Here is a 72089-nt window from a genome sequence, read left to right on the forward strand (position 1 = left end):
CTGATGACATCGGGAAAGCTTCCGCCCACCCAGTTAAGTGGTCTACTAGTACTAACGGGTACTTCTGTTTTCCCACAGGGGGTAATTCGGTGTAATCCACCTGTATACTTTGGAAGGGTCTCAACCCTGGGTCTCTTCCTCCTTGGAGCCCTTCTCTTAACATTTTCTTATTGATCTTTTGACAAATTATACATCTATACATATCTGTTTTGCCAATGTATATATTCCTTTACATCCATATTTTCTTAATACTGTGTCACACATAGCTTGGGAACCCCAGTAACTACCTGGTGTAAGGTGGCTAAGATGTTTCTCATGACTGGTTTGCTCAATAGTTCCCTCCCGTCGGGGAGGATCCACTTTCCTTCAGTTGTCTTAGTAGCTCCTATTTCTTGGAACTCTTTTTCCTCTTCTTCTGTGTATACAGGGTTCACATGAGAAGAGTCAACTAGGGGTGTAAGAATCTGTACCCTTGTTATTGTATGATTCATAGCTGCCTCTTTAGCTATCTCATCTGCTAGCCGGTTTCCCTTTGCTTCCAGGGTGTTCCCTTTTTGATGTCCAGGTACATGGACTATAGCTATTTCTTGGGGTAATTTTAGACTTTTTAGTACTTGTCCTATTAACTCTTCATGTACTAATTCTTTTCCTCGACTATTGATTAGTCCCTGTTCTTGCCATATCTTTCCGAAGTTATGGACTACCCCATAAGCATATTTGGAGTCAGTGTAAATCGTCCCATCTCGCTTCTCTAAGTATTTTAAAGCTTGGTTCAATGCATACAATTCACAGGTCTGGGCTGACCATGTGTTAGGTAGTCGATCTGCCTCCACTGTTCGGTTTTTATTACCATCCACTATTGCATATCCATTATGTCCTTTTCCTTCCACTACTCTCGATGATCCATCTATGAACAACCTATCCCCATCATGTAAAGGTAGATCTCTCAGATCCTGTCTAATTTTGGTTTGATATTCTATAATATCTAAACAGTTGTGCTCTAATTCTCGTTCGTCTAGGTGTTCTCCCCTGCAAAGAAAGGTAGCTGGGTTTAGACAGGTGTCTGTTGCTAGTACGAGATCATCTTTCTCCATCAGGATGGCCTCATATTTTAGGATTCGTGAGTCTGTCAACCATCTTCCTGCTTTTTGGTTTAGCACAATTGTAACTTGATGGGGAGTGCTAACTACTAGCGCTCCTCCGAAAGTAGGTTTTCGGCTTTCTTCTACCAATACAGCAGTTGCTGCCACTGCCTGTATACATTCAGGCCATCCCCTTGAAACAGGGTCCAGAATTTTAGACAGGAAGGCTATGGGTTGTTTATTTCCCCCTCCTTTTTGGGTTAACACTCCTAAGGCTGCTCCATCATTTACTGTCACAAAAAGTTGAAATGGTTTCTCTAGGGAAGGAAGGGTCAATACCAGGGCTTGCATTAGACTATGCTTCAGCTCACGTAACCCTTCCTTTTCTTCTTCTGTCCAATACAATCTTTCGTGTTCTGATTCTGTCAGTTTGTAATATAACTTCTTCGTTTTCTGAGCATAGGCATCTATCCATAATCCTCTTTTTCTACATATTGCAATTTATTTCGAGATACTTGTCCAGAGAGCCGTGACATATTCGCTTTTGAATGGGAAAACCCATACACTGGCAGAAAACAACAGTTCCGATGGACGGTACTTCCTCAGGGATTCACAGAATCACCTAACTTATTTGGACAAGTACTGGAACAAGTTTTAGAGCAATATAAAGTGCCTCGGGAAAAGTCACTGTTGCAATATTTAGATGATCTACTTGTGTCAGGACAAAAGAGAAATGATGTAAGCTGAGCCACCATTGAATTGTTGAATTTCCTAGAGGAACAGGTCTTGAGAGTATCTCGAAATAAATTGCAATATGTAGAAAAAGAGGTGAAATACTTCGGACACCTTATCAGTGAGGGAGCTAGACGCATTAACCCCGAGAGAATTCGAGGGATAGTAGAACTGCCTCTCCCAAATACTAAAAGAGAATTACGGAAGTTCCTGGGACTGATAGGTTATTGCGGATTATGGATAGATGCCTATGCTCAGAAAACGAAGAAGTTATATTACAAACTGACAGAATCAGAACACGAAAGATTGTATTGGACAGAAGAAGAAAAGGAAGGGTTACGTGAGCTGAAGCATAGTCTAATGCAAGCCCTGGTATTGACCCTTCCTTCCCTAGAGAAACCATTTCAACTTTTTGTGACAGTAAATGATGGAGCAGCCTTAGGAGTGTTAACCCAAAAAGGAGGGGGAAATAAACAACCCATAGCCTTCCTGTCTAAAATTCTGGACCCTGTTTCAAGGGGATGGCCTGAATGTATACAGGCAGTGGCAGCAACTGCTGTATTGGTAGAAGAAAGCCGAAAACCTACTTTCGGAGGAGCGCTAGTAGTTAGCACTCCCCATCAAGTTACAATTGTGCTAAACCAAAAAGCAGGAAGATGGTTGACAGACTCACGAATCCTAAAATATGAGGCCATCCTGATGGAGAAAGATGATCTCGTACTAGCAACAGACACCTGTCTAAACCCAGCTACCTTTCTTTGCAGGGGAGAACACCTAGACGAACGAGAATTAGAGCACAACTGTTTAGATATTATAGAATATCAAACCAAAATTAGACAGGATCTGAGAGATCTACCTTTACATGATGGGGATAGGTTGTTCATAGATGGATCATCGAGAGTAGTGGAAGGAAAAGGACATAATGGATATGCAATAGTGGACGGTAATAAAAACCGAACAGTGGAGGCAGATCAACTACCTAACACATGGTCAGCCCAGACCTGTGAATTGTATGCATTGAACCAAGCTTTAAAATACTTAGAGAAGCGAGATGGGACGATTTACACTGACTCCAAATATGCTTATGGGGTAGTCCATAACTTCGGAAAGATATGGCAAGAACAGGGACTAATCAATAGTCGAGGAAAAGAATTAGTACATGAAGAGTTAATAGGACAAGTACTAAAAAGTCTAAAATTACCCCAAGAAATAGCTATAGTCCATGTACCTGGACATCAAAAAGGGAACACCCTGGAAGCAAAGGGAAACCGGCTAGCAGATGAGATAGCTAAAGAGGCAGCTATGAATCATACAATAACAAGGGTACAGATTCTTACACCCCTAGTTGACTCTTCTCATGTGAACCCTGTATACACAGAAGAAGAGGAAAAAGAGTTCCAAGAAATAGGAGCTACTAAGACAACTGAAGGAAAGTGGATCCTCCCCGACGGGAGGGAACTATTGAGCAAACCAGTCATGAGAAACATCTTAGCCACCTTACACCAGGTAGTTACTGGGGTTCCCAAGCTATGTGTGACACAGTATTAAGAAAATATGGATGTAAAGGAATATATACATTGGCAAAACAGATATGTATAGGATGTATAATTTGTCAAAAGATCAATAAGAAAATGTTAAGAGAAGGGCTCCATGGAGGAAGAGACCCAGGGTTGAGACCCTTCCAAAGTATACAGGTGGATTACACCGAATTACCCCCTGTGGGAAAACAGAAGTACCCGTTAGTACTAGTAGACCACTTAACTGGGTGGGCGGAAGCTTTCCCGATGTCATCAGCCACTTCAAAAGGAGTGGTGAAAACCCTCCTTGAACATATCATCCCACGATATGGAATAGTGGAAAATATAGACTCAGACCAAGGTAGCCATTTTACTTCCAATATATTGCAAGAAGTAATGGCGAGACTAGATATCCCCTGGGAATTTCACACCCCTTGGCACCCACTCTCTTCTGGAACGAATGAATCAGACTATAAAAAAGCAATTGTCTAAATTAGTCTTAGAGACTCAATTACCATAGATCAAATGTCTACCTATTGTATTATTACGCATTAGGACTGCCCCAAGGTGCAATATTGGCCTTTCACCTTATGAAATGATGTTTGGACTACCATTTCTAGGAGGGAAAGGAGAGGTGCCTATAGCCGAGTTTAATGACAAGTTTTTGAAAAAAATATATTATGGCACTTGGATCTTCATTATCTATTCTTAGGAGTAGAGGCTTGTTGGTACAGACACCGCCGCTTGAATTCGCAGCACACCGTATACAGCCGGGTGATTGGGTCCTGATCAAGACCTGGAAAGATACCAAACTCCACCCAAGCTGGGAGGGACCATTCCTAACCCTCCTGACTACTGAAACAGCTATTCGGACTGCTGAGAATGGGTGGAGTCATCACATTCGCGTTAAAGGTCCTGTGAACGCTCCAAAGGCGGAGTAGCCTGCTCATCCTACAGACAACCTTCTGAAAAAAAAGAATGAATTGAAACAAAAGATTCTTTTAACGTTTGCTGATATATATATATATATATATATATATGTTATTGATTGTAAGGGCTGTGTGGACTCACCTCTCCCTGACACCTAAAAGGGTAAGACAGAACAGTTGACAGGGTTCAGGGATGGGTAGATATTGGTATAGTATTGTAATGTTAGTAATACTAACTATTCAGGGAAGCGGGAACAATCACTTCACTACGCTGTGCCAGAATTATGCTAAACAAGAGGGACTTGCCGACTGTTGGGTCTGTGCAGAGGTCCCACACCATGGTGAATCTGGGATCCCCACCTCAGTAATACCGCTCACTAAAAAAGTATACGATGTACAACAATTTGATGTGAGTTCAAATAATACAAAATGGAGATCTGAAAGGAGCAAATATAACCTTACGGGATGGTTTCCAAGGCCAGCCCCGAAAAATCAGGGTGCTATTGATAGTCTTAGAATTTCCCCACCAAAAGGAGCAGTGAATACCACCTGTTTCTGTAATCGGAATGATGCTGCACCTTTTCAATTAGGAAAATCATCTTGTGTCCATACCAGTCAAGCCACTGCCACGACCACTCCCCGAATATTAAACAGAACATATTGGGTATGCGGCCTGAAGGCCTATTCATTTATTCCCGGGGAAAAATATGTTTGTGTGATCGAGTGTGTAGGAATACATGCATGATATGAAATTGAGGAAACACTTCCTCAAGACCAGAAAGGATGGAGTGGCTGCTGTTACCTCGCTTATATAGTCCCTCACCTCCGAATAGAAAAGCATGAGCTCAACCTGAGAAAGGAGGGGGGGATAAGACATGAGACCCGAGAGGTCTCTGAAGGAGACAATCTGCTGTGGACACTACTCTCAAACTACGGCACTACAAGGGCAGGGGTGGAAATACAGAAACTAGTGGCCGCCCTTGAAAATTTAATTAATGATACTGCCGGCACAATGGGGGAAACTCAATCCCAAATATCGGCCATAACCACTGAAATGATTGCCATGAGACTAACAGCTTTACAAAATCAAATGGCTTTAGACTATCTTTTGGCCGAAAGAGGGAGAACCTGTGCACTGATTGGTAAAGAATGTTGCACCTTCATCCCAGACACCTCTTCCAACGTGGAAGATAAGGCAGAAATAGTAAAGAAAAAGATAAGCAATATAAGAGAAATTGGAGGTGAACTCCAAAAAGATGAAGGATGGGGATGAGGATGGGGTAACCAGAGATTGATCAGGTGGGGAAAATGGTTAGTAAATTTAGGCATTTATGTGCTACTAATAATTGTAGGTTTACTGATAGTGTTTAATGTGTTAAAATGGATAATGACGAAACTGGTAATGTCTTTGGGAGGACAACAACCAATAATGGTCATGACAATAGCACAAGCGCAAGAAAGAGAGAGTAACAGATTACTCCTAGAGTTTGAAAAAAGACAAATTTAGAAGGACAGAAATGACTAGATTGTGAATCTCGACACCATAGGGTGAAAAGAGGGCAGAAAATAAGATTGAAAAAACAACAAATGTTTAAGAAATGATATGGGGGAATTGGTGGAAATGGGGTAAAAGTGTTGTTTTTGCAGATATAGAAAAAGCATACAGAAAAGGGGTACAGCAAGAGAACTACTAACTCTGCAGGTATCTAGGGAAGAGTATCTCTACTTTTCAGTGCATAATTATGGATAATTAAGTACTAACTTTAATGTAGAATTATTAAAGAAAATAATTCCTTTTACCATAATGTTTAAAACAACAGTTTCAGCAAAAAGCTAAGATTACTGAAACATATAAGCGAAGCATGAAAAAGATACATTGTTAAGATGTATGTACAAGAATGGAATGTACCTAGGGATAATGAAAGAAGTTACAAAGGGGAACATCGAGATAAGAGTTTAGCCTTATGACAGCACGTACAAGGGGGCGATTGCCAACTTGGAAAGAAAAGGGCAATGGGTGTGGAGCATAGATGGGTAGAGGCAAAATAATAAGAGAGATTGGGTAATTAAGAGTCTGGAGAGATGACCTCACTCAGCTCAAAGGGTATAACTGTACACTAACCTAAGTTCTAATTTGCTTCATTTTGCTTATGTAATTGAGGCCCGTGCTTGCAAGTTCATAATAAATTGTCTTGTTTCCAGTTTTGGTGGTCTCGTCTAAATTTTATTGATTTTGTTTCTAATAGATTTGGGAGCTCGTCCTGGGATCCCATGCTCCAGTCGCTCGTCAATTGTTGGGAAAAAGAAGAAGGTGCCCAATCCATACATTCTTTTTAGTAGGATACCATGTAACCATCGCTGGTTTAGTCTCCCGAGGCACTTTATATTGCTCTAAAACTTGTTCCAGTACTTGTCCAAATAAGTTAGGTGATTCTGTGAATCCCTGAGGAAGTACCGTCCATCGGAACTGTTGTTTTCTGCTAGTGTATGGGTTTTTCCATTCAAAAGCGAATATGTCACGGCTCTCTGAGGCTAAAGGACAAGCCCAGAATGTGTCATTTAAATCTATTATACTAAACCAGCGATGGTTACACGGTATCCTACTAAAAAGGGTGTATGGATTGGGCACCACTGGGTGTCTTGTCCGGATCAGTTGATTTACTAGTCTGAAATCTTGTACCAGTCGGTAAGTTCCATCTGGTTTCCGAACGGGTAGTATTGGGGTATTAAAGGGTGACATACATGATTCTAATAGCCCTTCTTTTACTAGAGAGTCTATTACTGGTTGTAATCCTTTGCGCCTCTCTAACGAAACTGGATATTGTTTAAACCCTACTGTTTTATTCTCTTGTGACAGTGTAATTACAATGGGATTAATGTTTAAACGACCCCTATTCCCGGCTCTCGCCCACACATTAGGGTTTATCTGTCCTTCATTACTGGTCGTTAGTTTATTCATTGTTACAGTTATTGAACTACTCTCTACTCCAATCTTCAAGTTTAACAATATTATTAAATCCCTACCCAAGAGATTGCTTCCAGCATCAGGAATATATAATAATTATCCCGCTACTTCTTCGTTATTTCCCTTTATTAGGGTTGGTTCGAAAATGGGCACCAAGAATCCTTCGCCTTTTACTCCAGAAACTCTTAGACACTTATTAGTTAATTTAACACCGTTAGGTCTAAAACTCAGGGATGACCGCGCCGCTCCCGTATCTACTAGAAACACTGTCTCCTCCCCTTCAGGTCCCACCTTTAAATTTATCAAGGGTTCTCGGTGGGTCTCAGGAGGAGGGAACCCCTGACTCCCCTAATCTTTGTCAAAAATCATATTGATACCACTTCTCTTTGTCGTCCTAACCTCGGACATTGTCTTTTAAAATGTCCTGTTTTTCCGCAGTAATAACATCCTGCCAGTTGCTTCCTTCCCCTCCCATCTGCTCTCTGTCGCTCTTGTCCTCCTCTGTTCTCTGATTCTAGCTTTCTTGTCGTAATTTCTTAAACCGCTGCAACCATTATTTTAGCTTTTTGTTTTTGTTTCTTCTCTTCCCTTTTCACAAACACTTTCTGTGCCTCATATAACAGATCTTCTATCTGTTTTTCACTCCAGCTTTCTAATTTCTGTAACTTCTTTTGTATGTCCGGCCATGATTTAGTCACAAATTGGACCTTTAAAAGTCCCTGTGCGACCACATCATCAGGATTCATTCCCGAATATTTTCTACTGGCTTCCTTTAATCTCTGTAAAAAGGCTGACGGGGTTTCCTCCTTTTCCTGTCTTATTTCAAAGGCTTTACAAAAATTCTGAGATTTAGGAGCTGCTTCTCTAATGCCCAAAATAACCATTTCTCGAAAGTCTCTCGTCTCTCCCCTATCATGTTCATCCATACCCTGCCAGCAGGGGTCCACATTGGGAAATGTGTCCTCTGCTAGTATTACTCTTTCACCCAACGGGTGTCTTTTTTCCCATTCGCTCAGGGCAGCTCTTCTGATCATACCCCTTTCTTCTCCTGAAAATATCGTCCCCAGGATGCTCATTAATTCACCCCAGATATATAAATTCGGCCCCAAGAATTGGTCCAACTGTTCTGCCAATCCCACGGGGTCTTCAATCAAGCTTTTCATTTCTTTTTTAAATGATCTAATTTCACTGCTAGTTCACTGACATACCCGATTTCGCCGTTACCTAAGGGGATATATTTGTGCCGCTGCCCCGCCTATGTCCCCCTCCTCCATCCTTTTTACTGCTGATCTAGTCTTAATTGGACTGAGGGGAAGGTCTTCCCCTGGACCTTTTTCAAGTTCTTGTACTGGGGAGGGTGCTGTGGGAGAGGATAAAGACGACAACAGACCATTAATGTCGTTATTGTAAGGAGGGGGGAAACTTAACAAAGGATCCCAATGGGAAACCTTCATTTCCTCATCATCTTCTTCTGACTTTTTCAAAACAAAGATGTTCGGACTCCCTATCCAACAGGCAGCATAATCAGATTCTTTACGGGAGTATTTTTGTTTCTTATTTACATATATTTTTAAGTCCTGACATAACCACTCTTCGTCTGACCCATATTTAGGCCAAAATATACTTGAAGTTTTAATGCTTTCCTTTGTCCAGATAAAACAACAAAAGTTTATCATTTCTTTTTTATGTTTCCCTCGCGTCCGAGGATTGTACTCCCAATTACTTAACATTTTCCCTAAAGGACTGTCCGTTGGGATGTGGTCTTCGGACGTCCGTCTCATGTCCCCTTCTAAACTTAAATCACTATTTTTATTCCCCATTTCTATGATCAACTATTTCTTTATGTAATTTAATTAACCTTACTGAGGTTCGGTGTCACCTTCTTCAGCACCCACTTCAGGGTCCTGACCTTCGCGTGGGGGATTTCCCCTCTTAACAACCAGTTTAAGGCTGGGTGGTTGAATCAGGTAGACACCTCACTCTTCAAATTAAATACCTTAATTTATGTGTTGCCAATTCCCCGTATTTCTCGTACTAGCCCGGCCACCTAAGTTCGTGTACCCTCAGCAGCCCTTCAGTAGCCTTCTGACACAGGCTGTTTTTCCATAGACATATGCTTAATTTAATATCACCAATTACCTGTACATTCCGTACGTCCCGACCACCAAGGTAATACTTAAAGGTCCCTTTTCTTGTCTGTGCACAAGAGTTACCTGGTCGAATCCATGCGTCCTTATCCCGCGGCAATCCCCGGTCGCCTACCCGACCGAACTTCCTGCTGCGTGTCAATGCCCCCTGTCCTGCGGCAATACCTAGCAACCACTACCATTGCCAACCCTGGTCGCTTACCCGACCGAACTTTCCGCCACGTATTTGTGTGCCCTATCCCGCAGCAATTCCCCGGATATATCCAACTGGCATCTGTGACAACTGCTACCTACCCTGGTTGATCGAGTTCGCCTAACCCGGTCGCCCAGAACCCTGGTTCTCCGGATCCCCGGATCCCCGATATATGCAACTGGCACCGGATACGTGGACACATCCACCTGGTAGCAAATACCGCTGCCAACCCTGGTCGCCGGTTACCCTGATATATCCAACTGGCAGCAACCACCGCTACCTACCCCAGTCGCCGGCTACATGGACACTCCCGGACGTATCCACCTGGACGCAACTACCGCTACCTACCCCGGTTGCCGGCTACATGGACACTTCCGGACGTATCCACCTGCCGCAACTACCGCTACCAACCCCGGTCGACCAGAACTCCGGTTCCTCAGATCCCCGGATATATCCACCTGGCAGCAACTACCGTTGCCAGCCACCTGGTTACATCCACCTAGCAACAGTATCAACAGCTACCCACCCTGGCTGACTGAATTAGCCTATTCCAGTCACCAGCACCCCGGTTCCCCGGATCCCTGGATCCCTGGATATATCCGAATGACAGCAAATACCACTGCCTACCGCGGTCGCCCAGATAAATCTTTTGAGACCTTTCTTACCCAGGTCTTGTGTACACAAGAGTCACCTGACCGGACCCGCCGCGTCTCAACATGTCTTGTTTCCAGGGTCTCTCAGTCCGGATCTCGTTCGCCCGAGCCGCTCCGGCAAAGAGGGAAACCAAAGACCGCCGAAATCAGCGAGGTGCACCTTCCTTTTTTCCCAACAACTTTTTGCTGAAACTGTTGTTTTAAACATTATGGTAAAAGGAATTATTTTGTTTAATAAATCTACATTAAAGTTAGTACTTAATTATCCATAATTATGCACTGAAAAGTAGAGATACTCTTCCCTAGCTACCTGCAGAGTTCGTAGTTCTCTTGCTGTACCCCTTTTCTGTATGCTTTTTCTATATCTGCAAAACCAACACTTTTACCCCATTTCTAACAAGAAGGCACCATTATGTTACCTTCAGATTTCAGAGCTTCCCATGATATAGGCAAAATGCTAAGGACAAAGGAAGGAATTTACATGGGGAGCCAGAGGAAGTGGGTGAGATCCTTAGTGAGTACTTCGCATTGGTATTCATCAAGGAGAAGGACATAGATTATGGTAAGATGAGAGAGGGGTATATTGATATTCTAGGGCATATCCATATTAAGAGGTGTTGGGTGTCTTGAAAAACGTTAAGGTAGATAAGTCTCCAGGGCCTGATGAGATCAATCCCAGGATACTGAGGGAGGCAAAGGAGGAGATTGCTGGGGCATTAACTGAGATCTTTGTATCCTCCTCACCATGTGCGAAGTCCCAGAAGACTGGAGAATGGCCAATACTGTCCCTCAGTTTAATAGGGGAACAGGGATAATCCAGGAAATTATAGGCTTATGACCTTTACCTCAGTGGTAAGAAATTATTGGAGAAGATTCTTATTCACATTTGGAAAAAAAATGGACTTATTAGGAATACTCAGCATGGCTTTGTGTGGGGAGGCCTTGTCTCACAAATTTGTTTGAGATTTTTTGAGGAAGTGATGAAGATCATTGATGAGTGCAGGGCAGTGGATGTAGTCTATATGGGCTTTGTTAAATTGGGGGACAGGATGTACATGTATTTGGAAAGGCAAGGACTGATTAGGGATAGTCAACATGGCTTTGTGTGTGGGAAATCATGTCTCACAAACTAAATTGAATTTTTTGAAGAAGTAACAAAGAGGATTGATGAGGGCAGACCGGTAGATGTGCTCTATATGGACTTCAGTAAGGCGTTCGACAAGGTTCTCCATGGGAGACTGGTTAAAAAGTTAGATCTCACAGAATACAGGGAGAACTAACCATTTGGATACAGAACTGGCTCAAAGGTAGAAGACAGTGGGTGGAAGTGGAGTGCCATAAGGATCATTGCAGGGTCTACTACTTTTCATCATTTACATAAATGATTTGGATGTGAGCATAACAGGTACAGTTAGTAAGTTTGATGATGACACCAACATTGGAGGTGTAGTGGACAGCGAAGAAGGTTACCTCAGATTACAGCAGGATCTTGAACAGATGGTCCAATGGGTTGAGAAGTGGCAGATGGCGTTTAATTCAGATAAATGCGAGGTGCTGCATTTTGGGAAAGCAAATCTTAGTAGGACTGATACACTTTATGACAAGGTCCTAGGGAGTGTTGCTGAGCAAATAGACCTTGGAGTGCAAGTTCATAGCTCCTTGAAGGTGGAGTCACAGGTAGATAAGATAGTGAAGAAGGTGTTTAGTATGCTTTCCTTTATTAGTCAGAGTATTGAGTACAGGAGTTGGGAGGTCATGTTACTGCTGTATAGGATCTTGGTTAGGCCACTGTTGGTATATTGCGTGCAATTCTGGTCTCCTTCCAATTGGAAAGATGTGAAACTTGAAAGGGTTCAGAAAAGATTTACAAGGATGTTGCCAGGGTTGGAGAATAGGGAGAGGCTGAACAGGCTGGGGCTGTTTTCCCTGGAGCATCGGAGGTTGAGGGATGCCCTCAGGGTTTACAAAATTACAAAATTATGAGGGGCATGGATAGGATAAATAGACAAAGTCTATTCCCTGGGGTGGGGGAGTCTAGAACTAGAGGGCATAGGTTAAGGGTGAGAGGGGAAAGATATAAAAGAAACATAAGGGGCAACTTTTTCATGCAGAGGGTGGTATGTGTATGGAATGAGCTGCCAGAGGAAATGGTGGAGGCTAGTACAATTGCAACATTTAAGAGGCATTTGGATGGGTATATGATAAGGAATAGTGTGGAGGAATATCGGCTGGGTGCTGGCAGGTGGGACCAGATTGGGTTGGGATATCTGGTTGGCATGGACGGGTTGGACCGAAGGGCCTGTTTCCATGCTGTACATCTCTATGACTCTATGACTCTATTTGATAAGGTCCTTCATTATAGTCAGGTTCAAAGAATTAATTCACATGGGATCTGATAAGTTGATAAGTTGGATACAAAATTAGCTTGGTAATGGAGAAGAGAGGGTAGTTGCGGAGGTTTTTTTTGACTGGAAGTTTATTACCAGTAGTGTTCCACAAGGATCAGTGCTGGAACCTCCGTTGTTTGTAATATATACAGTACGTGATTTGGATGAAAATATAGGTGATCTGATTAGTAAGTTTGCTGATAGCACGGCAATTGTTGGAGTTGTGGATAATAAGGAGGTTTGTCAAAGGAGATAGCAGGATATTGATCAATTGGAAAGTTGGGCAGAGAAGTGGCTATTGGAGCTTAATCCAGACAAACATGAGTGATACATTTTGGAAAAGGAAAGTACACAGTAAATGGCAGGACATTTAGGAGTACTGATACACAGAGGGATCTGGGGGTGCAAGTCTACATCTCCCTGAAAGTGGCAACATAAATGGCTAATGTAGTAAACAAGGCGTGTGCCATGGTTGCCTTCATCAGTTAGGGAATTGGGTATAAAAGTTAGCAAGCTACATTGCAGCTGTATAAAACTTTAGTTAGGCCACATTTGGAGTATTGTGTACAGTTCTGGTCACCACACCTAGGAAGGATTTGGAGAGTTGGAGAAAATGCAAAAGACATTTATCAGAGTGTTGCCTGGATTGCAATGTATTAGCTAAAAGAAGAGATTGGACAAACTTGGATTGTTTTTGCTCGAGTGTCAGAGGCTGAGGGGCCACTTGATAATGAACATAACATTATGAGAGGCATGGACAGGGTGGAGAATCAGAGTCCTTTTCCCAGGGTGGTAATGTCAAATACCAGGAGGCATGAGTTTAAGGTAAGAGGGAGAAAGTTTAAAGGAGAAATGCAAATTTTCTTTTATGCTGAGGGTGGTAGGTGCCTGGAATGCACTGCCAGAGGTGGTCAAAGCAGATACAACAGCTTTGTTTAAGAGCTATTTAGACTGACACATGAACAGACAGGGAACAGAGGAATATGCATCATGTGCAGGCAGATGAAGATTAGTTTATAATTGCATCCTAATCAGCACAGACATGGTAGCCAAAGGGCCTGTCCCTTTGCTAAATTGTTCAATGTTTAACACATAATTCATAACTATTGCTTACCAGATCTGTACTTTTTGGGAGCTTGTAACTGCTGCTACTGAGTAGAAAAAAGGTCTGGAATCAAGCTAGAAATTAGAACTTGAGTTGGAAATAACAGTGTCAAGATTAAATAAGGGTTCTTACAAAGGAATGATGACTGAACTGGCTGCAGTAGATTGGGAAAGGAGTTTAGCAGCAAAGGCTGTTGAGGAACAATGACAGACATTTAAGATAAGAGCTCATGACTCACAGTAAGGATGTATTGCAGTGAGGTAAGAGGATTCTAGAAAGAAAACAAGAGGCCATTAATTTAAAGTGATGTGCAATCAAGGCAAGAATGATTTAAGAATAAAAACCTTTTCACACAGTAAGTACTTAGGGTATAGGATGCATTACCTGGTAATATGTGGGAAATGGGGTCATTTGAAACATTCAAGAGGGCAATGGATAATTATTTGGATAGAACAAGTGCAAGCACATTGGGTCAAATAGTCTCCTTTTGCACTGTAATGATTCTGTCATTCTGTAACAGAGAAATAAATATTTTGTGTCTGTCTTCACAGAAGAAAACACATCCTCATGAAATAACTAAAATCCAAAGGTCTGGTGTGGAAGTGTGAAACTGAAAGTAATTACTAGAAGTAAAAAAAAGTGTTGGTGGAATTAATGGGATAGAGAGTTGTCAAACACCAGGACCCAATGACCTCCAACCTTGACTGTGGAAAAAGATGGCTGAAGCAATAAAACATACATCTGTGATCATTTTTCAAAATTAAATTAACCCTGCAATAGTATCCGCAGTTTGGAAGGTTGCAAATGTCATTTCAAACAGGGAACTATAAACCTGTTAACCTAATGTCAGCAGTCATGAGAATACTAGAATCTATTATAAACAATGTGAAAACTGAACATTTAGAAAGCAATTGACCTATTGGACAGAGTCAGCTTGGAATTATGAACTGAAAATCATGTTTGACAAATCTGAGAGTTGTTTGAGGATATTACTTGCAAATTCGATAATGTACTTGGATTTTTGGAAGGCTTCTGATAAACGTCCACATGAAATCGAAGTACATGTGTTTGGGGGCAGTATGTTAGCATGCATTGAGAATTGGCTAACAGGCAGAAAGTAGAGTGTGGGAACAAATGGATCATTCTCAGGTTGGCAGGCTCTGAGCAGTAGGTTACTTGAGAATCAGTGTTGGATACCAACTATTCACAGTCTATATCAACTATTTGGATATGGAAGCCAACTGTAAAATTTCCAAGTATGCAGATGATAGATTCCTGCCAATTTCTGTGAGTTGTGAGGAGTATAGGGAAAAACTTCCAGGGGATTTAGATAAGTTGGGCAAAAACATGGCAGATATAATGTAATGCAGGTAAATGTAAGGCTATCCAGTTGATAGAAGGAATGAAGCGATAAAATAATTCATAAATGGTGAGAGATTAAAAAATGCTAATGTCCAACAGGATCTAGATATCATTATTTATAAATCAATGCAAGATGGCAGGCAGGTGCAACAAGGAATTCAGAAGTCAAACGTTGTGACAGCTTTTCTTGAAGGAGGATTTGAATGCAGGAGCAAGGTAGATTGCTGTAATTATATAGAATGCTGGCAAGACTGCTCCTGAAGTATTAAGTGCAGTTCTTATCCTCTTGTCTAAGGAGGAAATATTTGTCATGAAAGAAGTGCAGAGAGATTCACCAGACTGATTCCTGGGACAGTGACACTGTCCTATGAAGACATTGAGGAGACAAAGCCTGCATTCTGTATAAAATACTGATTAGGTGACAATTAGAGTACTGTGTACAGTTCTGAAATCCACATTATAGGAAGGATGTTGCACTGAAGAAGGTGCAGAGGAGATTTATCAGGATGTTGCCTGGGCTGGAGACAATTGGTTGTGAAGAGAGATTGGATAGAGTTGGGATTGTTTTCCTTAGAATAAAGTAGATTAAGAGGCACATGCTTGAGATGTATAAATCTTTGAGGGGCATAGATAGGGTAAAGAGGAAGGAACATTTCCCCTTGGTGGAGGAATCAATGCATGGGGGCATAGATTTAAGGTGAGGGGCAGGATGTTTCGAGGAGATGTGAGAGTGGTGGAATCTGGAACTCACTGCCTGCCAGGGTGGTGGAAGTGCTTCATAAAATTTAAGTATTTAGATGGATATACAATGGATACTGGGATATACAAGGCTGTGGGCTAAGTTCTGGAGAAGTGCTGGGATTAGAATAGTTAGATGGTTGTTTTTGAACAGCATGTACATGTTGGGCCAAAGGCCCTTTCTCTCTGCTGTAGATCTCTATGAATCTAATGTCAGTTTCGAAAGAGATGTGATTGTATAGAAACTTACAAAATTCTTAAGGGGGAAAACAGAATAGGTGCAGAAAAGGTGTCTGCCCTGGCTATGAGGTCTCCGACCAAGGGTCACATCCTCAGAATTAAAGGCAAGCCACTTTGGACTGAGAGGAATGCTTTCAATCAAAGGCTTGTGAATTCTTGCAATTCGCTGCCTCAGAGAACTTTGAAAGCTCAGTCACTGAGTATGCTTAAGACAGAGTTTGATAGATTTGATGATGAGAGTCTTCCCAGCCTGGAACATGAGAAAGTTAGGAAAATTATGTGAGTTTCTCAATGTTGAAGCAAGAAATTCCATATTCAAAACAAGTGATGAATGCCAAGACAACGAGACAGTGACAATTCCTGACATGCAAGTCAGTGCAATTACCTGGTGACTCCAACTTGCACACTCCATGGGTGATAGCAGTGTATAAGCTCCTTAGAGCACCCAGTGATGGCCTTTGGCACCTAACATGGGCCATGCCTCACCATGTCAACATAGCACATCTCCAATCCATTTACAATTAATACAGTTCTACACTTTGCTGTTGCAGGCTGGAGCACAACAGCAACATGGCTGCAAATGTAACTTCTGTTTGTCTGCTTATTGTTTACTTCTGTTGTTGCTGAAGGAAAGCGAATGCTTTGAACTGTTTGAAAGTTTCCCTTTATGTGTCGGACCCACATCAAACAATGAGAAGATGTTAGGCTATAGGAGGCATTGGAGAAAACATCGCACAGAGTCATAAGTTGTGATGTTGCTAAGTAGAAGTAAACACTGTGGCTAGAATCTTAAACAACAATAGGCGTGAGACTTGAATGTACAATGTGATAGCAGCTATAAGCCTTGAGAACCTTTGGTTTGTGGTTGTTCTCTCACTACATAAATGGCAAACAGTGACTCCATACAGGCAAAACCTGACCAAATGCATGGCTGGTTTTTTATTCATTCGTGGGATGTGTGTCACTGGCCAGCATTTATTGCTCATCGCTAGTTGCCCTTGAAAGGTGGTGACTGGCTACTTTCTTGAACCAGTGCAGTTGCATGCTATGGGTTGGCTGACAATGTCTTGAGGGAAGGAATTCCTGGAATTTGACCCAGCGACAGTGCAGGAATGGCACTATATTTCCATGATTCGGAGATGCCGGTGTTGGACTGGGGTGTACAAAGTTAAAAATCACACAACACCAGATTATAGTCCAACGGGTTTAATTGGAAGCATACTAGCTTTCGGAGCGACGCTTTATGTGTCGCTCCGAAAGCTAGTGTGCTTCCAATTAAACCAATTAGCAGTGTTCCCATGTATCTGCTGCCCTTGTCCTTCTAGATAGAAGTGGTTGTGAGTTTGCAAGGTACTGTCTGAGGATCTTCAGTGAATTTCTACAGTGCATCTTGTAAATAGTACGGACCGCTGCTACTGAGCATCGGTGCCGGAGGGAATGAATGTTTGTAGGTGTGGTGTCAATCAAGTGGACTGCTTTGTCCTGGATGGTGTCAAGATTCTTCATTGTTGATGGAGCTGCACTCATCCAGGCAAATGGAGATTATTCCATTGCCCTCCTAACTTGCACCTTGTAGCTGGTAGACAGGTTTTGGGAAGTCAGGAGGTGAAGTACTCACTGCAGTATTTCAAGCCTCAGACCTGATCTTGTATCCACTGTGTTTATGTGACAAGTTGAGTTTCTGATCAATGGGTAATCTCTAGAATGTTAGTAGTGGGGGATTCAGTGATTGTAACACCATAAATATCAAGGGTCGGTGATTAGATTGTTGATTATTGGAGATTGGTCATGAGGTGCTTCATCCGAGCATTCACAAGCGGTGCTGAATGTTGTCTGATCATGAGTGAACAACTCCACTTCTGACTGTATGATGGAGGGAAGGTCATTGATGATAAGGTAAAGGTGGTTGGGCCTAGAACACTACCTGAGGAATCTCTGCAGAGATGTCTTGGAACTGCGAGGATCCTGCAACAACTACACCAATCTTTCTGTGTGCAAGGTATGACTTCAACCAGCAGTTGAGCTTCCAATGTGGCAGGACCTTGAATCCAAAGGAGGCCAAGCAGTGGTAAATACTTCCAACTATAGCAAATGGGATCATTTGACATGCATGGTGCCATAAAGGTGTGAGGCGTAGGTAATGAGGTGACTGGGATGATAGCATGAGACAACTCTTTGGGTCTCACAGAGAGGAGGCCTGCATGAAACTCACCCAAATTTAACTCTTAGCTGATATCTGGTAAGATTCAGCCTGTAATTACAAGTAATATAACATCAAGTAATGGCACTGAGGTAGATGAGCAGTCATGATATAGAACGGTGGAGTGAGCTCAAGGGGCTGAATGGTCTACTCTTTCTCATATGGTCCCATGTTACTAACAGAGTCAAGAATTATTATGAAGGAAAAATGATGCTACAATCAAAGCAGCCATGATCCTATTAAATGGCAAAACAGACTTGAGAGGCCAAATGGCATATATGTGTATATATTCTATCCACTTGCATTTTATACCTAAGAACGAGGCAAGGTATGAATCAATTTCACTCCCATTATTTTGATATGACACACTGTAAAGCTAATTTAAAATAAAGCACTTATTGTTGAGCATGTTTAGCTTCTATTCAAATAGTTATGCCAAGAAGGCGATTAAGAAAATGAAGTTTAGGTATTTTATGCATGATTAAGAACTGTTTTCAATTGAGAAATCACAAATTAAAAGAATTCAAAGCTCTAGAGGCACTATAACAATATTCTGCTGTAATAACATTGAAAATCTCTTTAGTTTCTGCTCATGGAAGGCAAATAAAATGAGAAACAAATTAAAATATTTTGTTCAAGCAAATATAACTGGCATACTTCTATTCACTGTTGGAATTGATAGATTGCATTGAACTAGGAATCCATTACACAATGGGTGAAACTTCCCTTGTTTTAGATATATTGGGGTCCTAACTTCAACATTTTGCCCATTAAATTCTTGTCTGCTTTTGTACTTTGTGTCTTTTCACTTGTGGTTCAGTTGTTTGCGTTTCTGTGGTTCTTTCTTTCCAAAGGGTCTTTTTGATAGAAAGTGGATGAAAATGTTGGCAACCTTCTATTCTTTCAATTCTGCACTGAATTCAATTCCAATTCAAATTGATGGTACTTACATTTCCCCCCTATTTAATGACTGCATGGGAACAATATGAGTTGCCCCATTTCAATTATGTGGTGATGAGTCACAGCACAAAATGATCCATACTTCAACTTAAATTGCCACTAAATTAGAAATCTTACTCAGAGACAAAATTGTGTTACCAGAAGTCAAATATTTTGACTAGTTTCACTTCTGAAGTTGGACAATGCAAAACTGCAATTAGGAATGTTTGGTTTTAACACTACTTCTCCAAAGTAGAAAGAAAGCTCAATTCTTCGCATGAATTTGTGTCATTTTAATAAACATTTTAAAAAATTTAAAATGTTGCAAATTTGATACAACTGCTGCTCTTGACTGGCGTTTATTTATAAATACATTGATGATGTCTTAAAGTTCTTGTTTTTGTTAAATATATGTCAATAATAACTTTCAAATTGATCTTTTAATTTCTGCTTTGACACAATAATCTTTGGCCTGATGTCTTTGAAGTAATTCTGTCTCATCTGCATCTCAAAGAAAAGTGTTAGATTTCTCATCTCTTATTATTGTGCATTACTTAGTTTGCTGAAAGGTTTTTGCTATGATTCAAATTCCTTGAGGTGAATTTTCACTGCCTTTGGCATTAACACTGGCAGTAATGGCCTCAAAATGGGTCAGGATATTTGCTGCCTCTTTAGGCATGTTTCAACATGGAACTCAGGGTCCAACCCCAAATGTTACTCTTGATCTGAATGAGTTCAAGTCTGTGTCTTACAGGTGCATTAAACAACTCCACAGGTAATATCATAGATGGGGTAGCACTAAATTTTATGTTAAATTATTTTATGGGCTTTAGTGAAGAAGGACTGTTCCCCTGAGATTCATAAAATAATCTGGGGCCAACAATGATCTTCTGGGCAGTCTATATTCCATGACCATATACAAAGTCCCTGCACTCTCCTCATAATTTTCTCTGGTGTCCAATCCAGTCTTATCTGGATCTTTCAATTGATGAGCTACAGATGGATACCTATTCAACACATACAGAGGTCTTTTTCCTAACAGGCAATCAACTGATACACTGCACTAACTGAGGTATAAGAGTCAATGTCAGCATGCTCATTAAAACTCTGTTCTTCATTCCTTAATGAGATGTAGGTGTCACTGACAAGGTCAGCATTTGCTATTTGTTCTTAATTTCCCTGGAGAAGGTGGTGGTGATTTGCTTTCTTGGATCACTGCAGTTCTTGTTGTTTAGAACACCCACAGTTCTGTTAGGAAGTGTGTTCCACAATTTCGACTTTCTCTGAAGGATCGGTGCCATGGTGCCTCAGTCATTAGCACTGCTGTCTCACAGTGTCAGGGACCCGGTTGACTGTCTGTGTAGAATTTCCTCCAGGTGCTCCAGTTTCCTCCCACAGTCCAAAGGTGCTCAAGCCACGTAGATTAACCAGGGAAATGGAGGGTTAGAGTGATAGTTAGGGGGTGGTCTGGGTGGGATGCTTTGGGAGGGTCAATGTGGACTCGATGGGCTGAAAGGCCTACTTCCACATTACAGGAATTCTATGATTCTGTATGGGGATTGAGAGTGTGGTGCTGGAAATGCACAGCAGGTCAGGCAGCATCTGAGGAGCAGGAGAATCGACATTCGGGCGCAAGCCTTTCATCAGCAATAAGCGGCACTGGTTGTCTTGTTCAGGTCCAAATTGTGACTGTCTGAATGTGGCCCAAAGTCCATGCAGGATCAGTCGGTTCCAGAGCCATGCATTGAGGAAGGAGATGTGGCTGTGGTAACTTTGAAGCACCACACATCCCTTGAAATTGAAGCAACCCTTCCTACAGAACAAAATATTTAGCCCACCCACTCCGGGTGTGGTTGCACCCATTTTCAGCTCCATTGTGCACTTGTTATTTCCTTATTTACTGCACGATGGAAGGCAACAGTGGTCACTCCTCATGTATTGAGTCTCAGGCTCAGCTCTTCCTTTTGGTGAACCATCACATGTACGTATTCCCTTCCTGATATCCTTCCCCATCAATCTCACGTGCTTTAAACTTTCCCATGTTCTCACTCTAAATCTTCACCCCATCATGTTGCCCCACTAGCTCCAGGCATATTGAATCAACATGCCAAGATACAGGACTGAAAAGTGTGGTGCTGGAAAAGCGCAGCAGGTCAGGCAGCATCCAAGGAGCAGGAGAATTGACGTTTCGGGCTTAAGCCCTTCTTCAGCTCTGATCTCCAGCATCTGCAGTCCTCACTTTCTCCAAGATACAGGAGTCCACTGATTCCTATCAAAACCAGGGTATTGTTGGCTATCAATGATCCCTTTTATGGCATTAGCCCTTTCTCTCAATGTTATAATAACATTCTCCCCTCTCCAACTCAGCATGTTGCCTCCAAACCATAATACAGTACAAAATTCCACAACTTCCTTTCTAACAATCAGTGGAAAACTGCAAGGGTCCATTGTCAAGAAAGAAATAGCAGGATATTTAGAAAGGTAAATGCAATCAGAGTCGGCATGGCTTTGTGAACTGGAAATCAAGTTTGACAAATTTGCTTGAGCTCTTTGAGTATATGACTGGCAGAGTTGAGAAAAATGTGCTGGTAGAGTTTAGAAGAATGAATGATGCTTTTATTGAAACAAACAAGGTTCTAGGAGAGGTATGCTTGGCAGGGTTGATGTTGAATTAAATTGAATTGAATTTATTGTCACGTGTAACGAGGCACAGTGAAAAGCTTTGTCTTGCAAGCAATACTGGCAGATCACAGAGTTAAATCGTATAGATAAGTAAATAATAGGTAAACAGCCACAAAAACAAAAACACAGGTACAAGTGAATGTTAAGAGTCTGTGAGTCTATTAGTATTCTAACAACAGTGGGGTAGAAACTGTTGCGAAACTGGCTGGTGTGTGTGTTCAGGCCTCTGTACCTTCTCCTCAATGGTAGAGGTTGTAGAAAACATTGCCAGGGTGGGATGGATCTTTGAGAATGTTGGAGGCCTTTCCTTGACAGCGGGCCCGGTAAGTGAATTCTATAGATGGGAGGTTGTAATCATCTCCAATCTTGAATGGTACAGTTGCCATATCAGGTAGTGATACATCTAGACAGAATGCTCTTGATGGCGCACCTATAAAAGTGGGCAAGGGTATTTTCCATCATGCCAAATTTTCTCAGCTGCCTGAGGAAGAAGAGACGTTGTTGGGCCTTTGTAACCAGTGCGTCCACATGAAAAGTCCAAGAAAGCTTGTTGTTGATGACCACTCCCAGGAGCTTGACAGTCTCCACTTGTTCCACCTCTGTGCTGTTAATGTGTAGGGGGGCATGAGTAACATCCTGCTGAAAGTCAATAATGAGTTACTTGGTTTTGCATTTTTCCAGGTCTTCCACCTCCCATCTGTAGTCTATTTCATCATCATCTGAGATTCAGCCGACTATAGTGGTATCATCAGCGAACTTATAACTGGCATTAGTCTGGTATTTGGCGACACAGTCATGGATATACAGTGAGTACAGTAGGGGGCTGAGTACGCGCCCCTTGGGGGGCTCCAGTGTTGAATGCTGGTGACAATGAAATATTGTCCCCAATCTTCACTGATTGTGGCCTGTGGGTCAGGAAACTGAGGATTCAGTTGCAGAGAGTGGGGCTTAGTCTGAGATCACTAAGTTTTGTAATCAGTCTCAAGGGGACAATAGTGTTGAAGGCTGAACAGTAGTCAATGAGTAGGATTCTTACGTAGCTGTTCTTGGTGTCAAGATGTTCTAGGGAGGAGTGAAGAGCAAGTAATATGGCATCTGACATGGATCTGTTGGTCCGATAGGCAAATTGGAGTGGGTCAAAAGTAATGGAGAGGCCGGAGTTGATTAATGACCACCGAAGTTAGGACCACTGGGCGGTAGTCATTGAGACATGCTGCATGAGGCTTCTTAGAATAGGGATGATGTTGGCCCTCTTGAAACAGGCAGGGACAGTGGCCAGCTGCAGGGAGAGGTTGAAGATGTCCGAGAAGACCTCCGCCAGTTGATCTGCGCGTGCTCTGAGTGCATGGCCTGGTACTCCGTGTGGTCTCATTACTTTCCTTAAATTCACATGAAGGAAAACTGATCTGACCTCTGTTGCAGTGACTGTTGGGATAGGTTCGTCAGGACTTGTCGGAATAGGTGTTTCCTTTCCGCTGAAATTCTGCTCAAAGTGAGCATAGAAGGTGTTGAGACGATCTTGGTGGGACGTGTCATCAGCTGCTATCTTGCACTGTCTCTTTTCAGAATCTGTGATATCATTCAATCCTTGCCATAGTCACCAGGTGTCTGTCTGGGTCTCAAGCTATTTCCACTAATGGGGTAAGCCCAAACTAGGGGACATCATTTTTGAATAAGGAGGCACTCATTTAAATCTAAGTTGCGAAGGAAATTCTTCTCCTGGAAAGAATTCTAACCCAAAGAATTGTGAAGGTTCGGTCACTAAAACTAGTTAAAGAGGAGGTGGAGAGATTTTTCTAAAATTATGGAATTGACAGCATTAAGGAGCAAGAACAAAAGTGGAATTGGGGATCTTAAAGAATGGCGGGGTAGGCTTGTGGGGCTGAATGGCCTGCTCTTTTATGCTTATATTCTCCCGCAGCAGTGGTCTCCTTGAACTTTTAGTGCCTGGACACCCAGGACTGACCATGGCTGGCCCTTGACTCAGTTAGCTGGACAGTCAAGCAATGAGTGACCAGATACTTGACTGATCTTAGTGCAGCTCCCCACTTGAATTCCCAACAATCCTCAGACTGTTTGCCTGTGACCCACGGGGCTGACTGTGATGCACTTCCCGGACAGTAGAGCTACGGACCCCCTCCTTTTGGATATTCCAAGTGCCAGGCCGACTATGCACAGGTTTCTGCACCCTTTCCGGAGGTGGTCCTTGACTTACTTTCCACGTCCCCCAAATGACAACAGTCCCCCTTGACTTGACTGAGCACTATTTCCCACAGACTTTGAGACACGTCCGTTTGGTTGATGCACATGCAGTGTGTTTGGAGTCCATGTGGTTGGCACAAGCCGTAGTTATGAGATTGATGTAGGATGGTGACTCCAGCAACATGTTCATCCCCTTGACTGACCACTGCTGTCAGTAATCAGAAGCTGCTAGTTACCACTGAAAGGCAATTGAAGACAGAGGTACTGTGAGCATCTCAACTCTTGCTGAGCGGGGAAAGTGCAAAACAGCAAAGCAAGGAACATTGAGATGCAGCCCAGTCCAGTCCATCAGCGTACCTGCCCCTGCAGTGTATCCTGGCAGAAGCACACTAATGAAAGGTGCCAGTACACTCCAAAGCACAGCACTGAGGTCTAGTAGTGTACAGTAAGTAGATCAGTAAGTAGGTGATGTTCTCACACAGTACATGTTGGATGCTAAGGTCTGTGGATGGGGTGGGGGTTGGGTTGGGGATGGGGTGCTGGAGTGCATGTGGTTGTTGCCAGTGGTGCCCTGAGGTGGTGTCCAAAGTCAAAGTGTGGAGGAACAATCAGAAAGCTGGAGTCATCAGGTAACAACGCTGAGTTTCATGTCAGGAATTGTCACCGTCCAGTTTCTCTCTGATAGGTGGAAGTGACAGACACGATGCAGAAGGGAGGAGAGATTAACCAAACATGAAATACCTTCTGTTTAATGCACTGAAAGAGGCCTATCATTGCTTGCTTTTGAGAACTTTTTGTCAACATTTGAAACGTGGTTGGAAAATGAGATTTGTTGCTCTCAATGTCAAGAGCTCCTTAATAGACATCTCACATGATTTTCTCAAATTTCTGCCCATTGATTCCAGTTTTTCAGCTGCTATGAAATGAAGGACTGTCAATCTCACCTTACTTCTGAACCAAGTCCAGCCTTACAGCGCCGGAGACCTGGGTTCAATTCCCGACTCAGGCGACTGACTGTGTGGAGTTTGCACGTTCTCCCCGTGTCTGTGTGGGTTTCCTCCGGGTGCTCCGGTTTCCTCCCACAGTCTAAAGATGTGCAGGTCAGGTGAATTGGCCATGCTAAATTGCCCGTAGTGTTAGGTGAGGGGTAAATGTAGGGGTATGGGTGGGTTGCGCTTTGGCGGGTCGGTGTGGACTTGTTGGGCCGAAGGGCCTGTTTCCACACTGTAATCTAATCTAATCTAAAAAAATCTAATCTAAAAGTCAGTAATGAGATGAGGAGCCCAAGTGGATCCAAACTGAGTAGATTATTCCTTTACAAGTGCTGCTTAATACACTAGGAGAAAGTGAGGACTGCAGATGCTGGAGACCAGAGTTGAAAATTGTAATGCTGGAAAAACACAGCAGGTCAGGCAGCATCCGAGGAGGAGAATCGGCGTTTCGGGTATAAACTCTTCTTCAGGAAGAAGAGCTTATGCCCGAAACGTCGATTCTCCTGCTCCTCGGATGCTGCCTGGCCTGCTGTGTTTTTCCAGCACAACTGCTTAATACACTGTCAACAACTCCTTCCCCCACTTTGCTGATTATTGAAAGCCAACTGCTTGGACCGTAATTGGTTGGCCCTACCATTTGTACAGAACATAACTGGGCAATTTTCTACGTTATCAAGTCAATGCCAGTGGTGGGGCTGAACTGGATTAATTAGAGTTATAGCTCATTCTGGAGCACAGATCTTCAGTACAGTTGCCAGAGTGTTGTCAGGGCCCATGCCTTTGCAGTTATCCAGTGAGTTCAACTGTTTCATGAAATCATTTGGAATGGATAAAACTGATTAAAGACTGGCAACTGTGATGCTTGGGATCTGAGTAGGAATCCATGGTAAATCACGCAGTCAAGATGGATTTATACTTCAGCTTTGTACTGATGTGCTGACTGCCTCATCATTGAGATGGGAAATTTGTGAAGCCACCTCCCCCTGTTAGTTTTTTAGTTCTTCACCATCATTTATGAGTGGATGTGGTAAGATTGCAGAGCTCAGTCTGATCCACTGACTGGGATCGCTTAGCCCAGTCTATTACATGCTGCTTTCTCTGTTTGACATGCAAATAGTATTGTGGCTTCACCAGGCTGTCTGATGCTGCTCCTAGAATGCCCGCCTGAACTCTTCATTTGAACCAGAATTGATCTCCTGGCTTGATGGGAAATGCTCGAATGGGGATATACAATGGGATTGTGATAGAGTACGATTTTGCTGATGGCTTTTGGATGGCCCATTTGGAGTTGCAAGACCTGTTCAAAGTCTATCCTATTTAGCATATTGGTAGTGCCACACAACACAATGAAGGGTATCCTTACTATGAGGACAGGCTTCATCTCAATAAGAATTGCATGGTTGTCATCTTAATCAATTCCATCATAAATGGATGAATCTAAGGTAGATTAAGAGGATGAGATCAAGCAAATACTTACCTTTTTTAGTCTCTCACAACTTGTCACTGGCCCAGTCTATCAATGTATCCTTTAGTTGGTTAGTCATGCCATTCAGCTACTCTTGATGGAGGATATTCAAGTCTCTGAACCAATAATATACAAAAATCAACACAATTCAGAATTGTGTTGCGTGTTGAACAATGAAAAGTAGAATAGATAAATGAATACTAAATAGATATATAATTTGCCATTGTTAACAATTAAAGCACGTCACTTGAGTTTTCATACCAGAGACATAACTTCAAATTGACAGAATAAAATAACAGACGTTATTACCAGAGTACTCAGTTTTGTTCCAATAATCTCAGCACTTTGGGACTTCATAATTTGATCCAGTAAAAAAACATAATTGTAGCAAAAGATACCTGAACTGTCAGAGAGAAATCAAAGACTATATGAATTCAGCAACAGCTAACCTGCTCAAAATGCAATGTGTGGTTGCTGACGAAGGAAATGCATTATATTTCTCCTAAAGGAAAACTGAAATCTGACAGAGGTTGCATCTTTTACAAATGCATACTTGTGATGGTCATTAAGAAGACTGAATATCTGTATAAAGCAAGGCTGCACTTCTCTCTGGCAGTCACTAGGGAACAATAGTCAATGGTATTCCATATTTAATTGGTTTCGAGAAACTAATCTTCCTCTTGCAAGGTGTTTAGCTATTTACTTCCTTATGATAATTAAAAGTAGGCAACTGCCCTCAGGTCTTTGCTGCAATTTGCTTTTCCACATTGCCGGAATACAGTACTAAATTAATCATGGGCTATTTGCCATGAATATTGCAGTGGTTTGAACTTGTATTATTACTTTTAAGATCTTCAACAAGCATATGGATGCACCCTTGGATTAAATCAACCTCTACATCAAGTTGTAATTTTGTCCTATATTTACATATCATTCACATGCAATGATAATGGCATAAAAGGAAGCCATTCAGCCCATTTTGACTGTGCTTGCTCTTTGCAAAAGCAACTCACCTCGTGCCACTCCCCCCACACCTTGCCCTACACATTCTTCCTTTCAGATAGTCATCCAATTCTCGTTTGAAAGCCTCAACAGAGCTTTTCACTACTGCTCTCTCAGGCAATGCATTAAAGATCATACCTGGTGAAGAATTATTTCCTCATGTTGTCATTGCTTCTTTTGACAATTACTTCACATTTCTGCCATTGGTTTTCCATCCTTTCTCCAATGAGGAAAGTTTTATCCTATCTACTTTGTTTAGACCGTTTAATATTTCCAAGACCTCTATCAAATCTCCTCTCAATTTCTTTTCCCTGAGAAAACAAATAAGTGTTTCCAATCTGTCAGCTTAACTAAGGTTTGTCTTCCTGGAACCATTCTGGTCATTGTTTTCTATATTTTTATTAATGCCTCCACATCCCTCATGAGTTGTGGTTCATAGGGAGTGGTTACAATACTCCAATTGAAGTTCAACCAGTGTTTTATACAAGTTTAGTATCACTTCCTTTGTTTTGTGGCCCCATTGTTAAGGCCCAGAGAGCTGTATCTTTCATAGCAGCTCTCTTAACTTGTCTTGCAACTTTCAATGATATACACCAGGGTCCTCTGCAACTACATTCCTCTCAACATTGTATCTTTTATTTTATATTATTCCTCTGCTTTCTTCTTACCAAAATGAATCAGGTCATATTTTGCCTCATTATATTTCATTTGTCACTTGTCCACCCATTCCACCAATATGCTTATGCCTGTCTGAAGTTCCACGCTATCCTCTTCACAATATTTCCAAGATTTGTGATGTCCGCAAATTTTGAAATTATATCCTGCACACCAAGGACCAAGTCATTAAAATATATTAGGAAGAGCATGAGTCCTAAGGATGACAAAAGAGATAGGATTAAGATGATGAAAAAAGTGTTTATGACTGATGTTAATGAAAATACAACAGCTGAAGTAGATGGCTCGGAGGGGAATACAAGAACACAAGAAATAGTGGAAATCTAAAGGAATTTACTACAAATCTTCTTTCAGTCCGATTATACACCTTTAATCATTACTCTGTTTCGTGTCACTCAGCAAATTTCATATCTATGTTTCTATTGTCATGTGATTGCCAGTGTGAAGTGATTGCTAGAGTAGGGAGGTAATGCTTCAGTTATATAGGGCCATGGTGAGACCACATCTGGAGTACTGAGTACAACATTGATCACATTATTTCATAACGGATGTAAATGCAATAGAGAAGGTTTATTAAACTAATACCTGGAATGGGCTGGTTGTCTTATGAGGCAAGGTTGGGCAGGCCAGCCTTGTTTATGCTGGTGTTTAGGAGAGTAAGAGGCAACATGATTAAAATATACAAGACCCTGAGTGTCTGACCGGGTTAGATGTGGAGAGAATGTTTCTTCCAATGGGAGAATCTAGAACTGAGGGTGACTGTTTTTAATAGTTGGCGATCATTCATTTAAAACAGAGACAAAGTAATTTTTTTCTTTTATAGGGTTGTGACTTTTGAAACTCTGTTTCTGAACAAATGGTGAAAGCAGAGTCCTTGAATATTTTTAAGGGAGAGATTGATCAGCCCAGTGGGTGATAGATTATCAAGTGGAGGTGTGATTGCAGATTTGATGTTACAATGAACCATGATGTTACAATGACTCAGCCAACATTGTCTACCTTATATGTTGCAGGCAGGGATGCCCAGAGGCATGGTACATTGGGGAAACTGAGCAAAGGCTACGACAACGGATGAATGGGCACCGCACAACAATCAACAGACAGGAGGGTTCCCTCCCAGTTGGGGAACACTTCAGTGGTCGAGGACATTCAGCCTCGGATCTTCGGGTGACCATCCTCCAAGGTGGACTTTGGGACAGGCAGCAGAGGAAAGTGGCTGAGCAGAGGCTGATGCTAAGTTCGGTACCCATAGGGAGGGCCTCAACCGGGACCTTGGGTTCATGTCACATTACAGGTGATCACCATTGCACTACACACACACACAGATATTCCTACACACACACACACACACACACACTCTCACATGCACATAGACACAGATACACACAGACGCGCACACAGACACCCACACACACCCTTATAGACACACAGACTCCCACACATGCACCCCCTCACAGACTTAAGACACTCTGCACACACACACACTTTCTCACACTCACAACCCCCACCCCAGACAGACACACACACAGACAGCCAAAGTCCCACATGCACACATATATATTGTGTGTGGTGAATCTTTCTGGTACAAAATTACATTGCACTTTGCTCAAAAACCACATAGATTCATGTCGAACTCTGAGTTCAAAAACTGCATGAATTTATGTAAAACTCTGTTATTTCACTTTTTAGATTGGAATCAATCTAAACATCAGGTCATAGACAGAGAACACAGGGGGCTAACACCTTCAACACATTGTCTAGCTATCACCATTGTTAACAGCTAACCCGAGAATGCAACTTTAAAAAAAGAGTTTTGTGATTTACACATGAAAGAAGTGAAACTATCACTGTATCCTAACAGATGAAAGGCTTAACAGACAATCAATTCTTCAATGTATAATTTCAGTTACATCACACTGCAAATTTTTGCTGTAAATTCTGTGTTATGATCGAGCCCTCCACAATCACCTGATGAAGGAGCGTCGCTCCGAAAGCTAGTGTGCTTCCAAATAAACCTGTTGGACTATAACCTGGTGTTGTGTGATTTTTAACTTTGTACACCCCAGTCCAACACCGGCATCTCCGAGCAATGAACCATAACCTTATTGAATAATGGAGAAGCCTCAAAGGTCTGAATGACTTATTCATTTGATCATATGCAAAACATTCATTTAATATCTGTATTCCCATGTGTAAATCCTCTTTTTGGCCCATCTCACTTTATATTAGCTGCTGGTCTCTTTCCATACTGCTGTTGCTTCTCATATTTGCTGTTTCAATTATATTTGATATTCTTTGGAGTTTAGAAGAATGGTGAGTGATATCGTTGAAATATACAGAGTTCTGAAAGGGCTTGCTAGGATAAATGCTGAGAGATTATTTCTGTTGGTCTCGGAGTCAAAAACATTGGACCACAGTCTCAGGATAAGGGACTGATCAATTAGGATTGAAATGAGGACAAATTATTTTACTCTAAGAGATATGACTCTCCATCCAAGTATGTTGTGCAAGTTCCATCACTGAATATATGTAAGTCTGGAATAGCCAGATTCTTAATTTTGGAGGAATTAAAGAATTTGGGAAATCATCAGGAGAATGAAGTCCAAGATTAGCTATAATCATACTGAGTAATGGAGCAGGCTGAACTGGTCATATGATCTTCTCCTGCTCCTATTTCTTGTGTTCTTGGATTCCCCTCTGAACCATTTACTTTCAGATTGAGCTCTGTTGTATTTTCAGTGACATCTGTCATAAGCACATTTCTTTCTCTTCATTTTAATTCCATTTGTTTTGTTATCTAAAGTGCTCTGAATTTGTTTATTCACATTTGACCCTTCATGAGAACATATTTTGACTATGCCAAAATTATTCCTTATTAAAGGCAGCCCTTTATTCAGTTACACTTCTACCAACCAACTTTTGATTTTATGTTGTCTGGGTTAGATCCGTCCTTACCACATTGACAGCATCCATGGAGAGAAAGCAAGATAATGTTTCCAGTCTAGATGACTCTTCAACAGAGCCGAAGTGAAGTGTACAGCATTTATGCAATAGTGGAGCAACATTGTCAGGTGGGAGGGGGTGTGATTGATATGTAGTGGGGCGGAGGTTGATATTTCAGATTAAGTGATCTGAAAATGAGAAAGGCGGAACAATGGTGTGTCTAACTGCCAGACTGGGAAAGAACAGACAGTCCTACTGGGGTTGGGGGGAGGGGGAAGAAATGGGAGAAAGGGTAACAGAGAATGTAACAAGCAGAGCTAAAAGAAAGGGAAGGAATGGGTTCACAATGTTGAACTCGATACTGAGCCCAGAAAACTGCCTCGTCTTAAAATCAGATGTTGCTCCTCCATTTGCGCTGTGGTTCGCTGGAGTGTTGCAACATGCCAAGAGACAGACAAGTGGACATGCCAGCAGGATGCTGTGTTAAAGTGACCAGCTATGGGAAGGTCTGGGGCATGCTTGAACACCAACCGGAAGTGTTCTGCAAAGCAGGCGCCCAGTCTGCGTTTGGTTTCTCCAATGTGGAGTAGGACACATTAGGTGCAGTGAATACATTACACAAGATTGGAGGTGGATGAAATGCTTAACCTGGAGAGACTGTTTAGGCCCTTGGACGGTGAGGAGGGAGGATGTGAAGGGGCATTTGCACCTTCTGCGGTATCATGGGAATGTGCAGTGAGTAGGGGGTGCTGGTGTGGTGGTCCAAAGAATGGACTAGTGTGTCCTGAAGGGAAAGATCCCTTTGAAATGCAGACAAGGAGACTGAGGGGAAGATGTGTTTGGTGGTGGCATTTTGCTGGAGTTGTCTGAAATGGCGGTGAATGATCTTTTGAACGTGAAGGTTGGTGGGGTGAAAAGTGAGATGGGTGATAGGTCAGATGTGGTTGAGGGCCCTGTCAAAGGGAAGTGCAGAACTTCATCCTTGTAGAGATGTGGCAGCTAATTAAACACAATGTAGGAGCAAATTACTGCAGATGCTAGAATTTGAACTGAAAACAAAAGATGCTGGAGATCACAGTGAGCCATGCAGCATCCATGGAGAGAAAGCAAGCTAACAATTTGAGTCTAGATGACTCTTCCTTACAACTATGTTGGAGAAACTAAACGCAAACTGGGTGACTACATTGCAGAACACTGGTCCATGCACAAGTATGACCCTGACCTTCCCATTGCCGGTCATTTTAACACAGCATCCAGCTCGCATGCCCACTTGTCTGTCCTCGGAATGCTGTAATGCTCCGGTGAATCACAGCACAAACTGGCGAAGCAACACCTCATCCTCAAACGAGGCTGTTTACAATCTTCTGGGCTCAATTTTGAGTTCAACATCTTCAAATTGTGAACCAATTCATTCCCTTTCTTTCAGCTTTGCTTGTAACCCTTTCTTCCCTACCCCGCTCCAGTGGGACTGTCTGTTCTTCCCAGTCTGGCAGTTAGACACACCGTTGTTCTGCCTTTCTGACATTCCGATCACTTAATCTGAACTATCAACATCTGTTCTCCCCCAGCACTCCAACCAGCTCCATCCCCACTTCCCATGATTGCATAATTGCTGTCCCCTCCACACTTCATTTCAGTTCTGATGAAGAGTCCTGTAGATTTGAAATGCTAGCTTGCTTTCTCTCCATGGATTCTACTTGATCTATGGTGATCTCCAGAATTTTTCATTTTCAGTTCAGATTTTAGTACCCGCAGTAGTTTGCTCTTAGGAGATAGCAAGGACTGCAGATGCTGGAGAAGTTAGAGTCGATAAAGTATGATGCTGGAAAAAGCACAGGAGGTCAGGCAGCATCTGAGAAGTAAAAGAGTCAATGTTTCAGGCTTAACCCTTCATCAGGACACGATGAAGGATCAAGCCTGAAACATCGACTCTCTTGCTCCTCAGATGCTGCCTGACCTCCTGTGCTTTTCCCAGTGCCTCAGTTTATCAACAGCAATTTGCTCTTCCCGCATTGACATTGGCTTCACCCAGTTAATCATTCTTAACCTGGATTGTTCCTTTTCCACAAACAACTTAAACTTCATGATTCAATGATAATCTACAGCTAGAAATAAATTTCAATCAAGTCACAGGTGTATCAATTTGAAAAATGATATATTTAATTAGTTCCTTAATGCCCAGGGTAGAATGGTACCTGGGCTGGAGCATGGACCAAATATACTTCAGCTTGTTAGCAGGAATTCTGCTCTGAAAATGAAATTGTCCTAATGCATTAATATTAAATGAAAAGCACATAACATTTTAAAACATTAATTTAACACAATTAAATGTATGGGCAAAACAATTAATAGGACTTGTTTTATACTGAAGCTCACATGAATTCTTTGGGCATAACAAAACCTTGCCCATTAAATTTGTACTTTGCTCAACTATTTTGTTACTTGGCCTGTCATTTGAATGGGAGAAAGAGAGGACTGCAGATGCTGGAGATCAGAGCTGAAAATGTGTTGCTGGAAAAGCGCAGCAGGTCAGGCAGCATCCAAGGAGCAGGAGAATCGACGTTTCGGAATTGAGCCCTTCTTCAGGATTCCTGAAAAAGGGCTTATGCCCGAAACGTTGATTCTCCTGCTCCTTGGATGCTGCCTGACCTGCTGGGCTTTTCCAGCAACACATTTTCAGCTCTGTCATTTGAATGGAAAGCTAACTTAAATCACCATGATTTGCAATGATGTAATGTTTGCAAAGAACTCACGGAATGTATTCAAATACATTGAAGACAAATTGCACCCTTGAAAAATGTCCTGTCATTTTATCATTAACATTGTTATTGACTCAGCAGGCTTTACCTGTGGAACATGATTTCAGTCATACTCGTTTTTTTTCCACAAATATATAAGATAACTCCTTGCTTATTTAAGTATGCATTCACAACTTTAAAAACTGACTATACTCATTGATATGATCCCAGCCGAACATTTCAAATGCCGCATGCAACGTAGGCCTAGGGAGGCACTGTCATATTAGTAATGTCAGTGGACTCCTAACCAGAATGCCAAATTAATGGGGACATGGATTCAAATCCTACAATGGTAGATGGTGAAATTTGAATTCAGTAAAATAACTAGAAGTAAAAGCTAGTCTAATATCAACCATAGAACTGTTTTGTAAAAACTGATCTGGTTCCATAATGTCCTTTAGGGAGAGAAATTTGTTATCCTTGGTCGAACTTATATGTGACTCCAGTCCTATAACAATGTGTTTAATTCTTAATTGTCCATGGAAATGGCCTAAAGAGCCAATCAGTTCAAGGGTAACCATGGCCAGGCAGAAAACATCAGCTTTGCCAGCAATACCCACATTCCATACAAGTTTCCGATTTTCAATTTTGTACCATGAAACATATTTACAAGAGCTTGATAATTACTTTTAAGAAAGTAAAATAAATTTCACAAAATTGGAAAATGCAGAACAACAAGACAATTTAGCAAGATCTTATTAACAGAAAAAGAAAACTTCAACATTTTTCCCCAGTAATATCCTTTTCACTCAATCGGTGAAGTATATTGAATTGATGACAGTGATCTTTCAGTATGTGCCACTTCTTCAGCACTCCTTCATTAGACCAAAGATTTTTTAGTGATGATGTAGGTGAAAAAGATTGCAGCACCCATCCCCTCTAATTTCTTATGTCCAACTTTTGTTCAACTCTGGGCTGCTACGCATCCTAGATTAGAGTGATGCTGGAAAAGCACAGCCAGTCAGGCAGCATCCAAGGAGCAGGAGAAGGAGGATCCCCTTCCTACTTTCTGAACTACAGCAATTTGAATCTCAATTTCTCTTCATGTTCACACAAAACCATTATCCATGATTGCATCTATTTAGGAACTACTGAAGGGAATATAAGTATTGAATAAAATGACTTGCAAGTAACATTGTGCACTTGAAATGTTACTTCTACTTATAGCACCATAAGACATTTCTTCCTGTGATATTTTTGGAATTTTTCAGAAGAATATTGGGTCTCTTCCACCTTCTCCATGTGTATGAGTTGCAAATGTGGCACCTCAAGCAGCTGATGATAGTGATTACAAATCAAATTATTGATGTCTATTCTGAATACACAAGATCTTAAAAGTATAGTCGGATCCATCAGACTATTAGTAGGACAAGTTTGCAGGAATTTGAAATGCCATCACGTAACTTGAAATAGTGAAGGATGATCTTCACAAAATTGGCAATGTCTTGATAGCTACCGTGCACTTCACTACCATAATTCACCTGTCACTGAGTAAGTAAAGATTGATAATGAGCTTTCAAGATGTCCTCCACCCAATCATTCACTCAATGCAAAATAATTTATTGCAGATACCTGAATTGGAAAGAAAACAATGAAGGAACTTGCAATTCCAACGCAATGTACAGCCAGTGAAGTGCTTACACAATAGTGACTGTACTTTATAAGGCAACCTAAAGGGGTAACTGAAATCAGAAGACTGCTTTGGCTTATCAGGATATAAGGGGAGATTTCTGGAAGGAGTTAATAAATATTCCTGTTGTTGTTCTAGTCATGGTACCATGTAGCTAATGGTAACATGTACTTACTTTTAATTCCAGCCTGATTCTTGCTGGACCTTGCTGTATAACTCAGATGCAATTTAACTAGCCATTAAGTACTTCATAGAGTCAGATAGTCATAGAGATATACAGCATGGAAACAGACCTTTCGGTCTAACTCCTCCATGCCAACCAGATAACCTAAACTAATCTAGTCGCATCTGCCATCACTTGGCCCATATCCCATTAAACCCTTCCTAATCATATACCCATCCAGATGCCCTTTAAATGTTGTAACTGTATCAGCCTCCACCACTTTCTGTAGTAGCTCAATCCATACACACACCACCCTCTGCGTGAAAAAATTGCCCCTCAGGTCTCTCACCCTAAACCTATGCCCTCTAGTTCTGGACTCCCCCAACACAGGGAAAAGACCTTGTTTATTTACCCTATCCATGTCCCTCATGATGTTATAAACCTCTATAAGGTCACCCCTCAGTCTCCGACGGTCTAGTTAAAAACAGCCTCAGCCTATTCAGCCTCTCCCTGGACCTCAAATCCCCCAATCTTGGCAACATCCTTTTCTGAACCCTTTCAAAGTTTCACAACATCCTTTCGATAGGAGGGAGACCAGAATTCCATGCAATATTCCAAAAGTTGCAACTGCTCTGTTTATCAAGACCGAACTTCCCTTCTGTTGAAGATATTATGTGCATATCATTCCTCACTTGGAATCAGTAAATTAGATGAATACCAATAAGAAGATTGGTGGCAGTGAATCTATCCAAGGCTTTTAAGAAAGTTCCAGTAGGAATGACTTCAACATATAAATCTCTTTACAGTGATGCAGATTTCACATCTATACCAAAATAACAGCAAGTGTCATACTGTCTCATGCATTAGTAACGGTGACCTACTGAAGACATCTTCAGTACTTCAAAAGCTACATCCATACAGTTAGAAAAATGTGTGTATCTTTCAATATTCAGCTGCTTAAAAGTGCAGTCAGTCAGTTTCTGTCAATGCAGCAGCCAGCAGTCCAGAAGACTGAGAAGCAATAGTGGTAATAAACTGCAGAGATTCAAAATAGCTAAAATCATGAAAAATATTTAAATATTTGCAACAAAGAGTCTTACAAAAGCTACAAGTGAAAAGGTGTTGAACATAAACCCAGAATAAAGCATTGGACATACAAAATATTTTATGTCTCCTAAAGAAGCATGAAAATTCTACATTTAAGGAAAAATTCTCGGTTCGGATGTCAAGTAAATGGAAAAATCACCATGGGTGTAGGTTTGCTTGGTGAGCTGGAAGGTTTGTTTTCAGATGTTTCGTCACCATACTAGGTAACATCATCAGTGAGCCTCCAGAAGAAGCACTGGTGTTATAGCCTGCCTTCTATTTATGCATTTAAATTTTCTTGGGTTGATGATGTCATTTCCTATGGTGATGTCATTTCCTGTGGTAATGGCATTTCCTGTTCCTTTTCTCAAGGGATGGTAAATGGAATCCAAGTCATGTGTTTGTTAATAGAGTTCCAGTTGGAATGCCATGCTTCTAGAAATTCTCTTGTGTGTCTCTGTTTGCTTGTCCAAGGATAGATGTGTTGTCCCAGTCTAAGTGGTGTCCTTCCTCATCTGTATGTAAGGATACCAGTGAGAGAGGGTCATGTCTTTTTGTGATTAATTGATGTGCATGTATCCTGAACCTACACCTAGAACCTCAACTTGAGCAACAAATCTTCTCAAAACTTGCTAATATATCATGTTATTTAGTAAACAAACATTGCTATAGTGACTTGGAGAGGAACTTACAGGTGGTGGTACCTGATGCCCTTGAAAGATATCTGCTGCCCTTGTATTTCTATATGGAAGTGGTCATGATTTTGGAAGATGCTCTCTAAGGAGCTTTGGTGAATTTCTGCAGTATATGTTGTAGATTGTACATAATGCTGCTACTGAGCATTGGTGATGGAAGGAATGGATGCTAGTGGACATAATGACAGTCAAGCAAGCTGCATTAGCCAGGATGGTGTCAAGCTTCTTGAATGTTGTTGGAGCTGCACTCATCCAGGTAAGTGGGGAATATTCCATCACACTCCTGATCTGTGCTTTGTAGATAGTGGATAGGATTTGGGGAGTCAGGAAATGAATTATTCATTGCAGGACTGTAGCCTCTGACCTGCTCTTGCAGCCACAACATTTACATGGTGAGTTAAGCTCAATTTCTGATCAGTGGTAACCCCAATGGTGCTCACAGTAAGCGATTCAGTGAAGGTAATATCATTGAATGTCAAGGAGCAAATGATTAGATTATTGCTTGTTTGAAATGGTCATTGCCTATCACGTGTGTAGTGTGAATGTTTCTTGCCAATTGTCAGTTCACTCCTGGATATTTTCCGGGCCTGCATATGGACACGGACTGCTTCAGTATCTGAGGAGTCATGAAGGATGCTGAATATTGTGCAATCATCATCCCCACTTCTGACCTTATGATGAAGGAAAGATGATTGATGAAGCAGCTGAAGATGATTGAACAATAGACCCTGAACAACAGTTGCTGGGTTATCCTGGAACTGACTGTTCTCCAACAACCACAGCCACTTTCCTATGTTCCAGATTTGACTCCTACCAGTGGAGAGTTTTTTTTCCCGATTTGTACTGCCTCCAGTGTTCCTAGGGCTCCTTGATGCCACACTCAGTTAACTGCGGCCTTGATGTCAAGGGTTATCACTTTCACCTCACCTCTGGATTCTGCCCTTTTGTCCACATTTAAACCAAGCTTGTAATGAGGTCAGAAGCTGAGTGGCCCTGGTGGAACCCCAACCGGATGTCACTGAGCAGGTTATTGCTGAGCAGGGGTTGCTTGAAAACACTATTGATGACACTTTCCATCATTTTACTGATGAATGAGAGTAGACTGATGAAGTAGAAATTGGCTGAATTGGATTTCATCTGCGTACAGAACATACCTGTGCAATTTTCCACACTGTCAGTAGATGCCAGTGTTGTAGTTGTACTGGACCAGTTTGGCGAGGGATGCAGCAAGTTCTGCAGCACATGTCTTCAGTACTATTGCCAGAATGTTGTCAGAACCCATTGTCTTGTGTATACAGTGCCTCCAACCATTTCTAATTAACACTCGGTGTGAATCAATTTGGCTGAAGACTGGTATCTGTCATGCCAGGCACCTCTGGAAGAGATTAAGATGGATCATCCAGTTGCCACTTCTGGCTGAAGATTGCTACAAAAACAAATTTCAGAAGTGCTGCAATAAGTTGGATATTATTTAAAAAAATTAAAGTTGTTCAGAAATTCTCCAATAGCATCACAACACCAAACTTGTCCAAATGTTCAAATGTGACAGGTGAAAGTAAAGAGATGGGAAACCCAAGATTCGGACAATGATGGGGTGGCCCACCCCTTGAATCTGTACTTGATGGCTGCTGAAATGGACGTGGCAACATAGGGAATGATTGCAAAGATTTTTGCTTTCAGTCCTACACAAATACCAATCCGATTGAGTGTGTGTGTGAAAGGAGATGGCAGGCAACTTAATACCAGAGCTGATGACCAGTATTTCAGTTGTACCAATCCTGTGGTAGATGGTAGCAAGTGTCTTTCCAACAGACACTACAGCTTGCAATTGGTTGGCTGTGGCCATGACCATTTGATCATTTTTTTTTCAATAGTTTGTTTCTCAAATCACACAAAGAACCTCTTAACACATGTTAATTACTGGGTATTTTGCTTGGGAATTTCCTTGGAGCTGCTCCTGTGCAAAAATGTGCAACAAGAAACCAATTTACAAATGTTTCCCTCTCTACTTTTTATGTTTTCAGTGATGGATTATTCAGGCATTGTTTGCTTAATTAATTAATCTGAGGGAAAAAGACACAAACCTTTTAAACTTGCACCAACCGCTAGAAGACAAATTACACTCTAAATTACTAAGTAAGTTCAGCACCATTAAACCCATGCTTTTCATTTATTTACCTAATTAAATTTTCTAATGAAGCTTTAATGTATGGACACTTTAGGGACGTGATTTTGTAATTCACTGATGATTTTGATCATACTTCATTCTGACCTTGTTTTTTCTATTAGTAGGCAATCCATCTCCACTGAATCTTCATTATTTATCCTCAGAATTACTCTCAAGTGTAGGCAGCTTATCTCTGTTTCATACATTACAGAAAGCATTTACTTTTCAATTCAATGTCTCTGTCAGCTCTGAAAATTGTGGTGGTGAGAGTTGTGGGAGGTGGTGGTGGGGCAGCGGGAAAACAACAGAAACATTCATGAAAGCTGCTCAGGAACTGGATGCAAATCTGCAGGACTTGTGGCCACAGTGCAGCTAGCTAGTTAATGAAAACAGATGGTGTCTATTCAGGAATCAGACTGGCTGGTCCATCAGTGCCTTAATGGCTGGATGAGATGCATGTGGCTGTCCTCCAGGTTAACTCCAAACATTGCTTTTCCCATTATCCCATAAGACCTTTGGTTAGCAAAATACTATCAACCTGTCAATCATAATAATTAATTTTATCATTTGTGTTCCAAACGTCTGCTATTCTTGTGTGTTAAATTGCTTCCTGATTCCACTGCTGAAAGGACTAGTTTTAATTTTTAGTTAATGTTCCTTAATCACACACTCCCCAGTGAGCAAAAATAGTTCTTTTCTAAGCTCTCTATTTCCCTCAAAGTCAATCACTTTCAGAGTTTTACAGAATTGGTATGGACTTGTTGGGTTGAACAGCCTGTTTCCACACTGTAGGGATTCTAAGATTCTCAACAGAATACAATGACAGTTTGTGTAATGAGTTTGTATGAGGTATCCATTGGTGTCCAGGTGTCATTCTGCAAAATGGTACACAGCACTCCTTCGAATTCTAATAAATTTTTCCTAACATGTGATGAATAGAATTGCTCACACCATTGGTTTAATCAGGGCATTGTATAGCCATAACATTATGTCTAGCTCCTTATATTTTAATCTTCCAGTTATAAAGGCCATTATAAAGGGGCATTTATAAAGTACCTTTATGTTACAGAACTTTTTTTACTTTGGCTCCCAAGTCTTGATCCCTATCACTACCAGCTTTTCAGAATTGAGAAAATACCCTGCTCTATACCTTTTGCAAATAGATCATCTCACATTTACCACAATGTGATTCATTTGCTAGAGTTTTGTCTACTCACAACTTTATGAATATCATTTTTAAAAATGTTTTGCTTCTATCTACACTGCTTACAATATTTTCTATTTTCTATCCTCAGCAAATTCAAATGACTTATTCTATCATCGAAGTCATTAATGTACATGAGGAGTAGTTTAATAAAGAGCTATTAAAGGGAGTATATAAAGAAAGTTACAAGGTATATCAAAATTTTCAAATAACATTCGGAAAAAGATGTAGAAAATTGATTGGTGAGAAAATTGGCTGAGCAGAAGGAGACACAGAGTGACAATACTGTGCCGGACATCAAAATGGCAGAATGCGATCAGTCATGTCCACAAGTATCTATATTACGGTCTCAAATATTCTCTATCCTTATTAATAACTTAAATGATGGATAAAATTACAAAAATGTATTCATATGTCAGTCAGCTCAGATGGCTTGATGGCCAGATGTAGTTAAATTAATGCTAACAACTCAGGTCTTCTAGCTGTCTAAGAATCATGGTCTGTTTCTTTGCCCTAAGCATAATTTTAATGAATAATCACCAAGGACCTGGTTTTTTTTTAAAGATTAAGTGAACAAGGCAAGATTGTAGCAAATAGATTTCAACATAATTTCATTGTCTGCCTGTCATCAATTCGAGATTTTATCAACTTCCTGACAATAGCTGTTCAGCTACCTCTTCAATGATTCCCTGGTTTCCCTCTGTCTTAGACAATGGAGTGACGTGCATAAATTTCCAAACTAAGGTGTGGTCTTACAGAATCAAGGGGACTTTGCAATACTATCAGAGAAATAAATAAGCAAGTCAACAAGGATGCATTTATTTATTGATCTGAGCACCCGCCCACCCATTTCAAAGTCAGCTGCCCACCTATCAGGGTTTGTAGTTCTAGTATTATTTAGTCACCTCAGGACCTATGACACCACAGTGAAAGAATATTACCCTCAATCTCAAAGGACTGCCTAAAAATATATTGAGAACTTCAGCAAATATGCAATAACCAGTATTAAATGCAGCATTACTCCAATAACCTGTTATAATTTTGGTGAATATCACATATTTATATTAAGTTGCTGCGCTGTGTTTGCAGAGTATAAGTTGTCAATTAAAGCCTTGCATATCAAAAAATTCACTGAATATGCTGATTATTAAAAGCAAAGGAACTTTTTATATTACAGTTTTGAAGTCTTATTTCTTGAACACCATAAACATTCAAATTGATCTTGGAGAGAAATGAAGTAATACTTTTCCTCAACAGACGCAACACACAAATCACTACCATCAGTGGCTCAGGTTAATAGGACCATTAAAAAAACAAAGCTTTGGGGATTATTTCTAGTAATGTTTCATTAGAAAGAACACTTGAAGGACCATTAATAGCCCTGCTCGACTGATTAAAAAACATTGATACACTGGAGTAGGTGCCATAAGAGGTTTTTTGGAAAAATATAACTGAAAGGTATTACCTATTGGCAAGGAATAAACAGGCTGCAGCCATAAATATTCAAACAAGTAACTAATAAATCCAAATGGGAATTCACAAAAAACCTTATTGACTAAAGAGTGGTTAGAACATTGAATGTACGGGGAATAATTGAGATAGTTAACATTAAAGGAAAAGCTGGAGAAGCAAAAAGGAAATACACATTGAAAGTAATTCATTGACTGTGGGATTAGAGGATTGATGAGGGCAGAGCAGTAGATGTAATCCATATGGGCTTCAGTAAGGCCTTCGACAAGGTTCCCCATGGGAGACTTGTGAGCAAGGTTAGATCTCACGGGATACAGGGAGAACCAGCCATTTGGATACAGAACTGGCTCAAAGGTAGAAGACAGAGGGTGGTGGTGGAAGGTTATTTTTCAGACTGGAGACCTGTGACCAGTGGAGTGCCACAAGGACCAGTGCTGGGTCCTCTACTTTTTGTCATTTATATAAATGATTTGGATGTGAGGAAAAGAGGTACAGTTAGTAAGTTTGCAGATGACACCAAAATTGGAGGTGTGGTGGACAGTGAAGAAGGTTACTTCAGATTACAACAGGATCTTGATCAGATGGTCCAATGAGCCAAGAAGTGACAGATGGAGTTTAATTCAGATAAATGTGAGGTGCTGCATTTTGGGAAAGCAAATCTTAGCAGGACTTAGACACTTAATGGTAAGGTCCTAGGGAATGTTACTGAACAAAGAGACCTTGGAGTGCAGGTTCGTAGCTCCTTGAAAGTGGAGTCGCAGGTAGATAGGATAGTGAAGAAGGCATTTGGTATGCTTTCCTTTATTGGTCAGAGTATGGAGTACAGGAGTTGGGAGGTCATATTGCGGCTGTACAGGACGTTGGTTAGGCCACTGTTGGAATATTGCGTGTAATTCTGGTCTCCTTCCTATTGGAAAGATGTTGTGAAACTTGAAAGAGTTCAGAAAAGACTTATAAGGATGTTGCCAGTGTTGGAGGATTTGACCTATAGGGAGAGGATGAACAGGCTGGGGCTGTTTTCCTTGGAACATCAGAGGCTGAGGGGTGACCTTATAGAGGTTTACAAAATTATGAGGGGCATGGATAGGATAAATACACAAAGTCTTTTCCCTGGGGTCAGGGAGTGCAGAACTAGAAGGCATAGGTTTAGGATGAGAGGGGAATGGTATAAAAGAGGCCTAAGGGGCAACGTTTTCATGCAGGGGGTGGTACGTGTATGGAATGAGCTGCCAGAGGAAGTGGTGGAGGCTGGTATAATTGCAACATTTAAAAGGCATTTGGATGTATATATGAATAGGAAGGGTTTGGAGGGATATGGGCCAGGTGCTGGCAGGTGGGACTAGATTGGGTTGGGATATTGGTTGGCATGGAGGGGTTGGACCGAGGGGTTTGTTTCCATGCTGTACATCTCTCTAAGACTCTCTCTGTCTCTCTATTAGTTGGAGAAAGGTGGAAGGAGTTTTTTTTTTGTGATACGTAATTACTATTCCAGACCTTTTTGGGTCAATTGCCCTGTTTCTGTGCTGGAAAGACATTAAACCACATTACCTGTATGTCAGCAGATTGTTATTTGTGGAAAACTGAAAAAATGGTGGATACTGGAAATTAGAAAGAAAAACAAAAACAGAATTAGCTTGAAAAACTCAAAACTGAAGAAGTTCTGATGATGGGTTACTGGATCAGAAACATTTAAAAGACATTTGAATATTGAATAGAAAATGTTTAGAGGAATACAGGCCAAGTGCAGGCAGGTGGGACTGGCTTAGTTTGATTCACTACAGTGTGGAAACAGGCCCTTTGGCCCAACAGGTCCACACCGACCCTCTGAAGAGCAACCCACCTAGACCCATTCCCCCCAAACTATGGGCAATTTAGCTGTGTGCAAACTCCACACAGACAGTTGGCTAAGGCAGGAATTGAACTCAGGTCCCTGGCACTGTGAGGCAGCAGTGCTAACCACTGAGCCACCGTGTTTGGGAACATGCTTGTGTGGACTGGTTGAACTGAAGACTCTTTTCTGTGATGTATGACTATGACTGAGATTGTGAGAAGTGCAGGAGGGAATACCCTCCAAATCTTTGAGACCACATTTCTATTGAAATTCCAGTCAGATGTTTGCCACTTCTAGAAATAAACATGTTAATCTTGCAGCTTTTATTTCAGTTGTGACTGAAAGCTAAATTCATTTTCTGCTTAGTATGGGATCTCTTCACCTTCGCTAGCAAAAATATAAGCATCCAGAAACCTGTCCACAATACTCTCATTTTGCATTCTTAGGTGATTGAATACTGCTCAAAATACCAGGAAATAAGTTAAGTCTAGCTTTGAAATTTCACAGCCCAATTAACTGACAATACTGTTCATAAATTGAAAGATAATTCTGTAGTTTAAGATATTAGACACTAAATAATTACTCATGTGAGTAATCACCTTCTGCCTTTTTACTACTTACAAACAGCTTGCTGATATTATATTCAAACAGTGGAGCAATATTCAAAATATGTCCAATATCATTTGCAAACTGTGAGCAAGTGTCAAGTGGTCTAGGAATGCTTCAGACAGATTTTTAGTTTAGACCCTGTCTGAGGCCTGGACTTATTATCATTCATCTGAGAACATGTCAAACATTTCTTGTCAATATTGGAGTCGATATAATAAACAAAATCCACCACAGATTTGCATTCTGTATGAAAAAAAGCTGAACTTAATTAATCAGTTGGTTTAATTGTAATTTATGTCTTTGTACATGCTATGAAACCATTTTCTACTGTTATTATTTATTTTCAGCAATTGCTTCCCTCCTACACTATCTTTTGTCAGCTGAATGTATATCCACACCAATACATGCACAACACAGTTTCATTGTATTTGCATTTGTAAAATATATGACTGCTGTCAAAACTGCTACAACATCAGAATGTTAAAAATAATCTACCATTGAAGGCTGAGTTCATTTTTTAAAGCTACCAAATGCAAAAACAGCAGAAGAGGTACAAAATACAGGAGACTGCTAAATAAGATATGGGAACTAGGAGCAAGGTATTGGCATGGATGGAGGATTGGCTGACTGGCAGAAGGCAGACAGTAGGGAAAAAGGGGCCTTTTTCAGGATGGAGACCAGTGGCTGGTAAAGTTTTGCAGAGATCAGTGTTGGGACCACACCTAATCATATTAACATAAACAAGACGAAGGAACTGAGGGCATTGTTGCCACGTTTGCAGGTGACAAAAAGAAAGGTGGATGGACAGGTAATGTTGAGGATGTAGGGAGGCTGCAGACAGACTTGGACAGGCTCAGATAGTGGACAAAGTAGTGGTAGATAGAGTCATAGAGTCATAGAGATGTACAGCATGGAAACAGACTCTTTGGTCAGATAGAATAAAATTTGCAAAAGTGTGACATTGGTAGGAAGAATAGAGGTATAGACTATTTTCTAAATGAGGAAAAGCTTCAGAAATCTGAAGCACAAAGGGACCTAGGGGATGTGTCCTCATGTGGGGAATCATGAATGAGTAGTCATAGGTTTAGGATAACAGGTAGTAGATGTAAAGCAGAGATGAAGAGAAATTACTTCTCTCAAAGGATTGTAAATCTGTTAACCCCAGAGTGTGGCATTTACCAGGACATTGAGTAAGTTTTCAGAAGGAGATAGACAGAATTTTTAATAAGTAATGGGTTGAAGGGTTATAGCGTGGGCAGGAAGGTGGAGTTGACTGTGTACAGTCTTGCACAAACCTCCTATAGTGACCCATGAGACCAAGGAATCTATACAGTTCCCACACATCTTCAGGCTACTCCTGTACCACTTAGATGTCCTCATCATCAGGAGAAGTAGCTTTCTTGTGAACAAAGTGCCCCAGGTACCATACTTTTGTCTGGAAAAGTTGGCACTTCTCTGGTTTGACTTTCAAGTTAAACTGTGACAAGTAAGCTAGACAGTGTCTAGTCTTGCAAGGATGTCCTTGAATGTTGAGCCAAAGATTAGTATGTCGTTTAGTTATGCAAAGAGCTTTGCAAGGTCTATGACATTGCCAAGAGCCAGACCAGCCCATATCCCAGAAGGTAATAGAAAGTCCTAACAATTCAATAGTACTCTGCTTGGCTGTCTGTGCATCATACCTCCTGAGAGTAAATGAAAGTGGCCTGAATATCTTCTGAAGTAAGTTTATTATTAAAATAGCAGCCTACACTCATCAACAGAATATTCTCAACACTATCTGTTCTCTGAATAAGACTGAGTCCTTCCAGTGGACTTCTTAAGTTCACCTACACCTTCCAATGGGGATGGTCATATTAATTAATTGTTATGGAGCAGGCCAGACCCCCTCAAAACATTTTCAGAAGTTGGCCCAGACCTTTTTTTATTTTAAACACAGATGAAAAGTGGGTATTCCAGGAGTGATGGTCAAACCACTCAACTTTAAGCAAAACAGAATTTATTTACACACTATGGTTGAAACATGAACAAAAGAAAACAGAATAACTTAACTTATTGGATAACCCAACCCGACCCTTTTGCAAACTAATGAAGGAGCTGTTGCAATTCCCACAACATCCCATAAACACACCCCTTGGCAAATGGTAAATTCAGGCACAGGTTCTTACAGGCAGTAGAGATTTCAGACTGAAAGTTCAGGCAAGACCCCTGTTGAAACATAGACCCCCTTTTCACTGGAACTGCTTCTCTAGGTCCCCAGCAGTTTTGTCTTGACTAAAACCGAAGAAACTTGAAAAAAAAGCCTGGATGGGAGAACTGGCCACTCTCCTTTCATTGTACAACTGTTTTAAAAAAAACCTAAAGGCCATCACTTTGGCAATGTCTGTTAGCCATTTCGGCACCACTTACTTTACAACCCCTCTTTAAAAAGGTGAGGGATAATATAACCTTGTTAAAGGGGCAGCATCATCACAGAATGGATAACTGAGCATCACATGAGGCTAACTGAGGTGTCAAGGTTTCATCCAAGAAGACTACGAGAGAGGTGCTGAGAGGAGAAGCATTGACCAAAGCTTTTGTGACACAAAAACTGAAGCAACAAGTGCTGATATCATATGGCTCCTGGAGACCTGACCAACCTGGAACCCAATGTGGGTGATCTGCCACTAAACTTGGATCCCTTGAAAGGTACCAGAACAGACAAGAGCAGAGAAGGTTTTTTCTGGAAAATGTTGGATATCTCCCCACTTCCTATCAGGTCAGTGTGCAAGAAGAGAGCACTGCAATTACTACATCGAACATGCCACCATCATGATGAAACTGAATCCCCTAATTGCCCAATTGCTTAGCACATGCTCACTATGTGCTCAACGTAGTCGCTCGGATGGCAGGTTTCAAGCAGGGAATATGTGGAACAGAAAAACCAGCAGCAGGTGCCAACAATGTTGGAGGGGACTGTGCTGGGGGGATAAGCAGTTCTCAGGTCTTTCACCATGAGGTGATGGTGAGGGAGGATAGTGGAGCAGTTAAATGGACCTTTGGTGGAAAGAAAGTGTGTCTTTGAAATGGAGAAGCTGCTGGGAAAGGTGAATTGATAGATAAAGGAATTTGTCAGCCCAATGAAATCTATATGGTCATTCATGTATATAGTGTCCTGTTTTCCTTTAATTTTCCTTCCTGTTTGTAATAACCTGGTACCAGTGAAAGAAAGAATCCTTGCTTCATGATCTTTGGACCATTTCTAAACTGAAATCTCACTCTTCAGGTCTCTCTGTGTCAAGTGTGTGCCTTATGTGGAATTATCTGTGCATGGAACCAATCCTGAATGTTTTGTCCTTAATTGTTAGTTAGTGATTTCCTGTAATCTTTGCTCTCATCTGACCCAAGTGACTTGGTGTAACTACACTCACATAACAACCATTGTGAAGTCTCTTATCAGTTCCTGTATCTCCAGCCTTATCCATAGCCATGTGCACACCTGAGTTGCCTGTTGTATGAACAGCCAAACACCAAAATGTTTTACACTGGGATGCAATCCTTGTATTGTGCTTGCCTCAAAGAACTGGAGTCAGAATGTAATCATTTAGCATGTTCCCGATGCCAACAAATGAATCAAATCAAACTTTTAGTCCATAAATTCCATTTTTGTCTTTTTCATTTAGCTGAAGTGATAACTGTAGTGGTAATGGAAGTAACTAAAGAAATTTGAATATAACTTTGTGTGTATGGATGTATCATGACAAGGAGTGATGGCATCACCCATGTGATATCCCATGATTCCCAGCTAGAAGCACATGTCAGAACAGTCTTTCCATACAGGACCAAGTACAACATCTATTCCACAATATCTCTTTGATTGGGTTTGTATTGATCTAAGCACCATGCTGTAGCATGGTGGCAGCAATGAAGCAAACAGCATAATCTAATCCTAGCTTTCCAGTGAGTAACAAATAAAACACTGGAGATGAGCGAAATACACTGTGTATTTATCCCAACCAAACACAGTAAATGCAGCAGCAGCATTATCTGGTGAAAGGAGCATCACAAAAGTAAACATCGATATGGAATTTTACTTGCACTTTCACCACACCTGCACACTAACTTTTTTTAATTGCAAAAATATACTTTATTTATAAATTATCCACAAGTATGTACAAAAGGTTGAACACCGTTATATTACAATCTTTGCAGAATAAAGAACAGTGGAATTTAACATTCCTCCAAGCTTCCATCCAGTTGCACAAAAGGCATTTTCTAATCATGAAATGAAACTATTTAAATTCCTGAGGGGTTTGTGTCTTAAGAAATCCTTGTTATATTTTAGCAGAAAGACCTTATTCAGTGGTCTTTCACCACTGTGCTTTGGTGGCAGCTGCCCCAAGCTTCAGTGTGTCTCTCAGCACTTAGTCCTGGAAATTGGAAAGTGTCAGTCTACAACACTCGGTCAGGGTCAACTCTTCGCACTGGAAGATGAACAAGTCAACAGACCAAAGGATATCTTTCACTGAGTCGATGGTCCCCAATGGTGCAATCAATGTTTGTCCTGGTGTGCATCCTGGTGAACAGCCTGTATAGCACAGCATCCTCCATCACAGAGTTGCTCAGGACAAATGGCAACAAATATCCTCTGCTGCCTGAACACCCTCATCTCCATAACCTTAAGACCAACACTTCAGCTATAAAGCTAAGGACATAGATCCAGTGCTGTTCCATAGCCAGCATGATTGTTAACACTTTACTCTTGAGACCCACTTGTGTGAACATCAGTAGAAGACAATGACCACACGATGCAAATGCACAGAAATACATTGCAAGGCCTCCAGTATCTCAAGTGAGTTTAGGTTATTCAATGACAAACAATGAAATTATGCCGGGATTAGAGTGGTGCTGGAAAAGCACAGCTGGTCAGACAGCACCAGAGGAGCAGGAAATTCGACGTTTCGGGCAAAGGCCCTTCATCTTCCTGATGAAGGGCTTTTTCCTGAAACGTAGATTTTCCTGCTCCTCGGATGCTGCCTGACCTGCTGTGCTTTTCCAGCACCACTCTAATCTTGACTCTAATCTCCAGCATCTGCAGTACCCACTTCTACCTAATGGAATGATGCCTTCTGGAGAGGATAAAAGTTCCAGAATTGTGAGCAAACAACTTTAAAATTGCAATATACAATGAAGAGGTTTGAAGGATTGCAAGGGTTCAAGAAGGCAAGTCACCACCTCCTTTCAAAGGCAGTTAGGGATAGGCAATGAGAGATGCCCACATCCTATGGTTGATAACAGTTTTACAAAACTGCCTTATGCATCATATCACCTTAAGCGCTTTTCTGGTTACTGAATTCTTTACTACTCATATAAGAAAATTAGGTTTGTCAATGATCCTTCTCCAACTCCCCCCAGTCTTTGACATTAAAAATGGCTGATGATTTTGTTGGATTGAAATTTTGCTACTCAAGGCAGCACAGGTCACTCCCACACCCACAACCTTAGTAATCTTTGATTTCCTGAATACTCTTTGCCAGATAACATCCTCTGAAATCAATTCTTCTGTTTTCTTCGAGTGGAGAAAGAACATAGTTGTGTTTAAGATGGAAGTAATCTTCTCCTTTTATCTTTTTATCCCAAAGGAGTCACATGTGATCCTTCATTCTTATCAGTATTCATTTCAATGACCTCATCATTTTATCAGATTCAGTCACAGTAAAACTCTCTGAGCTGTTTTGACACTGCTGCTTCTGCTGGGCTCTTTGGGCATTGCTCCCTCTATACCACTGATTTGAGTGTATCGAGAATCTACTGCTCGCCTCTAGTGGTTGTGGTGTCAAAGTTGATTGAGATTAAAATTTGAATATTCGTTCCCATTTGGAAAAAAATTGAATAATTGCTCCAAATATGTGAAATCAGTAATATCTGATCTCTCAGTCATGACAGGATGTCAGACATTGACATAAATAATCTCAAGCAATGTACACTCATTTCTGGTTTAATTTTTGAGACTTGTGTAGCCTTTCCCTTCTTGAGCTGAATTACAATGATTGTTGCTATTTGGATTTGGAGCTGGTTCAGATTCTTTAGCATTCTGTGGAATGAAGAAAAACACACTTTTCTGCTTAGAAGTGAGAAACATTCATTTCTGGTGACATATACCTTTCCCACAAAAAGTTTGTCTCTGTACTTTAAGACTATTGTCAGCATTCCTTTGATTCTTAGCAGAGTTCTGCTGATATCATTTTGTTCTCTGTCCAAAAATTGTATCCTTGTTGTCTTCAACCAAGGGATTTTTTTTTAGGTAATGCAGTAACACTCATCCAAATATTTGGTCTGAATTTACTTGGATGACCATTAGCCTGGATGACCTGGTTCAGATGCATTTTCTACTTCTCCATAAAGGTGGCATTTCATCATGTAACGGATATTCTAATGAAAGCATGTGTTCGTATCCTGGAGTTACTTCCAAAGGTGCTTGCTTTAAGGTGTAGCCGTTCTGTGCAGGTAAGCATTATCACTTCCATTGTTAAAAAACTTTTGATGTTTGCACACTATTAGGAAATGTCCCACTTTCTTACAAAATGTTGCACTGGCAATAATGATGAGGTGGGGGGCAGGGGGCACATAGATTTGATTTGCCAAGGAAGCAGATGAGATGTGAGAAAAAACCCTTTTCACAAAACGAATAGTTTGGATCTGGAACACACTGCCAGGAAGTGTGGTGGAGGCAGGTTCACAGCTGACTATTTAAATAGAAAGAATGTGCAATGGGATGGGGAATAGGCAGGAGAGTTTTTTTCTTTATTCATTTATAGCTGTGGGCATTGCCGGTTAGACATTTATTGTCCAAGATTTGCCCAGAAGGCAGTTAAGAGTCAACCACATTGCTGTGGGTCTGGAGTCACATGTAGGCCAGACCAGGTAAGGATGGCAGTTTCCTCCCTAAAGGACATTAGTGAACGAGGTGGAATTTTCCTGACAATTGATTCATGGTCATTCTTGGACCCTTATTTCCAGAATTATTTTTTGTTGACTTCAAATTCATCTGCTGTGAAGGGATTTGAACCGAGGTCCCTAGAACATTATCTGGGTCTCTGGATTAACAGACCAGCAATAATACCATCAAGCAATTGGCCCCTCGTAAATAGCAGTAATGATGCTCATTTGGAGAGCCAGTGTAGATTCAATAAGCTGAATGGCCTCTTCTTAACACTTCTGTGATAAAGATGGATATTGTTTCTCTTTATAAATTTTTACTTAATGACGTTTTGTATGCATTTATCATCTGAGGTTGTGGTGTTTATGTACCTTAGAAAATTGACCAAGTCTGATACGTTTCTTGAGCTAGATTGGCTTTATATTCTTATCATTCTTGTGCTGTTTTTGGATTTCAATTTCTATCGCCATCATATAACTCTTTCTAATGTGAGATCCTCATTTGATTGTAACCTATCTGAAGGCAACGTATCAGAAATTCTGACACAATTCTGTATTGAATTAGTTCTACTTTATTCATAAATTTCAATGATTTCCTTACTGAATGTTCTTTTATCTTCCAAGACATTTTTGCAGACCTCCCTAAAACTTAAACTGCTTTAACAATGCTCACTTACTAAATATAGCAACTTAAGCCTGCACCTCAGTCTGTAGTTTCACCTTAAAAGTGAAATATTCACTGTTCTTCTAAGGTTCCTGAACACACACCAGGTTTCCGATATCAAATGCTTTCTCTGCATTTTTCCCCTGTAGCTCTGGTAAGACTCTCTATGGTGTACTCAATCTTTTCCAATAATTTTCACTATTTCTGGCTGTTTTAAGTTTCTTGAGGCAGGTTTAGTACTGCTATGAATGCTATGGTTTACAAATGCTAGCTGCTGAACTCACAAAAACTGACTGGCTCTGAGCTGCTGAATATTTAAAGAAGTTTAAAGGGCGGCATGGTGACTCAGTGGTTAGCACGGCTGCCTCATAGCACCAGGGACCCAGGTTAGATTCCACCCTCAGGCAAATGCCTGTGTGGAGATTGCATACTCTCCCCGTATCTGTGTGGATTTCTTCTAAGTGCTCTGGTTTCATCCCACAGTCCAAAGTTGTGCAGATTAGGTGGGTTAACCATGCTAAATTGCCCATAATGTTCAGGAATGTGCAGATTAGGAGAATTACCCATGACAAATGCAGAGTCATCGGGATAGGCTAGGGGCTAGAGTCTGGATGGAATACTCTTTGGAGGGTCGGTGCGGACTTGATGGGCCAAATGGTCTGTTTCCACACTTTCTATACAATCATTGTTTTCTGACTGGAATTTTTCTTTTCTTTCTACTCCATGAATGACTGTGACTTTTGTTGATCAAAGATTTCAAGATGTGCCCACAATATTGTATTTTCAGTTGCTCGTATTGCCAGCCTGTTCTAACATTGGCTGCCCGAGTTGCTAACATACTATCATGGTGTGACTGAGAAGTCATGAGTAGATTAATTGCAACCAATCCTTCTTAGTCATAGTCATAGAGATATACAGCATGGAAACAGACCTTTCGGTCCAACTCGTCCATGCCAAACAGATGGCCCAACATAATCTAGTCCCACCTGCCAGCACCCGGCCCATATCCCTCCAAACACCTTCCTATTCATATGCCAATCCTTCTTGTTATTATTAGTTTAAGTTATAGATACCATGTAGCAGGATGTCCACTACAAAGTCAGAAATTGCTGGTGAAAGTGGGCAGGGCTGGCAGCATCTGTGGGGAGAGAAACAGAGTTAGCATTTCAAGCTTGGTCGCTCTTCCTCAGAATTTTTGTATTAGTGTCAAGGCTAAAGAATGATCTTGAAGGACGTGGTGCCTCCAATATACCCGGGGACCCTGAAAGGAGGTTCGTTCTCCTCTTGCACGATGCCAGGCTGTGCTGGAGGGCTTCCTGTATGAGCCTTCCCCTGCTGTAAATAAAAATCAGAGAGGGTTAAGATAAAATATTTAAGAGATAGTTAATTGGTCATTCAAGGGATCAACTGGCCTTACATCGTACTCCAAAGCTCACACACTGTGAAATTTTGGACATGTCAGGCACAACTGGCTAAAGGAAATTTTGCTGTGTACCTCCAAAGCAGTTAGGGAGGGAGTACCAAATCCAGCCCATTACGCTCAGTTAGCAGACAATGAATCACCACGTACAGCATCGTCATTACTGAGTTTGTGTTAAGCTAAGCATAGATAAGACAACACTACATTCATCCACATCTGTTTATGAATAAATTAGAATGATAATCACCGGCTTCTTTAGAAATCAAGAGGTATTACTTTAGATATTTAATATTAATTTCATTCATTACAAACAATTGAAAGGGGGCAACCAGCCCAGTTATTGTGAAGGTTGCTAAGTAATGGCCTGCTTTAGACCCAGCTCACAGAGTTCAAGGATCAAATCAAAACCAAAGACTAGAGACAAATACATAGCAACCTGTCACTTCACCACAGGAGCAAGTAAAATTTCTCCAGCACATAAATCATACCTGTCACTGGGCTGAAGCACTGGGTGACAAACAGTAGTATTACATGCAGTCACTAGCCGATAAAGAAAAGATGGATGCACAGAGCTTGTATTCAGCATTAAGATATGTTCTTGATAAAGCATTGCATTCCATTGTAGCAAGTAGTAAAAATCAAATTTATGGCCACTCAGCAATTGGAAGTGGATTTACTGACAGTGGGGGTTTCCACAACAGCTGACTGAACAAAAGGATTCTCAACAGCTACCCCTCCCACTCTAGATATCTCGTCCAGGAAGGAACCAACAGAAACGTAAGTTTTGAGAATCTCAGCTTGTCAGGGAGCTATTGGGACATTAATTTTAAGGAATTGTGATGGTAGCTTGTGTGGTCTTCTCCAGTGTTTAGTGGAACTAACATGGGCTTAGTTTCACTCCGCATCATTTTTAGAATTTCTGTGGAAGGCTGGAAAAGTTCCTAGATGCACTCCTTGATGTAGGGAATCAGGCTAAAGAAGTGACATCAACCTCCACATAGACCTACCAGACTCCCTGCCTACGTTGTGAGTTTCTAATAAAGCCTGATTCTCCTGTTTCCTTTTCTGGCCCTTGCCCATATTTGTGTCAGAGAAGTATCCAGGAACCAAACAGTGTTTCAGCTCCAAACAGAGATATATTATCATTTTACATTTCGGACAAAAGACTTCACTGACTGGGAGTCCCAATTTGAAATTAGAACATTGAGATCAGTAACTCCAGCAACTGGGTAATCTGTCCAGAATGTCTGATGAACCTAATCCTAACAGATAATATTTAGCCATTTGACCATTTAATGACCATAAATTGACCATGTAAGGACCTTAACTACTGGCAAGTCGAGAAAGTCCCCATCCAGCTCTAAATTGCTAAGGTGGAGGAAAAGCACAAGTATTTCCCTAGAGTAAATTCACTCACTCTCTTTCCCCACCTAACACCCTGCCCCCCCCCCCCCCCCCCACCCCTCCACCTCCTTACCTCCAGGGTGGGCAACTTCATACTCTTGGAGTTTGAAGAATATGACACATTTTGCTGTAGTGGAATCCTCTCATTCATTGGCTGTTTTTTTTGCAAAATCTGTATTAATTTTATCTCATTTTATCCTTTCTCTGTACTTTTGCATTTTATCAGCAGCAAATTGTATTGATGGCTACTTTAGGAAAGGCTTTGGCTCACTCATTTATTAAAGAGTGCACTGTATGACCTTCGTTGACAGATAATCTATACCACTAAAACAGTGATGTAAATCTCAAATTTTGAAATACTGCCACGCAGTGAAATCTGAGCTAAGAATAACAGGTTATTTTACAAGAAAACCACATGCACCATTTGGGTTTTAGATCTCGTGTTCCCACTCGCTCATTTTGTATCATCTGGTGGCTGCTACTTCAGTGGTTACTATCCAAATGAATTGAAAATTTTAAACTTTTGGAGGGAAAACTATCAACTATTTCAAACAAAATTCTAAGAGACTACTCCTAAAACAACCATAAGTCATGATCTCCCATCAGTAGTGAGCTGTGCACAAAGCACTGAATATTAACTTTGAAACTGTTTGCAACAGGTTTAGCTCAGCAGCATGCGGAGAACCTGAAAGATTCAGCGATGTGTTGTTATTGGCATTTTAATGCAGCCACTCTATTTGTATCTGAGCTCCAGATTTCCAAATAAATTAGAGAGTGAGTGTGATCAATTTGCATACGTCTCTTTCAGCTTCCGTATTTAAAGGGGCCCTGCAAACATCTCCCAGCTGCCTGGTGACAGAATACATATAATGCAGTTACATGACATGCAACACTCCCAAATGCCAACTTGATGAAAGACCTACAAAATGATGACTTAGAGACTTGTATTTTCTCAGTTCTATTTAAGTCTTTCATCTCACAAAGGAATTTCAAATATACCTGAAGACGTGCTGCCAGTTGAAGACTTCTCAGAGGAGGAAATTCACTCTGAAGATACATACAACCCATGCCCACTCTTCACCAGTACAGATGCAGGGAGCTCTCAGGAACTAGCAGGTCAGGTAATTAGGTTGATGTATGATGATCTCAAGTTGGCATCGTCAGTAAAATAGCTCTACAGAGGCCGGTATCCCATCAGCAAGTCATCCTTTATTTACACATGAATGGTCCTTGACTTTACAACTGCCTCAATCAGAGTCAGGTTCCAGAGTGTCAGTATCTTTAACATCAACCATTTTATCTGTCAGCCAGTGCTCCCTAACTGATTAATAGCCCCACTCAGGGAACATCACATTGTAAGAGATCCATCTGCTGACCTCATTACAATCACTACAATCAGGAGATGGAGGCAGGTACAGGAGTGGCAACCTCTGCCAGAGAGAACAGGATATCTAGCCTCCATCAGCTAGACACAGATACTGAACCTTGGACAAAATCAAAGAAGAAGAGTACTTTTGAGTGACATTCGCACACAATGAAAGAATAAAAAAAATCTTGGCATCCCTTGGAATTTTACCCAGAAACAGAAAATGATCTTTCTGTGGCTATAGACCAGCTGTTTTTTCCAAGATGGCCACTTTTGGTATTTTGTGATCTTTTCCACCACTGCCAGTATGTGATACCAAGTCAGGATTGCTTGAGGTAAGACACTGTCACCAATCCAACTTTGTCTTTGCTTTGTTTTTGGCCTATCTAGTGATTAGGATAGAAAATCCTAATGTGAGCAAATGCGAGGTCTTGCACTTTGGGAAAAAGAATAGAAGCATGGATTACTTTCTAAACGGTGAGAAAATTCGTAAAGCCAAAGTACAGAGGGATCTGGGAGTGCTAGTTGAGGATTCTCTAAAGGTAAACATGCAGGTTGAGTCCGTGATTAAGAAAGCGAATGCAATGTTGTCAATTATCTCAAGGGGGTTGGAACATAAAAGCACTGTTGTGCTACTGAGACTTTATAAAGCTCTGGTTAGGCCCCATTTGGAGTACTGTGTCCAGTTTTGGTCCCCACACCTCAGGAAGGACATACTGGCACTGGAGCGTGTCCAGCGGAGATTCACACGGATGATCCCTGGAATGGTAGGTCTAACATACGAGGAACGGCTGAGGATCCTGGGATTGGATTCATTGGAGTTTAGAAGATTAAGGAGAGGTCTAATAGAAACTTACAAGATAATACATGGCTTGGAGAGGGTGGATGCTAGGAAATTGTTTCTGTTAGGCGAGGAGACTAGGACCTGTAGACACAGCCTTAGAATTAGAGGGGGTAAATTCAGAACAGAAATGCGGAGACATTTCTTCAGCCAGAGAGTGGTGGGCCTTTGGAATTCATTGCCACAGAGTGCAGTGGAGGTTGGGACACTAAATGTCTTCAAGACAGAAATTGATAAATTCTTGATGTCACAAGGAATTAAGGGCTACGGGGAGAATGCGTGTAAGTGGAGTTGAAATGTCCATCAGCCATGATTGAATGGTGGAGTGGACTCAATGGGCCGAATGGCCTTACTTCCGCTCCTATGTCTTATGGTCTTATGGTCTTAAAATCAATACTGTAGAGTAACTGCAAAAGAGGCACTGTTCTTCGGTCATGAAGTTAGTCACACGATAGCAATAAGAACAATTATATTTGGTCAGGTGTAATTACTCAGACAAGAGGAAGTTGTTGAAGATACATCTATAAACTGGATTAGAACTTCCTGTCCTTACACAGCCCTGTACTTGGCATCAGTAGAATGGTTGGAGCCAGTGTAATACAAAGTTTAACCACTTCAGAACCAATAGTCATATATAAAAGAATGGAATCTTCTTTGGTCAATTAAAATTTACTCTTCATTCCTGGATAATCTGCAGACACATCTGTACCAATTGTTTCTTCATTAACTCTTCCTTCTCTTGTTTTGCTCTGATTCCTGCTGCTGCCACATTTATTCTCACTGCTGCTGCTGCTGCTGCTGATGCTGTTCAGTTGCTCCTGCTCCTGCTGGTGCTGCACAGGCTGGTACCCGACTTTAGCTTGTACTTCACTCCCAGAGACTACACTCCCCCCTGACTACAATGACTATTAAAAGTTGTGAATGTCACTTCAGGCACACAAGACACAAATCCAGTCCCTTGACTTCAGCAAGTTACATTCCTCTGCCTCCAAAATATACCCTTCCCCCATGTCTTTCAGCTGTTTTCTAATTATAAAATTACATGTTGTATTTATTATCTCCAGATTCTATTATGCCACTACTGTCTTATTAATCCTCCCACCTTTTACTCTCCATATAATTCACACTGCTACTTCATAGCAGCAACACAACACAACTTGCCACTAACAGAGTGTTGCTGCCAAACCAATAAGCTGATCTGCCTATTACACTATCTGTAACCCGATCTTGCTCATGTTCTGTTTCCCTGCCACCTCTTTGCTTGCTCAATTACATAGGCTCCAGAGCATCAAGTTACATTTAATATTCTTATCCTTGTGTTCAAATGCTTCCACGATGATGCACCTTCCAATCTCTGTAATCTTCTTCAGTCCTAAAGACTCGCTGGATGTTATTTCTTGTACATTCCAATTCCAATTTCATTCAAACCCACCATCAATAACTCTGCCTTCACCTATCTATGCTCTACCCTCTGGATCTTTCTCCTTAAATCTCTCTGTCTCTCCACCTTTCTCCCCCTTTTGCAGCTTGTTGAACACATCTCTTTAACCCGCCTTTTGGATACATCTCCTAATATTGCCTTTGTGGTTTGGCATCAAATCTGATAATAATCTTTATCTTATGATTTTAAGCGATAATGTTCCTGTGAAGTGCTTTGGGAAATTTTACTTCATTAAAAAAGGCTATATAAATCAAAGTTGCTATTCGTAATGAACAAGGAAATAGATATTAATAATATTTTAATAATTACAGAAAACATATGAGATTCCCTTTATCCTCTTTTTATCTTCTCAAAAGGCAATAAATGATACAATGATAAATCCTAAATATAATGGTTACGTTAATAGCTGTTTGATAGTACAGACTTTGAGTATTGTCCAAAGCATTTTGTCTTACACATCAGGACTATTCACAATAAATACTAATGTAAAAAGAAAACAATATTTATACTGTATAAGAGGATAGTGCTGATTATTTAGCAAGTAGATACATTGCAATTAGTTGATGACTGATGGTTAACTGGCAAGTTTTGTTTAAATAATAAACTAAGCAGGTTGACTCTGATTGGTCACAGCATTGCCCTGATAAATAAACTAGAGAAGGGGTGTCACCTATTTATTCAGTTCAAATAAATACAGCATGCACATGTTCCTAATGTTTGCAAAGAGCAGGTCCTCTGTACAATATATGCAAATTCCACTATGTTATAAGTTTAACTGACAATCCTAACTTGGTTCTCAAAGTAATTCTTTGCAGAGTCAGGGTTATTTATTAAGTGTTGACCAATCATGGAATCATATCTTACGCTGGACACTGTGTTGTCAGTTTTGCAAGTGCGAGCTGTTTGAATATGTCAGTATCCTGCAAATAACTGAAGGGGTAGGCTGCTTGAAATTATTCATGTCTTTAGGATATACGGTCTACATACCTGATATTACACCAGCAACTGAAATTCATATGCTGCATTACTCATAAGTGTAATAGGCAGAAAAGCCTATTGGTTTGACAGCAGCACTCTGTTAGCAGCGAACATCAGTTGTGTTGCCACTGCAAAGTGGCAGCATGAAACAACTTCACCTGTTACTGAAAATTTTGAAATGCTTTATCCTTCCAGTACATTATTAATTTGACAGAAGTAGACAAAGCTCCAGAGGCCTGTTATGTCCAAAGTGCAGCACTGACATCCTTTATTGTTGGCACAGAAGCCAAATCTAAACTGCACAGACATAATGATTATAGAGAAATACAGGCAGGAACTCTCTCAAAGTTAAGACATATTAAAGCTCTAATAATCATACAAATTATGGGATTTCTCCATAAACGGCCTGGCTTACATAGAGTTTTTAAAATTCACTCCTGTCCTGCTCTTGATGTAGGATCATCTTTTCTTTCAACTTTAGATTTCGTTTTGCTTTCAATGGTTCATTTTTGAAAGCATTGAGGAGAAAGTGAGGTCTGCAGATGCTGGAGATCAGGGCTGGAAATGTGTTGCTGGAAAAGCGCAGCAGGTCAGGCAGCATCCAGGGAACAGGAGAATCGATGTTTCGGGCATAAGCCCTTCCTGAAGAAGGGCTTATGCCCGAAACGTCGATTCTCCTGTTCCCTGGATGCTGCCTGACCTGCTGCGCTTTTCCAGCAACACATTTCCATTTTTGAAAGCAGCCTTTTGTCCCTATTCTAGTTTAAAGAAAAGACTGCTCTTCGCTGCTTCTCTAGAGATAAAAAAAACTGCAGAAGCTGGAATCCAAAGTAGACAGGCAGGAAGCTGGAAGAAGGCAGCAAGTCAGGCAGGTGAAGAGGTCGATGTTTCAGAAGGGTTACACCCAGAACAACTTCTCTACCTCCTGATGCTGCCTGGCTTGCTGTGTTCTTTCAGTCTCCTGCCTGTCTACTTCACTGCTTCTCAGCAGTAATTGTTCTGGACTCAGTCATCACACACTACTTACTGGCTGGATAACATTTTTAATTTACCTGACTTATGTTACTATTTAGATGTGACTATTTAATGTGCTATGTTTGTAAGAGGATGGCGCAAAATGGCTACTTTTCATCTGTTTATTGGAGAAAACAGAATTTATAGACAGGAGTAAAGTCATCAATGGTTATCACTGGGAGGAGAGAGCTCTTAATCAGTTTAATTTCAAAGACATAGTGGGGTATTTCATACTTAACATTACATATGTTGTTCATAGTTTATTTAGCTAATTTAAAATAATTTTCAATAATAATAATAAAATAATTTGATTGTGAGCTAGGATAAACTTTAAAATGAATGATTGAGAAGCAAATGAGAGAATGAGAAGAAACTGAACAAACATTTTTGGTAATTAAAGGGTTTATGGTTTGCAAATAGTTATGTCATCCATTTCATTTCAATAAATATTTCTAAACAAATGATTATGCAATCAGCTGGCAGCAGAACACAGCTTTCATATGAAACATTTAAATGAAAGTGTACCTATATCCTGGGAGTACCACACTACGAGTGGGTGTATTCAGTCATTGAGGAGGCATTGTGGCAGAAGCAGAGCTTTTATGTAATACCGAATAGGAAAAAAAGGGCGATTACACTTATTAAATGCTTGGTCGCTGTGTGCAAAGTCTCTGCTGCAACCTTTCAATGTTAGCTGCATTCTGCAATGCAATATGGGCTTCCAGAGCACCCTGCCAGTGTATTGGAAAGGTTCCTTATTGGTTGTTAGGGGTTAGAAAAAAACAACAAATGTCAATGGACAAGAGATGTGTGCAGCTGATGCTTATGGATCATGCCATGTGAGGCAGTTTGGTCATACACAACATTAAGGACCTTAGAAGCAAAAAAATGAGCTGAAGTCAGCAGGAGGCCACTTGTATTTCCATGTCAAGTTTTCTTGACACTGAGCTTGTTTGACAGACCTGCTAAAATAGAGAGCTGAATACCGATGAAATGGATTGGCCCATTTACAAGGCATTTCATCAGCAACAATCCCCCTCAATTGTCAACTTACCATTGCCTAGCAACAAACTTCCCCCTGTCATTGTGAAAACCATAAAAGATGTAGCAAAATGCTCCTGACATTGAAATGGGCCTTACCAGACTGCTCATCGAATTCTGCCACAAATCACAGTGTAGCCCACACATTGCTCAGACCCCTGTAAGATTTCACACAAAGAGACAAAGTTAGCCAGAAATATTAATTCATATTAAACTGTTGGAATAGAAATATAGAAACATAAAAAATAAGAGCCTGTTCCACCATTCATTATGGACAAGGCTGACCATCCAACTCAATATCCATTCTCAATCTCAAAAAGAGTCTCTGGACTCAAAACATTAACTCTCCACAGATGCTGCCAGACTTGCTGAGAGTTTCCATAGCAATTTGTTTATCTTTCAATCGCCTGTTTCTGCTTTACCTCTGTTTCCTTTGATTCCTTTAGCCACATGTGTTATATCCAACTCCTTCTTGATCTCTAACAATGTTTTGATCTCAACTACTTTCTGTGATAAAGGATTCCACAGGCTCATGGCTCTCTGGGTGAAAAGGTTTCTCCTTATCTCAGTCCAAAATGTTTTACCCCATGTCCTTAGACTGTGACCCTCTGTCATCATGAACCTGTGCCCTATATCTCTCCTGTCCAGTCCTGCTAGAATTTTATAGACTTCCATGAGATCCCCCTCATTCTTCTGAACTCCAGTGAATACAATCGTATCCAATTCAACCTCACCTCATATGTCAGTCCTGCCACCCTAATGGTCAGGCTGGTATGCCTTGGTACACTCCCTCTCTAGCAAGAACATCCATCCTCAGATAAGGAGGCCAAAACTGCACACAATATTCCAGATGTGATCTCACCAAAGCCCTTTAGAGTTGTAACAAGATATGCTTGTTCCTGTACTTGATTCTTCTCTCTATGAAGGCTAACATACAATTTACCTTCCTGATTGCCTGCTGCATCTGCATGCTATCCTTCAGTAACTGGAGTACGAGGTCACACAGGTCTCATTGCACGTTCTGCTCTCAATTTATTGCCATTCAAAGAATACTTAGCCTGCCTGCTTTTGCTCCCAAAGTGCAATATCCAATTTATTAATATATTTATTAATATATCCAATTTATCCAATCTCACATTATTCACATTATTGCATTTACCATGCATTTGCTACTCACTCAGCTTCTCCACATCGCAATGAAGCATCTCTACATCCTTCTCACAGTTTTCACTCCCAAGTAGCTTTGTGTCATCTGCAAATGTGGAGATATTACAAATAGTTCCCTCATCTGAATCATTACTCTATATAGTGAATAGCTGGGTTCCAAACATCAATCCTTGCAGTACGCACACACTTTAATTTTATATTCTAACCTGTTATGTGGGGCTTTGTTGAAAATCTTCTCAAAGTTCAAATAAGCCACATCCATTGGCTTTCCTTCATCAACTGTGAGTTACATCCTTGAAGAATTTCAGCTGATTTGTTGAGCATGATTCCCCTCTCACAAATTCATGCTGACTCTGTCAATCCTAGGTAAAAACAATGACTGCAGATGCTGGAAACCAGATTCTGGATCAGTGGTGCTGGAAGAGCACAGCAATTCAGGCAGCATCCGAGGAGCTTCGAAATCGACATTTCGGGCAAAAGCCCTTCATCAGGAATAAAACAAGGTCTGTCAATCCTAGCACTGTTTTCCAAATGCTCAGCTATGAAACCTTTAAAATGGATTAAAATTAATGAACACATTCAAAGTAGAAGTAGATAATTTTAAGACCAATATTGGGATTTTTTTTTTCATACAAAACTTGATCAATATGTCAAATAAATGTCCAGATAGAATAATAGAGGCGAAAAATCATTTTAGAAAAAAATTGATGTGGAAATGAGAGGCATTAAGATATTTCTTGAAAGATGATTTCCCTCTCTCAAGTTTAAAGCGGAACTCTTTGGCTTTAAAAATTTGCTACACAATAAAAACAAGTTATAATTGGTCAATGATGCCACTAAAGTAACAAAATATCATATACATTTATTAAATATTCATAAACCATTATCACAAAGTGTAATTTCAAAGGTATAGCGTGCTATATGTAATACTTTGATAACATCCATTTCTGGAAATTTGAAACAAGAATCATTTCTTGGGGCGTAATGATTGAGGATCTGATGTCTGATTACAATCCCATTGACCTTGTAAGTGAAACATTATTAATTAGATGCTAGTTAATAAATTAAGAGCAATCTTCCTGCATTTTGACTCGGCAGCAGGGGCCGGAGAGATTTTTAAATGTCTGCTGCAATCTTTCAGGTTCCATCTGCAAGTTCAGGACAATAGTCCAGATGAATTTTGTGAAGGCCCACCAATTTCAAATGGACTCATTAGACCAAAGATTTCAAGAATTCTCATGCTATCTTTAGCACACAATAAAAGTAAATCATCATTCCTTAAAGTTGACTACTCCACAAACTATACTTGAAGGGCACACTTTGATGATCAGTGGAATACTTTGTAATGATGAAATAGGAATTAAATGAGATTGAGTTGAAATTATGTATTAAACAGGAGCAGGAAGCATTACCTAGGATTAAGTGATTTTAACATTTCATGTTCAACTTATGGAAAATATATCTGAATTGAACAAAATTGTCCTACGAGCAGAATTTTATGGACCATGTACAGGCAGGTGGGCCTGTAAATTGGGTGCCAAGCCATTGGCTATCCCAGCCCAGATCTGCCATGGATTTGCAGACAGTCAGGATGGTGTTGGGTGGGATTCCTACCTGTGGCCTAATTAAGGCCCAGTTAGAGGTCCACCTATCAATGTTCCAGGTTAACAGACAATAGGAGAGGCATCCACTCAACACTGTAGCCCAGCAGTTTTAAATTATGTTAGCTGCTATTTCATAAAAGAAGTTGGGGGGGGGGGAGAGGAGGGGTTGTAGGAGGGTGCAAGGAGGAGGTGTGCGTATTGGTTGTCCACTTCATGAGATGTTTATTCCAATTGGGAGAATCCTTTTCCCACCCATACACAATGTTGCCAGCCCACAACCCTCCTCATTCCTTGTCACATTCAATAGATACCTCAATGACAACCCCCCAACGCCCCCCTCACCAAGCCTCCTCGCTTAGTGTAGTGCTAGGATTAAAAATAGTATCTTCAAATCAGATCATTAAGGCTTAATTGTTAAGAATCAATTGGACATGACAACGAGCAATTGAAGATGAGTGGAAAATCACGGGTTTAGTGCAAAACAGTTGTTTCAGCTGTCAGCGAATTACATGACATGGCCACCTAGCGGATTGTTTTCTATACATTGGAATGTCTGGCAGAGTACAGAATAGTATTGAAACCAGAGATTCTGCCGCACTTGTTGGACTCTACCTTGGATTGAGATTGTGGCTGATGCCAGGAAATCTGAGTTCTCCAGATCAGCCATCTTAAAGTGGGGTCACCTACAGGCAGAAGGCAATGAGACTCATGGTTAGACATGTTGAACATGTCTGAAGTCATTTGACTTGCACTGTCAAGATTACGTCGCCAAAAGAGGAAAGAAGATCTTCTTGTGAGAGTATCCTCTCCAAGCATTTTGACTACCAAACCTTTCTTTGAAGTGCCAAGCTATTGGCATGGCTTTTGATTACCTAATTAGGGAAAATATTTTTGGTGCAAATCTGCCTGCATACGAAAGGCTGGCTGTACCATATCTGATAGGAACAAGAATTGGCCATTCAAACCATCAAGTCTGATTCTCCCTTCAATGTGATCATAGCTGATTATCCTTTTCAATGCTTTTGGCCACATTATCTGTTATCATAATATCATTGGCATTTAAAGATTTGTCAATCTCTATTTTAAACAAATGCAATATCTACATTTCCATAGCTCACTGGGCTCGAGATTTCTAAAGATTCACCACCCATTGAATAAAAAGGTTCTCCTCACTCCAGTTCTAAGTGATTTCCTCCTTATTTTGAAATTGCCCTGGTTTTAAACTTCCCAATCAAGTGAAACATCATAGCTGTACTTAGCCTGTCTAACCTTCTAAGTATTTTGAGAGGTTGAGAGTAGTGAAGTCAGAACTAAGATTTCAAGATCACAAGAAGGAACTGACAGGCAAGAAATCAGTTTGAAGTGTGTCTACTTCAACACCAGGAACATCCGGAATAAGGTGGGTAGCATGGGTTGGTACCTGAGATTTCAATGCTGTGGCCATTTCAGAGACATGGGTCGAGGACGGAAGGAATGGCTATTGCAGGTTCCTGGTTTTAGATGTTTTAATAAGAATAGAGAAAATTGTAAAAGAGGGGGTGGTGTGGCATTGTTGGTCAAGGACAGTATTACGGTTGCAGAAAGGACATTTGAGGACTTGTCTACTGAGGTAGTATGGGCTGAGATTAGAAACAGGAAAGGAGAGGTCACCCTGTTGGGAGTTTTCTATAGGCCTCTGAATAGTTCCAGAGATGTAGAGGAAAGGATAGCAAAGATGATTTTTGATAGCAACGAAAGTGACATGGTAGTTGGTATGGGCAACTTTAATGTTCCAAATGTTAACTGGGAATACTATAGTTCAAGTACATTAGATGGGTCAGTTTTTGTCCAATGTGTTCAGGAAGGTTTCCTAACACAGTATGTAAACAGGCCAACAAGGGACGAGACCACATTAGATTTGGTTCTGGGTAATGAACCCAGCCAGGTGTTAGATTTGGAGTTAGGTGAGCACTTTGGTGATTGTGACCATAACTTGGGGGGTTATGTTTACTTTAGTGATGGAAAGGGGTAGGTTAATACCGCTGGGCAAAAGTTATAGCTAGGGAAAAGGCAATTACGATCTGATTCATAAGATTTAGGATGCATAGAATAGGGAAGTAAACTGCAGGGGTTGGCACAGTTGAAATGTGGAGCTTATTCAAAGACCAGCTACTGCGAGTCTTTTATAAGTATGTACCAGTCAGGCAGGGAGGAAGTTGTCGAGCTCGGGAGCTATGGTTTGCTAAGGAAGTTGAATCTCTTGTCAAGAGGAAGATGAAGACTTGTATTAAGATGAGATGTGATGGCTCAGTTAGGGCGCTTGAGAGTTCCAAGTTAGCCAGGAAAGACTGAAAGAGAGAGCCAGGAGGGGACATGAGAAGTTGTTGGCAGATAGGATCAAGGAAAACCCTAAGGTTTTCTATAAGTATATCAGTATATAAAAGAATGACGAGAGTAAGATTAGGTAACTCCAACGCATCTCGTCTACATCCCGCACCTCCGCCCTCAGACCCCACCCCTCCAACCGTAACAAGGACAGAACGCCCCTGGTGCTCACCTTCCACCCTACCAACCTTCGCATAAACCAAATCATCCGCCGACATTTCCGCCACCTCCAAACAGACCCCACCACCAGGGATATATTTCCCTCCCCACCCCTTTCCACCTTCCGCAAAGACCGTTCCCTCCGTGACTACCTGGTCAGGTCCACGCCCCCCTACAACCCACCCTCCCATCCTGGCACCTTACCCTGCCACCGCAGGAACTGTAAAACCTGCATCCACACCTCCTCCCTCATCTCTATCCAAGGCCCTAAAGGAGCCTTCCACATCCATCAAAGTTTTACTTGCACATCCACTAATATCATTTATTGTATCTATTGCTCCCGATGCGGTCTTCTCTACATTGGGGAGACTGGGCGCCTCCTAGCAGAGCGCTTTAGGGAACATCTCCGAGACACCCGCACCAATCAACCACACCGCCCTGTGGCCCAACATTTCAACTCCTCCTCCCACTCTACCGAGGACATGGAGGTCCTGGGCCTCCTTCACCGCCGCTTCCTCACCACGACGCCTGGAGGAAGAACGCCTCATCTTCCGCCTCAGAACACTTCAACCCCAGGGCATCAATGTGGACTTCAACAGTTTCCTCATTTCCCCTTCCCCCATTTCACCCTAGTTCTAAACTTGCAGGTCAGCACTGTCCCCATGACTTGTCCGGACTTGCCCTACCTGCCTATCTCCTTTTCCACCTATCCACTCCACCCTCTCCTCCCTGACCTATCACCTTCATCCCCTCCCCCACTCACCCATTGTACTCTATGCTACTTTCTCCCCACCCCCACCCTCCTCTAGCTTATCTCTCCACGCTCCAGGCTCACTGCCTTTATTCTTGATTAAGGGATTTTGCCCGAAACGTCAATTTCGAAGCTCCTTGGATGCTGCCTGAACTGCTGTGCTCTTCCAGCACCACTAATCCAGAATAGAGTAAGATTAGAGCCAATCAAGCATAGTAGTGGGAAGTTGTGTGTGGAGCCAGGGGAGATAGGGCAAGTGGTAAATGAATATTTTTTGTCAGTATACACACTAGAAAAAGACAATATGATCAAGGAGAATACTGATATACAGGCTACTAGACTAAATGGGATTGAGGAGCTTAAGGAGGAGGTGTTAGCAATTCTGGAAAGTGTAAAAATAGATATGTCCCCTCGTCCAGATGGGATTTTTCTGAATTGACCAGAAACTCAACTGGACTAGCCAAATTAATACAGTAGCTACAACAGCAGGTCAGAGGCTAGGCATACTGCAATGGGTAACTCCCCTCCTGACTTCCCAAATCTTGTGATGAAACATTCTGCACTTGCTTGGATGAATACAGCTCCAACAACACTTAAGAAGACCTAACGGGTTCATGTACATAATTCGTTGAAGTTTGCTTCACATGTAGACAGGGTGATTAAGAAGGTGTTAGCAAGCTTGCCTTCATCTCTCAGACCTTTGAGTATGAGTTGGGACGTCATGTTGAGGTTGTATAGGACATTGGTGAGGCCTCTTCTGAAGTATTGAGTCCAATTCTGGGCACCCTATTATAGGAAAGATATTATTAAGCTAGAGAAGGCTCAGAGAAACTTTACCAGAATATTGGTGGGAATGGAAGGTTTGCGTTATAAGAGGAGGCTGGTCCGTTGGGACTGTTTTCACTGGAGGGTAGAAGATTGAGGGTGACCTTATAGAGGTTTATAAAATCATGAGGGGTATAGATAAGGTGAATGGTAGATGTCTTTTCCCTCAGGTTGGAGATTTCAAGACTGGAGGCATATTTTTAGGGTGAGCAGAGAAAGATTTTAAAAAGACATGAAGGGCAAGGTTTTTACACAGTGAGTAGTTCATGTATGGAATGAACCTTTTGAGGAAGTAATGGATGTGTGTACAGTTACAGCATTTATATTTGAATAAGTATGTAAATAAGAAATATTTGGAAGGATATGGGCTAAACACAAGCAGGTGGGACTAGGTTAGTTTGGGATTATGGTCGGCATGGACTGGTTGGGTTGAGGGCTCTGTTGCCATGTTATCTGACTCTATGACGACAAACTTAACACGGGGTAGGACAAAGCAACCCGCTTGACTGACACCACATCCATAACCTTTCAGATCCTCCACCACCAAGGCTCAGTAGCATCAATGTGTACCATCTACAAAGATGTGCTGCAGAAATTCCCCAAACATCCTTAGACAGCACTTTCTAATCCCAAACCACTTCCATCTAGAAGGAGGGTAACAGATACTTGGGAACACTTCCACCTGCAAGTTCTCTTCAAGTCACTCACATTTCTGATTGGAAATACATTGTAGTTCCTTCAATATCATGGAATTCCCTCCCTAACAGCATTGTGGGTTTCCCTATAGCACATGGACTGCAGTGGGTCAGGAAGACATGACAGAGAGAATTGTCGCAGTGCATTTCCTTTCTCATTAAGATTGAATTTCACAGTATTTCCATGTGCTGAGTTGGGCAATTGTATTCTTAGTTTGGTTTAGTTAACCTGACAAGAACAATATTGCTGAATTCTGATAATCCCTCTTGCTTTTGAATACTAGGTGGTGTCAATTGTATACCATAATAATTTCTTTGATATGACACATATTATACTCTGATTTCAGTGTTTCCTTTGGTTCATCTTTCAAACCAACCTTATATTGTCATACAAGTGTTCACTTTCTAATACGTTGGACTGACTCTCACTTTCTGAAAAACAGGTTCTCCAATGTCCACGTTTTAGAAAAGAATCTCGGCTAGCCAATCATCTGAGTTGTCTTTCTTCTGTTTAGCCAACAATTTTGACACTGACCCTTGAGAAACATTATCATCGATCATCATTATCATTGTTATTCTCTCATTCTGAAAAGCAACCAAGTACCATGACTCATTGTTTTCTGTCCTGAAGCCAATTTTTAATCTAATTTGTTCTAACCCACTGGGATAGCACACCATAATTCAAGCCCCATATTCCTCTTTAAGATTACTCTGCTGATCCCTTTTAGCATCTTATATATTTCAATTAGATCTCCTCTCATTCTTCTAAGCTCCAGAGAGCTTAAGGCCTGTTCAATCTCTGTCTAAGACAAACCCCTCATGACTGTAATCAATCTAGTGAATCTCATCTGAACTATTTCCAATGTATCTATACCACTCCTCAGTAAGGGGACCAAAATTGTGCACAATATTCCAAGTGCGGTCTCACTGTAGCCTTGGACAATTATTTTAATATCCTATTCCTTTTGCAACAAATGCCAAAATTCCATAAGCCTTCCTTAATACTTGTTTCTCCTGAAAAGTAGCTTTCAGTGATTCATGCAGGAGGATACCCAAATCCCTCCACACTGAAGCACTTTGAAATTTCTTTCCATTTAGATAATAAGTTGCTTTTCTATTCCTCTGACCAAAATGCATAACCTCACTTTTATCCACATTAAACTACATCTGCCAAATTTTAGCCATTTTCCCCATCCTATCTATATCCATTTGTGAATTCCATATTCCTTTATTGCAACTTACTTTCCCACCTATTTTAATATTTTCTGCAAATTTGTCGTTCTTTCTGTCCCTGGATCTAAGTCATTGATACAGATTGTAAATAGTTGGGGTCTGAGGAGTGGCACCACACTGCTTGTCAATCAATCAGACACATTTATTCTGATTTTCTGCTTTCTGATGGTTAGCCAGTTTTCTATCCAAGTGAATAATTTACCCCAATCCTGTGTGATCTTAACTTGTAAATTCACATTTTGTGCAGCACCTTATTGTTTACCAGTGCCACATGTTAGTCAATGTAGAAATAGCAGGATGCATCCCTAAATATGTGGCTGAAGGCATGACATGAGGGGAAGAGTTTCAAATTCCTGAGACATTCAGATGTGATCTGAGGGAGGTGGGACCAATACAAATGAGATGGGTTATACCTTGGCAGGACTGCATCTGATGCAGTAGGAAGAGTATTTGCTAGAGTGATTGGGGAGGCTTTAATCTAAAATGACAGGAGATGGGAACCTATACAAGTTGTCAGAGGAAGGGGATTCAAGGACAAGAACAAAACACAGAAAGGAGAATAAGAAAAGTGATAGAGAAACCAAGGGCGGGATCAAACAGTAAAAAAATCACCTATCAAGTGATGTCAACCATCTTCAACTGCATATACCCAGGATTCACTCAGATGGGGAGGAATGAGATGAACACCTAAAGATGCTGAAAGACACCCTCTTAAGAACAGTTCCATTGTGCTACAGTGAGAAATCGCAATTACCTCCTCAGAAGACAGACCCAGAACATGACTAATAGAGTATTCTTCATTGACTAGTGCTTCCCTGGAGTGGAGAAACTACGCCATGTTCTTCGCAACCTTCAGCATGTCATCGATGATGACGAACATTTTGCCTACACCTTCATTTCTTGTCTTCAAACAACCGCCAGACCTCAAACAGACCATCATTTGTAGCAAACTACCCAGCCTTCAGGACAGCAGTGACCACAACACCACACAAACCTGCCACGGCAACCTCTGCAGGACATGCCAGATCATCAATATGGATACTGCCATCACACATGGGAACACCACCCACTACATACATGGCAGATACTTGTGACTTAGCCCGTGTTGTTTACCTCATAGGCTGCAGGCAAGGATGCCCTGAGACATGATACATTGGCTAGACTAATCAGACACTACGACAATGGATAAATGGACACCGTGCAACAATGGCCAGACTGGTATGTTCCCTCCCAGTCAGGGAACATTTCATCAATCAGTGACATTCAGTCTCTGATCTTGGGTAAGTATCCTCCAAGGCTGCCTTCGAGATACACAACAACACAGAATCCCCGAGCAGAAACTGATAACCAAGCTCCATACCCTGAAGACAGTCTCAACTGTGATCTTGGGTTATGTCATGTTAC

Source organism: Chiloscyllium plagiosum, unplaced genomic scaffold (genome assembly GCF_037043375.1).
Source record: "Chiloscyllium plagiosum isolate Xiang-an unplaced genomic scaffold, Cpla_swu_hap1 HiC_scaffold_2, whole genome shotgun sequence".
Taxonomy (NCBI): domain Eukaryota; kingdom Metazoa; phylum Chordata; class Chondrichthyes; order Orectolobiformes; family Hemiscylliidae; genus Chiloscyllium; species Chiloscyllium plagiosum.